The following is a 72,089-nucleotide window of genomic DNA, read 5'->3' on the forward strand; positions in this document are numbered from 1 at the left end:
ACTCTATCTCAGTTTTGATGAATCAGTATTCAACTTCTTGTAAAAAGAATCCAGAAATGCATAGAGCCAAGGCGTGTCTTATCTCATAAGACTGAAGCCAACACTCGCATCTCTTTTTGGGTTTGTTATTACTTCTGTAGCAAAGTGCTCAGAACATCATAGCTGCATAACAGTTGCTAGTTCAGTGCAGCTCCTGGGACTTTTTGTATGTGCTCAGTAAACCAGTTTTTAAGTGTATCACTCATTACCCATTTCTTAAATTGAATTCCATCAAAAACAGTACATATATAATTTTAAATCACCTTGTCCTGATTTGGAGCCTACTATTAAAAGACCTAAAACATTGTGCAGGAAAAAAAAGTTTTTTCTAGAATTCAAAAGAGACTTGGCTCTGAGAGCAAAGCTAAATCAGATGCCCACAAAGGTCAATCCAGTTTTGTGATTTCCAGCTCCTAGGCCACTTTCCTCCCATCCTCTGTTCCCTCAAAAATCTGTTTCACCTGTCAAGTTAACTTTCAGGAGTCACTTGTGGGATTGGAGTCTTCTAAGTCAAAAAGATATCCCTGGAAAAGGCATGAGAAATACAGGAGCAATTATCTCCTGGAAGAACGAAACATTTATTATGCCAAGCCCAAACTGTCATTTTTCACAGGTGCTTTATAGCAACCATGTGAATAATACTTTAAAAATGCTATTCAGTAAGTTATCTTAGTTTCCTGTGGGTTTGTTTGTGGCTAATATCTTTCTCAAAATGGAGTCCATTACAGGAACTACATGAAGGGTTTACCATGGAAGAGATTAGAATTCTGTAATTGCTCTTGTAAATATGTATTTATTTGTGTTACTAAGTAATTAATGTTGGTTTTCCCACTAAACTCTAAGCTTAAGAAGTAGGGACACTGACCTTCTCACTACTGAATCCCTAATGCCATGCAAAATGCTCAGCATTTAGACTTTCAGTGTATTTTTGATGAATGGATAAATCTGGAAGACAGACTTCGGTGCAGTCTTGAAGTGCTCTTTGCCTGGTAAACATACTTAAATTAGAGAACAGGATGAACTCACTAATCAAGTTTCCTAAAGGGGGAAAAACTGAGGAAAAGTGTAGGTTGAACCATATGAAATCACCATTTTTGAAGGTCCATAAGAGAAGATAGCTATTTCATACTGTTCAACCTAATGTGTTGAAATTTTGTTTCCATTTCTCAACCATCTGAATTTATGAGACTAATTTAAATGCATTATACATTTTTAAAAAGATCTAGGTCCAATACCATAATCCATGAGAGAAACCGAAGTGTTTATGAGGCACCATAATAGGTGTTTTCAGACGTTTGAGGGACTGCTGGGGGGGGAAGAATCAGTTACTTCGATATGTCCCTGGTCCTGGTGGAACCGGGATCAATAGGGAGAGCTACGAGGAGATTGCTCTTGGCTCAATAATAAGAAAGTACTTCCTAACTTTGAGAGTTGTTTGAGGGATAACTCCTTTATGACTCTTTGCTGGTCCTGTTGTAAATGGGAATCTAAATCGTATCAGAGAGGAACTGCATGATCCCAGGGATTCTTCCCATCTTCAGAGTTGATGATTTGGCTTCAAGGAACTCAATGAGGCCCATTACCTTAGGTCCAGGTGTATTTATCTCTAAGAGAATGTTCCCTGTTTAACTGTGAAGTACTCTGTGATCTAGAAATAAAGGAATTATAGATCATGGTGTATTTTTCTAGAAAAGTAAAGTTGGTTCTAAATTAAAATAAGTATGTGAGTACACAGGTTAAACAAGTATTATTATAAGAATAATACCACAACTAACAGAAAAAATGTTCTTAAAGTTATGGCATTGGTGTTTTAAAAGACATTAAATACAAACTAAAATGGTTTAATTTTTATGTTAATTTCAAGGAAGACTGGCCAGAATTGTAGTTTGTATGTTTGATTTACCCCATCCAATTAGCTTAATTTGGAGATGGAAATAGCAATGGTAACAACCCTGAACTTAGTTCTCTGTCTCTGGAAGGCCACATTCAGTTCAACAAATATTAGTTTGGCCTCTACTGTGTGTTACAAAGGAGAATGAGACAATGCTCCTTTCAAGGACCTAACCTCTCATCTGCTCCACATTTTGACCAAATATAATACTTCCTGAACATTACTTTGTACCATTAACATTTATAACATCCTATACAGTAGGAACTATTTTTCTTTCCATTTACAGATGGGAACTCTAAGTTATACAGAGTATAGATAGAGACTGAGTAAATCTGTCCATGGTCACACAGACAGTATTTAACAAAGAGGATCTGAACCCAGGCAGTCTGGTTTCAGAATTCATAAGCTTAACCATTACACTATATTGCCTTCTAAGTGGAACACAATTCTTCCTTTTGTACTGTTCAAAGGAGATTGACTAGAGGCTGACAGCCTACAACGATCATACATGATATACACTCATCAAAGCCTACACGGCTCATTTGTATTCATCCATTTTCAATTCAACTGGCATCTATGGAAAACCTACTGTATTTTAGGCACTGCACTAAGTGATTTCTCCGTGACTATCTCATTCTATCCTAACAGCTTTGTCAAACAGGTATTAATTCTATTTTAAGGAGGAGAAATTGAGAGGCAGAAATTAAATGACCTATGTGGGTTCACACACTTAGTGAGTTAGCACTGAGATTTAAAACCAGACCTGATTCTAAGTCCTGTGCTCGCACAGTAGCCTTGCAAATGTCATTTTTTAAGTGTATGCATCTGTGGCTCTTAGTATATTTACAAGGTTGTGCAACCATTATCACTCTTCCAGAAAATTTTCATCACTCCAAAAAAGAAACTCTGTACCCATTATCAACCATTCCCCACTCTCCTCTCCCTCCAGTTCCTGGCAATCACATATCTACTTTCAACCACTATGAAATTTGCCCATTTTGGACATTTCATATACTTGAAATCATATCAGTGGTTTTGGTGACTGCCTTCTTTCACTTAGCATGGTGTTTTCAAGGTTCATCTAGGTAGTAGCATGTATCAGTACTTCATCACTTTTCATGACTGAGTAATTTTCCATTGTGTGGAGATACTATATTTTGCTTATCCATTCATCAGTTAATGGACATCAGGATTATTTCCAGCGTTTGGCTATTAGAAATAACACTGCTATAAACATTCATGTACTAGTTTTTGTGGCAGTATGTGTTCAGTTCCTTAGGGTGCATACCAAGAGTGGAATTGCTATATCGTATGGTAACCCTCCTTAACGTTTGGTTATGACAAACTGTTGTTTGTAGAGGCTACATTATCTTAGGTTCCCACCAGCAATGAAAAGGGGCTCCAATTTCTCCACTTCCTTTCCAACACTTGCTATTTTTTAAGTCATCCTAGTGCATGTAAAATGGTATCTTATAATGATTTTGACTTGCATTTTCCTAATTACTAACTGTAGAGCATCCTTTCATTTGCATATTGGCTATCGATGTATGTTTTTGGAGACACATCTATTTAAAAATCCTTTGCCCATTTTAAAATTATATTTAAAAAGTGTTTGTTTTTGAATAGTAAGAAGAGCTCCTTACATATTCTAGATATTAGACTCTTATCAGATATATGATTTGGAAATAGTTTCTCCCATTCTGTGGCTGTTCTCTTTCTTGAAATTTTTGTGAAACTGTCCACTTTTTTACTTGCTTACTTGTACTTCTGGTGTCATACCTAATAAACCATTGCTTAATTCAACGTCATGACATTTATATATAAATATCATTTTAAACTGGAATTTCAAAGACACTCTTCTCTCATGAAGGAGAAATACATAATCACAAAGTTCCCTTAGCAGTTTTAAATAAGTCTGAACTCTATTTGGCATTGGAAAATTGGGTTCATTTTTACTAGGAGATGGAAACATTAAAATAATACAGAATTCACAAGTTTTCTCCCAAATCAATTTATGTAAGATATTTGTCACAGGGCATTGAATAAATTGTTTATTATTAATAAATTAAATAGTTCATATTATTTATATATTAATATATATTCACATATAATTTATATTAATAATTATTAATAAATTAAAACTATCTTTTTTCTGTTAAAAAATTTTTTTATCATTTATTTTTGAAGAAAGAGACAGAGCACTAGTGGGGGAGGGGCAGAGAGAGAGAGGGAGTCACGGAATCTGAAGCAGGCTCCAGGCTCTGAGATGTCAGCACAGAGCCTGATGCAGGGCTCGAATCCATGAACCATGAGATCATGACCTAAATGGAAGTCGGATGCTTAACCAAGTGAGCCACCCAGGCGAACCACTACTTATTATCTTAATCATTAAAGTTATTCTGAGAGATTTAAAGTCAATGTTCTGAATAAAATAATAGAAAACAGTATACAAGTTTGGAATTCATGATTAAGTGCAAAGCATTCAGAAGACATGTTTGTTAGCATATGTGACAGCTAAAAGTTGAGATGAGTTCCCTATGCCTGCTAGGATTGGCAAAGGGGACAGCACTTGTACCTCGGGCTAAGAATGAAGTCCCCTAAAATTTGGGGACAGGAAAAAAACAGTCTTTGTTTCATAACCTTGTTTCAAATTCCTGAATTATGTAAATGTACATTCAAGATTTTATGGGAGATTTCACCTATTGTTAGACCAATGGATTTTGACTTTCAGATTACCTTTTCTTAGAATTTAAAAATTGGAATTTCAGGAACATTGCACTCTAATACTACAATCCATGGGGCCATCTCCAGGGAGAATATCAGAACTAAAACGTATGATTATACAAGCAGTACACTGCTTAACCACAGGGAATGTCAATGACTCAAAAGTCATTGTAGATTTGTAGGGTTAGGATTTTCCGTCAGATTAGCAGATAGGTGTTTTGGAGAAGGTGGCTACTTTTTAACATGTATAAATTCACTGCTGAGGTAAGCAATGTGGCAGTCATGGGTAGGACCAAAACTTCCATCTGTTTGCAGGCGGTGTATCCAGACTCACAGCAGGATAACCATCAGATCAAATTTTGGGGAACCAAACTAGGGCTCTTACGTGATTTTGGTAGTTATCTGCTCTACAGTATTCCTTCACTTTGCTAATGTGGTAACGATAATACCCATAAACTTTAATACACACGTACCAATGACCTACAGAATCCCTGATATTTGTGTTTGCATAAAAGTAATAGCATCAATGATCATTGTAAATAATCATTTTTTTGTGTGAATGACTAAAACACAGTGATCCCCAACAGAAAAGTAGAAAAACATCATCATTAACAGAAGAAACTCAAATGACCATTAAATATATGAAAAACTCTATTTTACTAGTAATAAAAATTTGGGGCACCTGGGTGTCTCAGTCAGTTAAGTCTCCAACTCTTGATCTCAGCTCAGGTCATCGTTCGTGAGATTGAGCTCTGTGTTGGGTTCCATGCTAACAGCACAGAGTCTCTGGGATTCTCTCTGTCTGTTCCTCCCCCCTCCTCTCAAAATAAATAAACTTAAAAAAAAAACCCACTAAAATTAGAACAGTGAGGCATTAGTTTTCATTACTAGACTGGCCAAAATAAGAGTGCTGGCAAAGGTAAGGAAAGATGTCATTTATATGCTGTTGATGGAAGTGGATGAGTACAACTCTTTTGGCCATAGTCAAAATGTCAAATGTACATTCCCTTTGACTCAGACATTCCACTTCTAGAAAATTAGTTAAGTAAAAAAATCTACGTAGGCAAAAGCTTTGTGAACAAGAAGGTTTACTGCAGTATCACTGGCAGCACTGCAGTATTAGAAATAATCTTTACCTATAACTATAATTTATTGGCTGAATAAGTTCAAAATAGAATGTATACAACATTCTCCTTTAACAATTATATGTGCATCTACATGTGTGTGAATGTACATGCACAGATACACACATACATACACAGTCATAGAGAAAATGGTGTGCAGTGTTACCTCTAGGACATAGGAGTGCGGGAAAGGAGGATGTTGGCTTTTTTCTCCTTCTGTACTACTGTTATGTTTATTTAAAAAAAATCACCTGTGGCACTTTTGTTATTGTTTAAAAAGTAGACCTGTGGAGTTCACACTGCATTTGTGAATTGGAAGCAGGCCAGGAACATAGGTCAACTGTGTACTGACTGCACATTGAAAATATTTTCGTATTCACTGGATACCAGCTATTTTTCTTTGGGTAAAAGTGGTGTTCAGCATGTCCAACACAAATTAAGGTACATTTTATAATCAGAAGCAAAAAAAAAAAAAAAAAGCTATGAATAAGATTCTTCTGGATATAATATGGATAGTAAATGCAGTTGATTAAGGACAGATTGGGGACACTGACACAAGTTCTGAGCCCCCACAGTATATGCTAAGGCCCTGAGGAATTACAGCCTCCTTACAAGAGCCTCTGAGCAATTCAGGTGCTACTTTCCATCTTAAAAGATTCAAGTCCTCATCTAAGAGGAATCCCCAGAATTCAGCTTTCTTGGGTGCTCATGCAGTCTCCAAACTTCTCAGGAATGCAAAGAAAAACCAAATAATTGTATTTATAAAGTAGTTCTCTGTGGGGGGGGGGGCGGGGTGCCTGAGTGGCTCAGTAGGTTGAGTGTCTGACTTTGGCTCAGATCATGATCTCAAGGTTCGTGGGTTCAAGCCCTGCGTCTGCCTTTGAGCTCACAGCAGTGAGTCTGCTTCAGATTCTCTGTCTGCCTCTGTCTCTTCCCTGCTCGCCTCTCTCTCAAAAAATAAACATTAAAAAAAGAAAGAAAGAAAGAAAGAAGAAAGAAAAAAAAGTAGTTCCTATGTTCCCGGCACACCTATGTCATTCCAGAAAGAGGAGCCTGTTATGGTCTGAATGCTTGTGATCCCCCTATTTTCCTATGTTGAAATCCCACCCACCAATGATGGTATTAGGAAGTGGGGCCTTTTGGAGGTGCTTAAATCACAACGGTGGAGCCCACATGAATGGGATTACTACTCTTGTGAACAGGTTCCAGAGAGCTTCCACAATGTAAGCACACAGAATTCTACAACCTAGAAGAGGGCCCTCACCAAACCTTGCTGATACCCTGATATTAGACTTCCAGTGTCCAAAACAGTGAGAAATAAGTTTCTCTTGTTTATGAGACACCCAAACTATCGGATTTTGTTACAGCAGCCTGAACAGACCGAGACAGGCTATGTTTAAAATTCGAAAGACCAGGTTCAAATCCTGGTTTTTCTCTTTCCTGAAGTAAGGCATAAACATCCAAGTCCCCATTTCTTAGCCTAGAAAGGACCTCTAATATTACTTATGCTACCTCCATTCTTAGCTTGATGCAAGGCTAAAATGTGGTCATGCCGGGTAGAGAGCTTTCAAGGCTGTGAAGTCCTCAACAAATGGGAAAGTATTTTAGTAAAATGTGATTTAGTATATTTTGAAAGGGAGAGGTTTTCAAGGATCAGCACTAGTTTATGGTTTTTCTCTGGTTTAACAGAACTCTACGCTGTGTATAAAGAACTTTAAAAAAGTAATGTTTTATTGAAAGCTTATTATATGGTGATCATTGCTGACCACTTCTGATATAAAGTGTTTTAGACGTAATTCTTCCACACTAGCACTCATCGATGGTTTCATTAAAATAATAACATTTTTGCAGGCCCAAGAATTAAGAAATAATCCTACTTGACTTATTAGGAATGCTGTTATGGCACGCACTGGAAATATTCTTCACCTCTTCTGCAACAACAAAATGAAACACTGCCCAAATTTATAGTAAAGACACTACTAAGAGGCAGGTATTTTGCAGGCAAGAAAACCTTTTATTTTAAACCACAAATAGTCAGCAGGTGGCCACAACTATCCATGTTTCATTAAAACCACATAAAACCTAGGTACAAAAGCACCACTGATTATTGCTCTAGAAAAACTGCGTGAAAAATTTAAATACGCACAGTAGAAACACCACAGTATCCACAGGACCCAATTTTTAAAGCAAGTGCATGGAATGCTCAATCAATCTTACACATAGCTTTCAATAATAAACTCGTATTTATTTTACTTGAAGATGATGGAAATTTCCAAAAAAGCATGACTATGAGAAGATAAAATGTCCATCCTTATATATTTTTGTATGCCAACTAGTAGAATCCTAAAAAATTAGCATTTACAAAATACTTGGTAAAAATAGCTTTTAAAAGTTGCCCCGAGAGGTACATAAAATCAACCCCAATTTTTCATGACAATTCATTCTCCCTTGTTATCTACAGATTCAGTTTTCTGTGCCTGTGAAAAAGAAAGGGGGGGGGGGAGATACAGTTACTATTAAAGCTACTATCAGCCAAAAGAAAGTCCACCCGACCAACACACACACTCTGAACATCTGGTTTTTAGCAGCTCGATTGCAAAACCTATTTCAACTCTGGGTGTGAAACAGACAAGGCAGGAATATAGTAGGCAAACACTTGGCTGCATTTATTGCTTTCTGGTTTTCAAACGACCACAGAAGCTTTACCTGTAAGCTCCCACTGTTCATAATAAAAAAAAACACCACACTACTATCTGATTCTAGTCACTGCAAACATGCAGAATTTTCTACTGTACCCTTAACTCTCACTGTTTCAATCTGCCCCTTTACTGACAGTGTGCTGGGTGGGGTACCTCTGGAGGTTGAGACATTAACAGTTGAGCGAGAGATGTGGATCTGTAATAACATTACGGGCAATAAAAAGAGTCATTATGAACGTGCTATCACCAGCTGAAGGATTGAGCAATTTCTTTTAAGACACTGATTCAATCAGTGGGGGGTATTTATGGAAAGTACCTCTTCAGCTTTAGTTTCACCTTTTTCAGATGGTGCAGTACCTTCCTTTCCAGCTTCTTGCTTTTCCTCCTTCTTCCCTTTAGCACCTTTGTTAATCTTTGTTCCAGGTTCTTTCTAATAGAGGGAAACAAGGCATGTTAGACAGGGTGTGATGTCAGTAAAAATCAGCCAACCTCGCCCAAACACAAGGTAAAGCAAAACCAGGGCCAACATGGTGGCTTTCCAGGGGGAGGGGAACCCAATTTGGCAGTGCCTCGAGTGAGTTACACTGAGTCTCTGTGAAAATGTAATGGGCTGCTTAGAATATCCACTGACTTTCTCCTCTGGGAAAAAGGTGGTGATTCTCCTCATGTATTTGTTCAGTGGGCCTCCTCTCTCACTACAGAGAAGTGGTTCTGCCGTGGAGGGCACCAGCAGTGGGAAGTGATGGAGGAGGCAGAAACCAGGAAAGAAGCCAGCAAGAGAAACACCTCATGTGGGGACGTGGGGCTTGAGTGACTAGAAGGCTGAGAAAATGCTTGAAAATGAAGTACCAGGTGAAGAAAAGTTCCTGATTGTTAAAAACAAGTATATATATATCTATCTATATCTATATCTATATCTATATATATATATATATATATGTATTTTGAGAGAGAGAGCGAGAGCATGTGCACGAACAGGGGAGGGGAAGAGAGAGAGGGAGAGAGAGAATTCCAAGCAGGCTCCGCACTGTCAGGGAGCGCAGAGTCTGATGTGGGGCTCGAGCCCACGAACTGTGAGATCATGATCCGAGCCGAAATCAAGGGTCAGATGCCCAATTGACTGAGCCACCCAGGCGCCCAGAAAAGTTCCTGATTTGAAGACTAAGCCACAGGGGCGAGTTCTGCTTCAGAATCACCTACCCATGGCACAAATACACATCGTTTCAAACAATTCACAACACTGCTCTGAAGGGCAGAGTACAGAAAAGCAATTTGGGACAAGTTTCTTCATACCTCTCTGCTTGTTTCCTTGTCTGCAAAATGGGGTATGTGTACCTACCTCATAGGGTTGATGTGAGGGTTTCATAAGAAAAGCAAGTAGAACAGGGTCTGGCATAGTATAAGAGCCATATAAATGTTTGCTGATATTAATTATTGGCTAGTGTTAATTATTACATGTCAGTCATCAGACTAAGCCACTAAGACCAGTTATATGAAGTCAGATCCCCTCTCCCAAGCCCTTGAGCTACTGGCAGCTGCAATACCAGGGCCCAGCCTCCCACCTCCCGAGCCGCCCTGGCGCACTGCTAACAAACCCTCCTGGACAGGCGGCTTCTCCAAGCACCATGCTCTGACTTCCTTCGCCTTTACTGACCAAATGGGAAACACTTTCCTGGGAAAGCGTAAAACCGTGCTTTATGCCTTTTGTAACAATGGTGACAGTTTCCTAGTCAGTACATTTAGCCCGAATCATTACATGTGATTTTTCCTTGGGGGATTTTTCGATACAAAATTATAATTTATTCATTGTTTAAAAGGCCAAAGTCAGTCAAAGGAGCACCTCTTACCTTAGCAGACGTTTTTCTTGGTTTAGGTTCAGGTTTGGGTGGAGCAGGTTTCTGCAAAGATAAATTACACAAATACTGAAAAAGACAACCCTCGAGACCAAAAGGAATGCAACGAGACTGCAGAAGACACTAGTTCATTTTGACTACGATTTTGTTCATTTAAAAAAACAAAAAACAAAAAAACAAAACCTCTTTCTATTTTCAGCATCAGGTAGCAGCATAAAGATCCGTGCATTTCGTGACTATTTTCATCCTGGGTTCTCAAGTGAACAGCAGGTGAGATTTAAAAGCCGACTCTTTATTCCCCAGTCCAGAGTAGCTCTCCAGGAACAGGTTTAAGCTTCTAGCTCTGATGTCTCTGTACTTCCTTTGATCACAGCACAGCAGCAAGAGGAATGACTCAGGCCCTCGGCCAAATGACTCAATGAATTCAGTCACACTGGCCTTCCCAACAGTCTAGAAATCACAGCACAATTGCAGGCAAAGCCCATCCGGTAATGAAGACCGCTGCCTGTGAAGTATTTCAAAATCATTTTCACATCCTTCCACCTCTGATGTCAATTTCAAGTTCTGTAGCCAAGCTTCAGCTTCTTCCTATTCGCATCCTCTCCAATGCCAGCTCAAGGTGAGAAGAATCTCTCGCCCACCCAGACACTAGGCTTATTTGCCTCTAGAGCTTTTTATCAAGAACATGATTATAATAAAATGTCCACTGTTAGCTCCCAAAGTTTAAGATTTCTCTTAAACTTAGCCAAAGAATCCACTAAGCAACTATTTTTCTCTTGCTTCATGCGGTTCTCTTCCCTGCTGCCATGAGCACTGCTTGCCCTGTGGCCATGGTTCCCTCCATAACATATAGAGCTTCAGCCCTCACCTGCTTTCCAGGGCACTGAGACAGGGGTGGGTAGGGGCACATGAGGACACGGGGGAAGATAACCCATTAAAGCCTCTGCTTTTCTATAGCTATTTTAGGGCAAATATTTCTCTCATCAAGCTAGAAAAAAATAAGTGTACATCTCTCCCAACACTAGGGAGAATGGCTTTTAAACAGAAAACACTGCCCAGGATATCCCCCTCTGGAGAAAATACATGTTCGTCCCCGGTGCCTGTAGGTGGTTCAGGTTCATATTGAATCTGGCCCTGTTCATCAAACGTATAAAGTAAAATTGTAGACAGTTCAATTCCGGAAGATTGGCTGTTAGGACTTTTCAAATAAAAAAGGACAACTGGGTCTGAAAAGTAAGGGATATTTTTATTAAGCTTCTTACCACCTGAATCTGTAGTCTGTACCCTAAACAGCAGCTTGCACGGCTACTAAGTTTACAGAATTTAAAAAATTTTGTAATGTGAGGCTTTGATATATTGCATTAACATGTATTTGTTGTCACAATTCACAGCAAATGATTTCCTTTTGTATTTTCTGTAAAGATAGACCTCTCCTCCATTCAGCATTTAAGTGTTTTGATGGAACAGGAAAAGATGAGATTTTGCAGGCTGTAATCCCACTGGCCACCGAGGAGGCTCTGTGTCAGCACCACAGGCAATGATCTCAGTGGAAGGTGCTTATACTGCTGGTTCATGGTGCTCAGGAAAAGCCTTGTTTTAAATTTTGATTTTTATTTGACTTACAAGGTCTACTCCCTTAATGGGACAGAGATCCACAGAATACAAGGGCTTGTAGTACAATCTACAGCTAAGCCTAACGGAAGTTAAAACATAAGTACTGAACAATGGTGAGAGTTAATATTGGATAGAGCACACCATCTTGAGGGACTTCGGCAGGCTCTTCTCCCGGCTGCATCTCCCGGCTCTTCATCTTTCCAGTGGCTCTGATGTTGCTTCCTTAGGTTGGGACTTACGTGAAACTGTCTCACCCAACCCCAAATTGGCTATACTTTGGAACTTGTGAGTGCCCTCATAGCCCTTTCTGCATTGATTCCCTATACTGTGCCAGGCACAGGTGTTGGCTGACATGAAATCCATGCTCCCCTGAAGGCTAAAGCAGCTAGCAGCTCCTGCCAGCCAAGAAGCCAGTGCCTTTCCTCCTACATCTCAGGTCTCAGCAAGGGCTGCGGCTATTTTAACCAACATCCTCCACCAGAGAGCCAGGCTGACCTCTCGTGGCAGAGTAATGGCTGGTACCTCTGCAGGGCGGCAAGGAGGACCACAAGAGCTAGCAGGGAGCACAGCCTGGTGAGAAGGCCTGGAGCGCATTCATGGCCAAGGCTTGGTCACAGCTGCCCATCCCAGCTTTAATGATCTTAACCCTGGTCTCTTCCCCAGGCCTGGCCCACAGAGGGAGACTCTGAGTGGCAAAGTGGAATCATTACTTTTCCAAAGATTCTCTAGTTCTGAAATGGGACTAGAGCGCATGGATTCCGATGACTTTTAGCATGTTTCTGAATAAAGTATAGGCCGTGGAGAGAGGATCGTAATTCATCTCCACTTTAGCACATCATACGCAGAATCAGAAGGGTAGGACTTTGCTAATGTGCTTCTTTTGTTTCAGAGATCTAGAAATATCAAACACCTTCCTGGGCTTTGTACGCCTGGTAATGGGGCTGGCAGCTACTTTTCACTGACATATCTGATCAACTGAATTGCTTGGCAACACCAGTCACATTTGCCACAGATTGTGACCCACGTTGATTTCCAAAAAGGAAACAAAAAAACTCAAGGGAAATAACACCTTAATCTTCCTTCTGCTGCTTTGTCCTGAACAGAGGGAATATTTACTCATAAGAACTAACAACAAGGGGGTTCTAAAGTACTCACCGCTGACAATCTGGCAGACCGTCTGGTGGGCTACAAAGGAAATGGAAAAATATACAGTTTTATTAGACACAACCCAGCTGATTTTTAAAAATTTATTCTTGGTATCTTACTTTGTTGAAAGAGTGTAATGTATGACTCCCATTACCTCTTCAGGTGAGCAAGCATACTAAAACATACTTCAAGTGCCCTGGGAACCATAATACTCAACAGGAAGTTTTCTAAAGAGGTGCAGACACACTATTCAAAGAAATGGCCTCTCCTAATTAAGGGTGTTGTGGGTAAGAAAAAGAAAGGAAGATTAATTTAGGTTCTGACCCGTAATCTACTTGTGTGATAAAAATGACAATACAAGAATTGAGGAGCTATTTAAGAACTAGTTCCGGTCTGACTCTTGTTCCTTACAAATAGAACTAAAACTTATAAATTAATACAAAAGAAGAGTTACATAATTGTGTAGAAACCAAAATAGGAGTTCCCTGACTTGTTACTATGTTAGAAAAGAGAATGACTATAAATCTTAGGCAGTTCACAAGAAATGCTTCCTCTTATCTGTAACAAAATAAGCACATTTATTTATCTGCTAAATGCATATGTTTAATGAAAGATTGAGATAGAGTAAAAGGTTCACTAATCTTTCCTTTTAATTTGGAAGTTGAGAAAATTTAGAAAAACTGGGTTGAGATTAGTATTTTTAAGGAAATCTTTTTCTCTTCAAGGATGCAAATTAAGCAAATGAGGCCGCAAAGAAAATTTAAAATAGCAACAACGGTTCTAGGAGTTTCAGAAATAAGCATACAGAACTGATATTCTACTTACCATCAGCAAAAGATGGCTCCCCAGGGGATTTCACATTCTGAAAGTATAACTGCCTTTCTTGAAAAGTGTTCCAGAAATAAATACTCCATACTCTGTCTGTTTTACTCACTGCTCTGTCTCTGGTAGAATAGTATGCGTACCACCTAGCATGTAGATTCTCAAAAATACTTGCTGAAAAAATGAACTCCAATCTTTTCCCTAATTCAGGCTGCCTTATACAGACTTTGCCCCCTTACAATAGCTTAAATGTTTCAAATAATTTCTTTAAAGGGGTCAGCAAAGATGGTCAGGAGGAACCCGTGCCACAATTGCAAGGAATTATGGAATTCTCGAAGCTGTGCTGAGGTCAGCATAGGTCAGCTGGTCAGGCCAAACTGGAAGAAATATTTCATGCCGTCTTCACACCTCAGAACTTTCTGGCTGAAAATAGCCAGAGGAAGCTAAACTCATCTCTCTTTAAACTACAGAAGGAAATGAAGGGCCAGAGCCTCCATGAATAATTTTAACCCTGGGGTCCTGAAGAAAAATCAGAGCTGGACTTAAGGCCAGCTAACAGAATGTGCAGAGACTAGGAGACTGTGTCGGTGAAGTGGTGGCCATGATATATTCACGGCACCAGGTAAGGGGATGTACAGTGCAACATGTAGTATGGGAGGCATGCCTGTATCACACGCCCCACAGGAAATACCACGGTGTCTGCTAGGATTATCGTAAGTGCACTGATGGGTGCATTCATGAAAACACACCCATGAGTCGCAGGGAACCAGAACCCAAATCCTGTGCTGCCTTTCTCAGTACGGTTAATTGCAATGAACTGGGTATCATCAAAGAAAAGACAACAGTAACAATCAAACCAGGCAGCAAGCGCGTAACTTGTGCTTCTTCAGACGCTCTTTTGAACCCAGAAGAGCAAAGGAGCATCCGCTAATTACCAAACAGAGTTCATCTTTGATGCTTCTGCATGGCCTGAAGAACTACACCACCATCTCCCAAGCGAAGCATAGCTGGCAGAAGAGTGCTCAGAAAATATACCCTCTAAGGGAAAAAATGGCAGCCTCTATGCTCAGAAGGGGTGAAAGGACCTTATTTGAACCCCTCTCCACTTGGTGTTGACTTATGTGTACCGCCTTGGCCTTACCTCACTGTTCACCTCATCTATCTCACATCTGTACCCCTACTGCACTTCTCATGGGTAAGCACCAGAAATGTGTACTAGTGTGACCTTGAGGTGAGGTGTGCTAAGGCCACTACTCGGATACTGTCTAGTTTAGTGCCTGAAAAGAAGCCAATATATTAACTATTACTCATCACTGCCTTCCTATCCACCAAGCAGTTGTCCTGAGGAAAATCTCATTGAAGTAAAGCCAAATCATGTGACAGATTTTCCAGCTCTGGTGCTGTTGCTCCTTTCTTCTCCATGGGAACACCTGGGCAAACTGAAGAGGCGGATGTCAGAGAGCCCTCTGGGATTTCCAGAAACGTTCCAACCTAAGCAAGCACTGCTCTGCAGGGCCTGAAAGCTGTTCTGATCCAAAGGACTCCCTATCTTTTTATAATTCAGGCCCAGTACAAGAGTTTCAAAATAAAAAGCCTAGGAAATTAATGCAAAAACAAGGCCTGCCTCTCCAGGCTGTCTAAACCAACCATCTCTAAAAAGCACATCTTTTACTGTAAAATCATTTTACGACTTCCTGTCTAAAATTTACCAGCTCTTCTTTCTATGCTATAAAAAAAGGATTTTTCTCAAATTTTCCTTTCCAGCAACCATCATAAGAGATTTTCTTTTTCACTGCAAACAGTGGAGGCTGAGACGAACCTTTCACTCACAGTCAGCAGCATGGTTATGCATGCAAGCATGTACACCTTCCTGGAAAGTTCCATCAGCTTTCACAGCCTTAAAATCTATAAATGATTGGGCTATATTTATTGGATATAAAATAGACTAGACTGCTATTTTTTTCCTCCTTAGAGCACTAGAATTTTAAGTATTCCCTTGAGACTCAGACTGTTGGGCAGGGCTACTATGAAAAAAGAGCTAATAAGAATTTCTCCCAATTTGTTGATGGTGAATCTTCAGGAGAAGTGGCCAAAAGTGGTTATCAGAGGAGGAAAGAAGACTTTCAGAATGGTGTGTCACCAAGAGTTACAGAGACAAAGAATGGGAGGGTTTGTCAATGTGGTGTATAGGTGCTGGGTAAATGAAATTCTTCAAAAAGCATTTGATTAATTCATCATTTGCTCCTGGGTTGGAGCAAATTCTGGTGAAGTCTACTCCAAAAGACACAGAGCCTTTTACTTTAACGTCCTGGTTGCAAAAGAACATGGAAGTCTTATTTCGCTATGGCAAAGTTCACTGGTGTAGCTGGATTCAAGTAGAATCACTGGACTTTGCTGAATATTGCTTGAAACATATGTGCCATTCCCATGGAGTCTGGACGTATGTTTATTTTTATAAGATTTCTTAATGCTTCTAAGTTTGACCATGTACAGATTTTCCTCAACTTCCAATGGAGTTACATCTTGATAAAGCCAGTAAGTTGAAAATGTCTTAAGTTGAAAATGCGTTTAATATAGCTAACCTACTGAACATCAGAGCTGAGCCTCCCTTAAATGTGCCCAGAACATGTATATTAGCCTACAGTTGGGCACAGTCATCTAACATAAAGCCTATTTTATAATAAAGTGTTGAATCTCTCATGTAATTTATTGGATACGGGACTGAAAGTGGAAAACAGAACGGCTGTGTGGGTACAGAAGGGTTGTTAGTGTATCGGTTGTTCACCCTCGTGATCACAGGGCTGACTAGGAGCTGCGGCTCACTGCCAGTGCCCAGCATCACAAGGGCACACCATGCCACATACAGCTAGTCTGGGAAAAGAGCAAACCAGGAAGCATGGTTTCTACTGAATGAGTATTGCTTTTGCACCACAGTAAAGCCAAAAATTTTAAGTCAAACCATCACAAGTCAGGGACCATGTGTACTTGCAAACAAACACCAAAAGTCAAGTTGCTTTTAATTTCCAAAGATAAATGAGGAGCGAAACGGAAATTAACTTCTTTGCTGGGACACCTGGGTGGCTCAGTTGGTTGAGCTCTGACTTCGGCTCAGGTCATGATCTCACGGTTTGTGAGTTTCAGCCCCGTGTCGGGCTCTGGGCTGACAGCTCAGAGCCTGGAGCCTGCTTCAGATTCTGTGTCCCCCTCTCTCTCCGCCCACCCCTGCTTGTGCCCTGCCTCTCTCTTTCAAAAATGAATAAAAATTAAAAAAAGAAAAAAGAAAAGAAATTAACTTCTTTGCAAAAATGGGAAGTGGGGAAACATGGATATCAGAGCATTGGCTAAGGAATGGAGAGGACAGAGAAAAGGCACTGGATAACCATGTTTTTATGATTACCACAAAAGTGGCATGAGGATAGAGGATTTTGTTTTTTGTGTTTATTTAGTTTTTGAGAGAGAGAGACAGAGACAGAGACAGAGCACAAGTGGCAGAGGGGCCGAGAGAGAGGGAGACACAGAATCAGAAGCAGGCTCCAGGTTCTGAGTTGTCAGCACAGAGTGTGATGCAGGGCTTGAACTCACGGACCATGAGATCATGACCTGAGCCGAAGTCGGACGCTCAACCTACGGAGCCAGCCAGGTGCCCTAGAGGACAGAGGATTTTGAATCAGGGCTCAGATTATTTTCCTGGTTCTGCAATATACAAGTTGTGACACCTGTGGAAAATAATGTATTTCTCTCAGGACCTTGTTCCCTCTAGTAAAGCTGGACATAATAACATCTGCCTATCTGTTACCAAAAATAGCAATTCTCTGATATTCATTATTCCCTTTCCTGGTTTTATTTTTCTTCATAGCAAATATCCAATGATTTTATTTTACTCTCTTTCTCCCCCCACTAAAATGGAAGCTGCATGAAGGAAGAGATTTTCCTTCTTTGGTTCACTGTGGATTCTGCAGAGCCCAGAACAGTGCTTGGAACATTAAAGGTCCACAATACATTGCTGTTGAGGAATGAATGTGCTCTGCCCTCATTTCAGGGTTATTAAATGGATCAGATAAAATAACAAATGTGAAAGGGCTTTGCAAACTGTCAAGGGAAAGGCTTTTAATGTACTGTTTTGGCCATTTATTATCCAAAAACTATACTCTGCACCATGCCCTTCACACATCGTGGCAGTGGAAGAGGATTTTCAATACAGGATCCCGCTTTGTGACTGATATCTATTCACTCTAGTCAAGGCTGTGCATACACAATGACATAACTAGAAAATTCAGTCAATTTTGGTGGTGGTGGGGGAATCAATCAATATACTGTTTGAGAGTTCTTACCCTAAACCACCAGCTGGCTGACCTTTTCACTTTTCAAACAAGCGCGTTGATGTCCTGAAGACAAATCATGAGTTTTAATCTGGTCATAGCTTACATGACCGGGAAAGAGTGTTTTCTAGGAACGATTTTTGTTGGCCACGATGTAGTACGTGCAATAATATAAAATATTAAAAATAATAAAATATATACGTAACATAAAAAACTAAAATTCTGGGGCTAATAGAATATGTATAAGACAGCTGTATAAGCAAGAATCTTTTACATATATTCTAACCAGCCTGGCTGCTCCGTGTAGAAGGCTGGAAAAGACAGTGAGCACTATCCAAGATCTATCATGTGTAGTGGTTTCTAGGTTTTCTGACTGACAGATCCATTTAAATAGCAGTTCCTAAAGGAAAAATCCAAACGCATTTTGTGTCCAAATCTAAAAACATTAAGATCTGTTATACTTAGCCAACTGCCCTACAATTTATAGTTTTGCCATTTTTAAGAAAATCCAAGCACATACCATTTTTTGGTTCGTCCGAGCATGTGTTCAGTAACTTGACCTGAGATTAGAAACTTCACCTCCCAAACTCTGTGACACTAAATGCTGGGTCAATGAATGGTGGGGCCTTGGTGACAGGCAGTTTTGTTCGTTTGGCTTTTACATTGATTTAGTTATAGATTCTGTTAAAGGTTTTCCATTTGGCAGAACAAATTTCCGTGTACACATTTGTTGAGTGGTTCTGCTATGCATGACAAACTCCTCTGAATTATTAAACCACAATATGAATCCCTCAATCAAAGAATCTGTAACTAAATACTGTTTCTGTCTTTCACGTGACCTCTTTTAGTTTATAAGTTCAAGGGTAAGAACTGCAGTTGTTCCACACACTGTAAAGCTCTGTGCAAAAGTGAATGGCTGTCATCAGAGTTAGCCTCTAATTTGCTACTTTTTCATCCATCTCCTTTTAGAAGTTCATGATATTACCACAGTGGGTAAATGCAACCATCTCTCTCAATTTCTTAGTTTTTTGGAGGTTTCTGTATTTTAATACAGAGTTTCTTTGAATTGTTGCCCAATTCATTATCCAAAGCCCTAAGAATATTCCTGATTAAAAAAAAAGAAAAAGTTCAGTATTTCGACATTTCGTGTGTCCTTCCACAGTTTTTGACTCTAGACATGACTCCTTTTAGGCAAATATTCAGAACTAAAAAAGAAATGTGTAATTCACTCACTGGAGCAGAGAATTTATTAAATCAACCATCTTTCATTTCCTTGCTGTGAAAGGCAGACTTTGTTCTCCTTGATGAATTTACCTATTATCTTGCTCTTTGCCCAGAAGGAATTCTCAGTATCTACTTTAACAGACAGCAGGACCGACAGGTAGAAACATAAACAACATAGTAAGTGGAAAATGTCTCATCAGTGATCTCAACTGAAATTTACCTGCGCCAAGCAATGCTGCACAGTGACACTTTTATCTCTGGTTTATGTAGTCTCAACAGCCTTATTCAGAATTGCATTCATTCAGATGCATACAATCCTCACAATGTTAAAAAAAAATTCCAGTTAAAATAATTAAATACAGGAAGTCAAAGATACACTTACCTCCTGTTTAGTTACTTTGGATCCATCCTTGCCCTCTGTATTCTCTGGAGACTGGAAAGAAAATATTTCAGTGAACTGTATTTAAACTGGAAAGCACACATTAGAGGCAGATTTGAAAAAATAGCTCTTTCAATTCTCCAGACCACGTAAGTCAACAGATATTCTGTGGGAAAAAAGTAAGTCTGTAAGAGGATACATTTTATATATATACATACATACACACACATACACACACACACACACACACACACCCCACAGAGCATTTAATCTGCGTAACTGCTCTAATTTTAAAACAGGAGTGGTGCAAGAACTGATAGGCACATAAAAACTGATGTGTTTTTAATATGTGTTCACCCTCAGCAATTTTCATTGGATTGTTGAGGATTTCACCACTAGTTAAAGGACAGGGACCCAAGAGCCAGTGGCAGCGGTGCCACGAAGCCACCACATGCTCCAGTGACTTTGTTTCTCTAAGATGAGAGCAGGATGCTAAGAAAGTCCAGCCTGAGCACAAAAGCATATTTCTGTCCCATACTTGCCTAGTTTTGATGTCTAGCCCACTTCTTGATACGACTTGACAAATGTGTCACGGATTATTATTCTTTCAGCATCTCGACCAAATTCACAGGCTTGGCAGGACAGCCAAACGCCCTGCCACTCCAGCTAATTTGTTTCCTAATTTTGATCCACGCCCCCCTGGGGCAGCACCTGCCCGCTCTGGTGACAGCTCAAACCTGACTACTTTCTAGGGGGCATACAACTCTGGGAAAAATATGTTTACATTCATGTGACACACCCTGCAGATCTCAATGTATTTTTACTGGCTAAAGACAGTAAACAAGGTGAAAATGACTAAACTAGTTACAATGTTAAACTATTTCATATATTTTAAAACCATACAAAGGTAGTAGGTAAATACCCAATCTCTAGGACACAAACGGACAGAAGATATGAATAAGAGTTTCCAAGAGAAAACAGCAAACCCACATTTGCCATGATGTTTGGCTTTAGCAAAATGAAACAGCTATGTAGTAGTGCCTCAGCTGATAAAATGAGAAAAACGTTTTAAAGATCATAAAACCCACTGTTTGGTGGGGCTGGTGACACAGTTAATTAATATGATATTTTCAAAAAACACCATGCCAATATGAGAAAGACACACCGACTATTCATATAAAGATCCAGTAATTCCTATTTTGGAACCAGGACACAAAGAAAGCCTGTAAAAACATCATTTTATTTGTACTCTTTCTAATATGGACTAACTCGAAACAACTCACATGATCAGCAAATGACAGAGAAATATTTAAGTAAACTATGTAACTATTAATGCAATGGGATTAAAAAAAGCTAGGCTATGTGAATACACAGAAAGTCCACATAAAATAATGCTAACTTAAAAAAATTTAGATTATAAAAGAACATGTAAAACATAGGCTAGAAGTATACAAAGACTTTTAGAAAGTCAAAAGCTTTTCTTCAAGGCAGAGGACACAGTAAACCTTCAACCCAGAGTCTGTCAGTTCACTTCTCTCCAGAACCTCCCACATTCATGGAGTTCTTTCTTGTTTCCCAAACAGCCAACTGTTTTCCCCTCTTCCCTGGAAACTTCTCTGTCATGAAGGGAAACACTGCTTCTCATCTTGCCCTATTAGCCAGTCAAATTGGAGATAGCAAAATCTTAGAAAGTGTCAGCATATGAAGATAGTCCCTACATGGGCTATTTCCCTTTGCTCAACTCCATGCTGCAAACTCGACTTTCTGGACACAAACCAGCCACTCCGTTGTCAAGAAGCACTGGGCTCTCATTCATACCCGTTAGGCCACTTGGTAGATTTCAATTCACCTGTAGCTGGTGGGCATTTAAAGAAGCAGCACACAATTATTCTGATGTTAACTGACATTAAAAAAAGTTAAAAATGGATGTTAGTGACAAAATTTTCAAGATTCTTCTATGCAGTAGATTAGTGACAGCAATATGATTGAGAGATCACTTTCTAAACACTGACCAAATGTCTGTGTCAGGTACAAATTACTGAAAAAAAGAAACCCGGAAAGATTCCCCATAAAAAAGCAGGTATAACTGAAGATGTTAATGGCTTCAGGTGAATGAACATAAGACTAGAAATGTGAAGAGCTACAGGTCAAGGCTAAGCTGGTTTCTCTGGCAATCTCTCCATAAGGGCTTTCTATTAACAAGCCGTAACCAATTTAGTCAAAACAAGCCAACTGATCTTTATCCTGGGTCAGGACCCGGGCCTGAGTGTTGGCTCTCTACCTAGGAGCTGTAGTGATCTCGGCTAGTGACCTGATCAGTGGCTCAGTCTGTTCATCCATGAATGACAGAGGATGATGATGCTGAACTCCAAGCGTCGGGCTTATGATCAAGCAAGATGTTAGAGCATTCCGGAGTCGGTGAGTTGTTATACAGATGTTATGCAAGAAATACATATCTTAATGAGTCTTCCAAATGATTAAATATCAAATTATATTCAACAGACCCTTAACGGTGAGCACATAAAACTCCCTGTAACCTTGTTATCTGTTTTTGTTGCACAGAGTAACAGATACACTATTTCAGAAGGACTTATCATTTCAGGCTGTCTTATCACACGCCCGGTCTACCATTAACACTTAGCCATGAGGCCAGAGACAGGAAGCAGGACATGGTATGAAGGGATTGAAGCAGAAGGCCAAAGTTTTTGTCCCAAGGGGCTGTGAGGAATAAAGACAAAGAAAAGGGGGAAATGGGGACTGGGGGTATATGGCGATGATCTCAGATGTACTTCAACCTTCTGGGAGGCTGATGGGAAGGATGAGGCGAGTTAGATCTGAAGAATTCCAAGACAGAAGGGTTCTCAAATCATTTCCCAGGACAGAGCAAACTTATGCTAATCCAGTTTGAACCCAGAACCCATGGTCAAGAGAGTAAAGAACCATGGTCAAACAAAAAGGTCTCATTCACATATCTGAAGCTCCTTCAGCACCGAAGAGGCAAAGGTACTGAACTGAGAGCCAGCAAGGTGGGGGGGGGGGGGGACATACACAGTGGCCAGATGCAAGGCCCAGCAGAGATTCTAGGAAGTTTGGAGTACCAGTGAGTGCTGATTTGAGGGCAAGGTGGCAGGACGGTGGATCACTGAACACCTGGTGACCAGATGGGGACAGAGAATCGGCATTAGAAGGCCTGAACTTTGGCAAACACCAACAGGTAGCTGAACATCTTTGAATTCAAAATTCTGAAAATAAAAATAGACTCATTGAAATAAAAAAAAAATAAAGAAAAAAAAAAAACACCTCTCAAAACAAACTCTAGACCAGGGACAGAAGAAATAGTAAACTGTCAGAGAGTGCTGAGGAATTAGCCCAGAATGCAACAAAGAGCAATAAAGGAATAAACAATACGCAAGAGAGGATAGCAGATATGGTGGTTAATTGAGAAGCTCCAAATATACTTAACAGACATTTCAGAGGCCAGGAACAGAGGTACTAGTCATAAGTCTCCAGGTTGAAAGCTTATGTCAAGGAACAAAGTGGAAACAAAACAAATGGATACCATGAAACATGTTGTAGTAAAACTGTAGTAAAGTGAGAAAAATCTTAGAGTTATTGGAGTAAGGGGTGCCTGGGTGGCTGTTGGTTAAGCATCTGACTCTTGGTTTTGGCTCAGGTCATGATCTGGTGTTCCGTGAGATTGAGCCCTGTGTTGAGCTCTGTGCTGACAGCATGGAGCCTGCTTGGGATTCTCTCTCTCCCCTGCTCTCTCTACCTCTTCCCTGCATGCATGCTCTCTTTCTCTCAAAATAAATAAATAAACATTTAAAAAACATAAGTTACCAGAGTTAAAAGATGGATTATCTACAAAGAATTACTTTTACCAGCAAATACAAGTTTAAGAAAATATGAAGTAAGGTTCAAGCAGTTGAGGCTAACTGTCAACCTAGAACTTTATATCCAGCTATCACTTAAGAATGAAGGAAAACAGGGGTGCCTGGGTGTCTCAGTCAGTTAAACATCTGACTCTTGATTCTGGCCCAGGTCATGATCTCACGATTCTTGAGTCTGAGCCCTACATCAGGCTCTGCACTGCTTGTGAGCCTCTCTTTCTGCCCTTCCCCCACTCATGTTTCTCTCTCTCTCTCTCTCTCTCTCTCTCTCTGAAAATAAATAAACTTAAAAAGAATGAAGGAAAAATAAAGACAACTCATAACATGAATACTTAAGAGACTTTGCCGTCAGCAGAGCATTTCAATAAGGAACTGTTAGTAAAAAATCAAATTCAGTAATAAGAAAAATGAATTCAGATGAAAAAGTATATAAGAAGTAATGTATAAAATACTGGCAAATCCAATTAATTATTACTTGTAAATAATACCCGTTTTTTTGTGTTTAAAAACATTTCCCTAGAAATCCTAAACCAGTGCTGTCCTATAGAAATATAACATTTAATTCCAGATTTTCTGATAGCCACATTAAAAAAGCAAAAAGAAATAGATGAAATTAATTTTAATATTTTATTTAACTGAATCTAAAATTTTATCACCTCAACATGTAATCAATTTACAAATTATTAATGAGATATTTCACAAAGTTTTAACACTAAATCTTCAAAATGCAGCACATACTTGACACTTAACAGCATACCCCATACATGTGTTAGGTTCTCACCTATCTATATTTGGAGTTCAAGTTTATAGTAGTTTCACACATCTGGGTTGTTCCAAACATATTTAAATTGTTCCAATAACTGTATCTAATACAAATTTTGAATTTAAGTTAAAATTGAAATTTAAAAGATTCACCTTCTTCTTTTTATTTATTTTTTATTTTTTTTATTTTTTCCAACGTTTATTTATTTTTGGGACAGAGAGAGACAGAGCATGAACGGGGGAGGGGCAGAGAGAGAGGGAGACACAGAATCGGAAACAGGCTCCAGGCTCCGAGCCATCAGCCCAGAGCCTGACGCGGGGCTCGAACTCACGGACCGAGAGACTCACGGACCGGGAGATCGTGACCTGGCTGAAGTCTGACGCTTAACCGACTGCGCCACCCAGGCGCCCCACCTTCTTCTTTTTAAAGAGTGCTTAATTGGGGCGCCTGGGTGGCGCAGTCGGTTAAGCCACCGACTTCGGCTCACGTCATGATCTCACAGTCCGTGAGTTCGAGCCCCGCGTCGGGCTCTGTGCTGACAGCTCAGAGCCTGGAGCCTGCTTCGGATTCTGTCTCCCTCTCTCTCTGACCCTCCCTCGTTCATGCTCTGTCTCTGTCTCAAAAATAAATAAACATTAAAAAAAAAAAAGAGTGCTTAATTTCCTTACAAAGCCAGTGACTACCATACTGGATGGCACAGTTCTAGACCATAATAACCACAAAAAATGAGAGGAGGATGAACAGATGAGAAGGTAAAGCATGCTAGGGTCCTGGTTTTATTCTGGAGGATGATACAGTCACAGAATCATTTAGACTTTGCTAAAATAAAATTTAAAGATAGCCATTAAAATTTTTAACACAAGAAACAGGATCTATAAACTTCCAAATCAAGAGGAGTGAAATTAAGCAATTATTATATTAATAAGGAAGGAAAAAAACAAATGACAAAAAAAAAAACACCCCACAAAATAAGTCATTAGAAAAAGTCCAAATACATTAGTAATCACAATATACCTAAACAAATTATACTTATCCATTATAATGTCAAGTGACAGGAAAAAACAGAATAATATATGCATATGACTACACTTTTACAAATTTTAAAACATGCACCAGTCAATATGAAGGATTTATATATGACATATATACCATAAAAGTATAAAATCATGGACTGGAAGGATACACAACAAATTCATGATAATGGTTACCTCTAGGGAGGCTGACAATGGAAGGAGACCAAGGGGGGGGGGCGGTTCTAAGGAAAACTGAACTTCACCTGCAACATTTTATTTTATTAAAAAGAAACCTGAAGCAAAATGATAACATTAAAATGTGTGAATTTGAGAGGTGGGTAAATGAGTATGTTACATTATTTTCTGGATTTTTCTGTATTTAAATTTTTTTCTCAAATAAAAATATTACCAATAATGAGAGAAAAAAAAGACTAGAGGCAAACTGTTCCATTAAGTCTAGTTTAACAGGGCCCTAGGTTTACTCATAGCATTTTCTGCATTTCTTAAATGGCTTATAAACCTGGCTTATATACTGCCTCTTCCTTTTCTGTTCAAGACATATTCCGGGGCTCCTGGGCTCAGTCCGTGAAGTGTCCAACTTCAGCTCAGGTTATGATCTTGTGGTCCGTGAGTTTGAGCCCCATGTCAGGCTCTGTGCTGACAGCTCAGAGTCTGGAGCCTGCTTTGGATTCTGTGTCTCCCTCTCCCTCTGCCCCTCCCCCGCTCATGCTCTGTCTCTCTCAAAAATAAACAAACATCAAAAAAAAATTTTTTTTAAGAAGACATATCATTCATAATTGTTTCATCTGATATGAAGGCTCTGGAGTGGGGCAAGATGGGAAGCCAAGGGCACTACCACAAGGATGCAGAGCTCTCCTTGGGCTAGCGTAGGAGAGCTGATGGGGAGCACAGATTCCTTCAGCAGTGGACCAACTGTTCCATCCCCATTCTTTCTTTACGAGGACATACCTCAGCCCCGCCCCTGAGGACACAAAAATGCATTGAGGGGACACAACTGCATTTTCCAGAAGACTAAACAGGACCAGCAGTCCTTTTAGGAAACCAAGAAAAGAAACTTGGAATTTTTATCCCACAGACAACCCATAAGGAATCAACAGGCAAAAACTCCCCAACTGCCGAGTTTCTCTTCCAATAAATAGCAGTTATCACTGGACTGAAGGGCACCGGTGGTGGCAGTGGTCAGAAGCCAAATTTTCTCTCTCCAAACTCAGGGAGATATCAGAGAAGATGGGAAATTCCTTATACCCTTCAACAGTCGCTTGGGAACAGTTCAAACAGCATGAGCCTGTGGACTTCTCACAGCAGAGAGATATGGAGGGTGTGGCAGACGGCTGGACGTGGTGAGGCTAGTACCCGGCTTGTGCCATGTTTCTTCTAAGCTACACAAGAGAAGAAAGGGGGAGGGCTCGGGAGTCTCAGCAACAAATGCTGGGCCTTATGTCAAAGTTCCAAAAAGTCTTAATGATTGGTAAGTGTTGGCTCTCAGAGATTTTCTTCTAAGATTGAAAGACAAGGGCTATTGCTTTATAAGTGCACTACCTGAGAGCCTACAGTATCTATGCAATTCAAGCAATCATTTTCCAGCAGCCACAGAACAAATCCAGTCTCAACTTCTGGGTTGTCTGTGCCAATTCAGGAAATTAGGGAGCAGATGTAACAGTGCAAATAAACCAGTAATTACTTCTTTTAACCCAGGAAAGGTATTACTTTGAGGTGATTCTTCTCTAACTTGCTGGCCAGTATTTCTTTTTTAAAGTTTATTTTTTGAGAGAGAGAGAGAGAGAGAGAGAGAGACAGAGTGCGAGCAGGGGATGGGCAGAGAAAGGGGGACAAAGGATCAAAAGCAGGCTCTGTGCGGACAGCAGAGAGACAGATGTGGGGCTCAAACTCATGAATCGTAGATCATGATCTGAGCTTAACCTACTGACGCTTCACCTACTGAGCCACCCAGGCGCCCTGGCCAGTATTTTTTTTTTTAATCTCTTTATCAAAATTTCTTTAAAAATTAATTTTATGTTTTCTGTTATAAACCCAAGGCTACAGGAAAGAAGCAGTCTAATAGTGAGCTGGTTAGCAGAGGAAATTCTGGGACAAAAAATCCAAGTAATCCACCCAGAGAAATGTGCCCATAACTAACTCTTATCACTCTTCGGCTAAAATGAACACAGAACTCAACTTTTTAACACAGTGTGAATTCCCCCCCCTCCTCAAATGGGGGCAATGCCCATGAAATTCTGGAGGTTTTTTAAAATAACAGGTAGTTCTCTTAAATTCAAATATTCCTAAGACACATGAAACAGATACTAAAATATTGATTCAAAGCCACAGGATCATTATTTAACATTAGCATGATTGTTTTTCATTCATCCCGTAGGCCTATGTTTGGGACCCTCCAATACTTCACTGCTTTGTAAAATAATCTTTAAAAACCCAATACTTACAACTGAGAGATCATTTTAAGAGGATTAATAATCAAACTAATATTACATTTCTCTGCTACCTCCTTCCTTGTTTATGTCTGTTAATTTCATCAACTTATATAAATCCAAATTGCAGTTATTAATGTCATGTCAGGCCAGTATGTCTTCCCCAAATTTTATTTTGTTGTTAGAGATAAAAATAATTGAGTTAAAAACTCTGTTTTAGAAGACTTTGGATGAACTGAAATAAATAGCAACTATCTCTTTTCTGAGGGATACTTTTAGGGAAAATATCTCACATTGTATTCAGGTACAAAAGATAACCAAAAATAAAGAATAAGCCATGTTCTAGGATGTTCAGTGAAATTTTATTAGGATATATATATATATATATATATATATATATATATATAATGCAATAACGGAAGTATATCTTTAATGAAATAGTCTTAAATATTTCACACATCTCCTTGGTCTGAATTGCCTCTTCTACCCGAGTTACGTTTTTCATGTGAGTTGTACTGCATCAATGGGAAAGCACCTGGTTGAAGTCAGAAGCCTGAATTCCAGTGTGGCTCACATCTCACTTCCCTGTGCCCAAGTTTCTTCATGAGTACAAGTGAAAGAGACAAGGGACCAAGAGGAATAATAATAATAACAAACAATGTATACTGCACTTATGTGCAAGGCAATGATCTAAATGTTTTAAACCTCACCACAATCCTGTGAAGTTGGTAAACTAGCATGATGTCCATTTTATAAATGAGGAATTGAGACCAGAGAGGTTAAGTAACTTGCTCCAGATTACCCAGCTGGTAAACTTGCCTGTAAGTGAAGACCTGGGATTTAAACCGAAGTAGGCTGGTTCGGAGTTCATTCTCTCTCTCTCTCTCTCTCTTTCTCTCTCTCTCTCTCTCTTTAAGTAGGCTCTATGCCCAGCATGGAGCCCAATGTGGGCCTTGAATTCATGATCCTGAGATGGAGACCTGAGCTGAGATCAAGAATAGGACGCTTAACTGATGAACAACCTAGGTGTCCTCAGAGTTCATTCCCTTAACTACTACAACACTCAGACTGATTTGTTAGTTTTCCGAATTTAAAAATTAGGTGCAGATCTAGGATGCTAGAAGAGCAAAGGGTTTCCAGATTGGGAAATATTTTAATCTATAGATGTAGCCAACAAACACATAATATGTAGTGGAGTGTTTCCTATTTCCCCCTCAGTGGTGAGCCTCTTGGAATAACAATAAACAATGTCCCATTAAAAATACTGTATGTTGAGATGCACATAAATGTACTATTCTGGGTTTCTAAATGGTTACATACACAGATAAAAGTATTTTTATCTATTAAAACAATCAATTTTTGTAGAACTTTACATTTTTCTTTTTTCTTTTAATGTCTCTATTTTTGAGACAGAGAGAGACAGAGCATGAGCAGGGGAGGGGTAGAAAGAGAGGGAGACACAGAATCTGAAGCAGGCTCTAGGCTCTGAGCTGTCTGCACAGAGCCTGATGTGGGGCTCAAACTCACGGACTATGAGATCATGACCTGAGCTGAAGTCGGTGGCTCAATCGAATGAGCCACCCAGGTGCCCCACACTTTACATTTTCAATGTACTTTTACATTGTTGCTGTATTTGGTCCTCTCAATAGCATGGGAATACAGAGGCGTGACCTTAATAGTCCCATTTTACAGATGAAAAGTAGAAGTTCAAAGAGTCAAGTGACTTTCCCCTTCTAAAGAGTGGTGGAGTCCACACTACACCCAAGTCTTCCAACTTTTATACCAGGGATCTTTCCAGATGGTTACTTTATTTTCCTATTTGCCCTGGTATGAATTAATTTCTAGCAAATGGTAAGCACAGTTACGATGTCCTTGTATTTTTGCAAAACTAATCAGCTAGCTCTGATGTGACTGACCTGTGGCCACAAAAAAGGGGGATAATAAAATTAAAAATTATAACTAAGAGGTAAAGGAAAGCCATGAGAAGTAGAAAGAATAGAGTTTTAAAAAATTTATTATATGGAATGTAGAACTTCAGAAGGAGCCTTCAAAGCTTCACATTTTGACCACCTCAAATCTTTGGTATGTTTATCGCCCACATACACCACGCTTAATACTCATGATTTCCTACAAAATAGAATTCTGCCCAGTATTGTAAAAAAAAAAAACACAGCTTATATCCACAAAGAAAAAAAAAGAGAGAGAAAGAGAAAAAAAGAAAAATAAATAAGGAACCCAGGGTAGACTTTGTATTTATCTTTGCATGGGGTCACATAATCAAATTATAATTTTAAACTAATATCACTTTATAGTATACCTTTTAAAAACAAATTTTGTGGGGAGCCTGGGTGGCTTGGTTGGTTGAGCCTCTAACTTCAGCTCAGGTCATGATCTCATAGTTCGTGAGCATGGAGCCTGCTTGGGATTCTCTCTCTCTCTCTCTCTCTCTCTCTCTGTCTCTCTCTCTCTCTTTCTCTCTCTGTATCTTCCTTTCCCTCTTCCCCTTCCCTGCTTGGACTCTGTCTCTCTGTCTCTCTCTCAAAAATAAACAAACATTAAATTAAAAAAATAAATGTTGTAATTAAACATTAAATAATTGGTAAACCAGAACTCTGAAATAAAAATCCACTCAGTCCTAGGTTCAATAGATTTTCCAAATTATAAATCTATTCTATTCAAAGAGTTCCCAAAACAAAAGCACTGGCTCATTTTTTAAACCCAATGCTTAAGTAATGGTAATGTAATATTTACGTTGCAACCTCTCAATATATTGTATAATATGCAAGTGTACTTATGTGTTTCTGATCACAGGGGAGTATCTCTATTAGCCTATATAGAACAAATTAATGAAGACAATATATCTTGGAAATAGTAAATCCAGCAGTTTATTGTAATTTGAAGAAACACTGAGTCTTAGACTTTCAACACTCAAAGATATTAATACTTGGGTGAGGAAATTGTGCATGTATACATATATATCTTGTATATGGCTCTACAGTCTATTAGTTACTGGCATACCAGAAGCCTTCATGATAATGTATGTGCCTCTCTCAGAAGCAGAGGCCTGACCCTGAGGCCAACCTTAGGGCATGATCATAAATAATAAATACTTCTTGGGTAACTTGTACTGGCACCTAGAAAAAATGGCCATCAGCCTATGTCTATTAATAAAGACAACATTTTAATCAAAGGAACATTTACGTATTTATATAACTCTTGATTTTTCCTTGTTTCATTCATTGGGCATCTTAGTTTTAAGTAAAACCATATGAGGTTCCTAGATACAAACATTTATGGGACGTACTGTGGTATAATGGTTAAGAGCAAAATTCTTGGGTAAAGAGGGTTGGGTTAGAATTCCTGGATCTATTACCTCCTAGCTGTGTGACCTGGGGGGAATTCCTTAATCTTACTAAATCCCAATATTCTCTTCTGTGTATGAGAAAGGCCGTAGGGCTCGGCGGTTAAAAGCACAGGCTTTGGAGCCAGACTGCCAGCACTGCATCCCAGCTGGGCCATTTCTTATCATGGGGGCCTTCTGTGAGACCACAGTCTGAAGAGTACATACCTTACTGGGTGGTTGGGAGGGTTCGGTTCATTAATGCAGAGTGCTCAGAACAGTGCCTGAGTTCCAGAAAGCCATCTAAATGCTAGATATCGTGGCTGTCGTTACCGTATCTGTGAGATGAGAATAGCCTCACATAACTGTTGTGAGAATAACATGAAATAATATGAAATTACACCATAATACTTCCCATATATGTTTGTTTCTAGTAGCTTCACATACTTGGGTTTAAACTAATGAATGTAAAGCATATAATAGCTAAGGTCTGGTACATCCAGGCGTTTAATAAATGGTAGCTACTTAAATTTTAATAGTAATAAATGTATTTATATGTTGTTACTGCTGTGTTTCCCTTGAAATATTAAATTTGCAACTCATTTTGAAATTTAAAACTGTTTTTTCTATTTCCCGACTTCTGAATAGTGTATCATTTACTTTAAGTGTGATCAAATATGCATTTGCCTTAGGCATCTCTAAATGGCCATTTCTGAATGTGTCCACAGGATATAATAACACTGGACTCAATAAATACCATGACCAGGAACCAATACTTGATTTGACTGAACTCTTCTAAGAAGACAGTGAAATGTACAAAAAATAAGCAGCCAGTGAAAAAGGAATTCAACATTTTGATTTGGTTTGTTATCTTCAACACTGATTTTTAAATTACTCAGGAGACTAACATCATATTTCAACATACTAGGTACTGTGAAAGCAGACAGCTTAAATGGTGTTTATTTCAGTCACCATTTCCAAATTGTACCCTGAAGGAAAGTGGAATATATTTAACTTGGGTATAAACAAAAGCAGTGTTTTAGGTGGAAAGTATAGGAAAAGAGGATCACTTGATAACTGATTTGCCAAGGGAATTTTAATGTTACATGGAGATATTTTTAAACATATTTTTTTCTTTGAGAAAACACAACCCTGTAAAAATGCACCAGATTAAAGCTTATATTCCTTCAAAAACACTACATTTGTTATTCAGTTGTTGAACATCTATTTCTGTAACTGCAGTTAATTAAACTGTGCGGTCTACCTGTTCCCTATCCACACTGTGTGCCATTTTATCCTCCTACCAAATGGAAGCATGGTGCTTATTTATTATTATTTCACCGTAGTGAATAATTGAAAATATCATTATCACAATAACGAACACCCCATGTGTTTTACACATGGCAAGTGCTAGTGAAGTACTCTGCATTCACAATCTCATTTAATTTCTCCAACAACCCAATGAGGTAAATAATATTTGTATCCCAGTTTGATAGACAAGAAAACTGAGTCTTAGAGAATTAGGAACTTAGAAGTTTAGGGGGAAGTGAAGTAATGTGCCCTAAATCATACAGCCAGTAAACGGTACATGTCAGAACCCTACTGGACTACCTCCTCAACAAACATATGAAATAATTAAACTTACTACTTTCTTCCCTTGGAAATGATTCACTCATGCACTTGTTCAACAAAAAGTTATACTACTTGTGCTAGGTGCATGGGATATGAGAAACATCAGAGCCATCAAATATTTCACAGTCAAGTCAAATTAGGAAGATTACAAAGTTAAATCTAAATTAGGTAATCAAACAATGTGTCCCAATTTAGAAACATGGTGCTTGTCAGACAACTACCTTTAAAATAGAAGAGAGTAAAAAAATAAAAATAAAAATACAAGACAGTAGTTAAAAGAAAGGCACTAATGAGGGAGGGTAGTTACTGCATACAATCTAATCTCAACTGTTAACAGGCCTTGAATTTAACTTCCTCATATTTCAAAGAAAGCAAGACTTCACAGAAAAACCAATGACAGATCACCTTTAATAACAAACTAGCACTGATCCTCTTGAGATTTAAAAAAAACAAAAAACAAAACCTATCACCTTCAACCCTTTTAACCAAACAATTTCTTGTCAGTATTTTTTCTCTGGACATGTGGTCTGGCCAAACCTTTCAATGTTTTTATCTTTTCTTGTGGCTCATTATCATTTCTTGCCATAAATTAAAAATATTTACATGTGTATACTACCTACCCTATCAGACTAAAGGATCCTTAAAAATAGGGGCATTTACTCATTCACTTCAAAAACGGTTGGAAAAAAATCCAATTCACTTATTCTCCCAACATGATAATACTCTGCATAAAGGTGATACTCAATAAATGTTTATTTAACATGGAATGAGTGAATGAATGAATAAAATGTACAACCCTGCCATTTTGGAGCCTTTACTCAAACATAGGTACCATCTCAATATTAACTCAATTAAACTCAGTAAGCATCTGGATGGCACACTACCCGTAGTTAGACCCTTTCATATTCATACTGGAAACATCAGTATGTTAAAAAGGCTATTCACCCCAGATTGATTTACAGATTCAATTCAATCCCTATTAAAGTCAAGGGAGGTATTTTTGTAGAAGTTTATAAGCTGATTCTAAAATTTATAAGGAAATGCAAAGAATACAATAGACACAACAATTCTGAAAAAGAAGAAGAAAGCTGGAGGACTGACACTACCAGATTTCAAATCTTACTCTAAAACCATAGTAAGCAAGATAATGCAGTACTGATCTAAGGACAGGCATATACACAATGGAATATCACTGACAGCCCAGAAAGAAACCTTTACATTTAAGATGAACCGATTTTCCACCAGAGTACCTAAGCAATTTAGTGGCAAACGAATAGTCTTTTCAACAACTGGTGCTGGGAAAACTGGCTATCAACATGCCAAAAAATAAAAAAAGAGAGAGAGAAAGAGAGTTTAAACCCTTATCTCACGCTAGGTACAATATTAACACAAAATGGATCATAGAACCAAATATAAGAGCTAAAACTATAAAGCTTTATGAGAAAATAATTGTGACTCTGGATTAGGCAAAGCTTTATTAAACATGACACTAAATGGATTTATCAAAATTAAAAAAACATTTGTTTTTCCAAATTTTAAAAAGCCACAGATTGGAAGAAAATATCTACAAATCACATAGCTGATAAAGGCCCTGTGTTAGAATATTTAAAGAACTCTAACAACTCAATAAGAAACAACCCAATTAAAAACCGGGCAAAAATATCTGAATAGACATTTCACCTAAGACATACATTATGCTGGTAAGCACACAAAAAGATGCTCATCGTCATTAGTTATTATGGAGATACAAATTAAATTTATTAGAATGGCTATAAGCATAAAAAGTGACAATATCAGGAGCACCTGGGTGGCTCAGTCGGTGGAGTGTCTGGCTTTGGCTCAGGTCATGATCTCACGGTTCAGGAGTTTGCCCGCATCAGGCTCACTGCTGTCAGCATGAAGCCTGCTTTGGATCCTCTGTCCCCCCTCTCTCTGACCCTCCCCCACTTTTACTCTCTCAAAAATAAATGCAAACCTTACAAAGAAAAAAACTAAACTAAAACTGACAATATCAGTGATGTTGAAACACTGGAACCCTCACCCATTGATGGTATGTACAATCACTTTGGAAGACAGTTTGGAAGTTACCTAAACGTTAAAAATAGACTTTCAAACCACCCACCAGTTCTACAGTTAGGAAAGTTCCCAGGACAGATGAAAATGTGCCCATGAAAGACTTACATATAAATATTCACAGCAGCGTTATTCATAATAACTAAAACCTGGAACAATCCAAATGTCCATCCATTTGTGAAAGGATGAACAATGGATGATCACTGGGCAACAGAAAAGAACGAAATACTGATTCACGCTAGAACACATATGGACCTCGGAAACATTATGCTGAAAGAAACCAGACACAAAAGACTACATATTGTTTGATTCCTCTTATGTAAAATTTCCAGAAAAGGCAAATCTCAGTAGATTCGTGGTTGCCTAGGACTGGGGTGGGAGCAGGGACTGGCTGTAAAAAACTTGAGAAACCTTTCTCCAGTGATGGAAATGGCTCAAAACTGGATTATGGTAATGTCATACAACTCTATAAATGTATGTAAAATTACTGATTTGCATAGATGAATGGACATTATGGGAAGTAGATCATACCTCCAATAAAGCTTTTTTTTTTTAATATTTATTTATTTTTGAGAGAGACAGAGACAGAATGCGAGTGGGTTAGGGGCAGAGAGAGAGACACACACAGAATCTGAAGCTGGCTCCAGGCTCTGAGCAGTCAGCACAGACCCCGATGCGGGGCTTGAACTCACGAGCTGTGAGATCATGACCTGAGCTGAAGTCAGACGCTCAACCATCTGAGCCACCTAGGCGCCCCAAGCTTTTTTTTTTTTTTTAAAGTAAATTATATTCCCATCCATATAGCCTGACTGCTGCTAGAGTGTCAGTACAATTCAGCACTTAGCAGTGATACTTCCAATCTTTTTTACCAGACTGGTTTTTTAAAAAATCACATCTCCTTATTCTTAATAATATACGTTTCTTTGATTTCTAGCAAATCTAACTAAACATTTCATCTATTTGGGTCTGCTAGTTTCTAAATATACATCTTTTCCATAAGAACATGTGAGACTCTTTTATATTTTTAAACTAGCAAACTTTTTTCGGTATCTGTGGTACAAATATTTTTTCCCAGTTTTTCGTAAGTTTTTAGATTTTATTAACAATAGGTTTTTCTTTTTGTCATACAGAAATATTCATTTTCATGTAGTCACATTCATCTGTATTTTCACTTCCAGAGTCTGTCTCTGGTGTTTTGACATGTGATATTCTTTTGAAACATTAATCAGAAACCTTGAATATTGTTAGTTAATCATCCTCCGTGCCAAGCCCAGCACTATCGGACCTTTCTACTTTAAGAGAAAAAAACCCTAATTTCAAATTTCAAAGCTAGAGGCAGACAGCCTTTTCTTCCTTAAGCCTTTAAGTGTATAAAGAAACACGAATGTTTATACCCCAAATTCATGGACAACTGCCTCATTAGAGAACTTCTGATGTGATACACTAGATATTTCCAATAGTTCTAGTGATGAGATACTGGAAAAATAAAAAGAAGGATGTGAAAATGTGTTTGCTGTTGCTAATCATGCCAGGCTATGACTCTAGGCCTCACTGGGTGATGCCTCTTTGTAGGACATCATATCATCATATAACAACGTGACCAGTGTAGGCATTCATGGATGTCTGACCAGAACACTCTAGAACTCAGTCACTCATTATCTCACAACCACTGCATTCATGCATATTATCATTTTCCTTGCTATGTCACTCACTATTAATAGGTGGTGAATGACCCATCACCCATTAGGTGAACTGAATTTCATTCTTATTTTACAAACTCAGAAGGAGATTTAATGCTAACGAAAGAATTCCTTATTGTTGAGTGCTTCAAAAAATTCTACAGCAGTTATAAAAAAAAAAACACCTATTTGGTTTAACATAGCTATAACTATCACACAAAGAGATAAAACAAAGATATGATTAAGAAATAAAAGAACATTTTATATTAATGTGGATATTATGGCTTTTAAGTTGTATATCTGGTTAAGAAATAATCAGAAGAGGCACTGAAATGCCTGATAACAGAAAATGACTGTTTTTCTCTGTATATATTTGAGTCCCACCCACCCTTGCAAGACCAGCCCAAATTCAACCTTTTTTCCCTATCAATTCTACAGCATTTAGAATCTATACCTATACTATATATTCTGGCACATATATACAGTCTTAACATTATTCAAGTGTTTAGTGCCTGTCACTCTTATCATCTTCAATGAATTAAATATAAGTTCCATGAGAGCAAACTATGTATCCCTATGACATTAAAGCAGTGGTAGGATTCCAGATCCTACACTACAGAACAGCCTAAAAAGGTGTTCATTAAATAACTTTTCTTGATTTCTGGGAAAAGTTGAAAAAAAAGGGCCAAGATGGAGAAAAAAAAAAAAAAGGTATTGTGGGGCACTTTCCTCAAATGTATTATAATGTAGAACAGGCAGTCCCTTTAGTCAAGAAAAATAATGTGGAGTAGTACGTAAATGCTTTAGCAGTTGCCCCAGCTTTACATATCTCAAAAAGCTAGGCACAGATTGTTTTCAGTTCTTCTCTTTGCATCCAGGCAGGCTTTACCTAAAGATAGTGCTTTCCAATGTAAGCTCCAACAAACTCCAGGATTCTATGAGGCAGCTCTAAGGTCTGACTGATAGAAGGGATGGCCACGTTAGCTATGTTTAATTTGTGGCTGCTTCTTTTCAGGTATCAACTTTGGGCTCCAGGTATAAATGAAGAGCCTTCTTACTAATCAAGGACAGTTTTTCCATCTCTGAAGAATACTCTGATGTCCTGAGGGATGACATTCAGGTACTTGTACACAGGTTTGCCTCTAGTCCCAGGATGGCTGGCTAGCTTCTTCATAGGGGTGCTCCCTGCCTTCCAGGGAAATAAAACAATAACCAAAAGACAGTTCCTCTACTGTAATTCTTTTCTTCCCTACTGTTTCCTTTAGAAAGGTGGAAAGCAAGGGAAGGTAAGAATGATTTCACCAATTCTGGCCCTTTAACAACAAGGACTCCAGCACATCAGGGTCCATTATAATAATGGGTTTTGTGCAAATCTGAGTTACTGTTCATTTAAATTTGTTAATAATTCTCAGGAAAGGGGAAGGCACCATTCACTCTGTAAGGATGTGACTCTACTAGAATTCCCAACCCTGTCACTGAACCTCAGATAAAATGCTGAAAATAGTGGCATCATTTTAAATATCTTAGTTCTAGTAAAACAGGGCTAGAAAAACAATACTTTCATAAACATTAACTTTATTTTTTTTTTCAACGTTTATTTATTTTTGGGACAGAGAGAGACAGAGCATGAACGGGGGAGGGGCAGAGAGAGAGAGGGAGACACAGAATCGGAAACAGGCTCCAGGCTCCGAGCCATCAGCCCAGAGCCTGACGCGGGGCTCGAACTCACAGACCGCGAGATCCTGACCTGGCTGAAGTCGGACGCTTAACCGACTGCGCCACCCAGGCGCCCCAAACATTAACTTTAAATAATGAATCTCAAATATTAGTAAATGCCATCCATTTTCTAGGGCTGGGAATCTCTGCATTTCCTAAATTCCTCTTCACCTACCACCACTAAATGAAAAGAATGAGTGAATAATGTTTGAAAGTAAGGACTCTGAACCTACAGTATCTAATTAAATCTTGGTTACTAGCAATTGGTTGGTGAAATGTTGGGTAACTCATGTCTCTAAGCCCTAGTTCAATGGGGTGTACTGAGGAGTAAATGAAATCATGCAAGCCAAATTCTTCCCACAATATGAAGCACATAGTATGTGCACGATAAACTCTAAGGAAAAAAAAAAAACACTTTCGTTATATTTGTTAAAAAGTGGAGACAAGTTTCCACCAAATTCTTAGTAATGGTAGGTAAGAAAGCAAAACCTTCTGTATTTTTAAAACTTCAATATTTTAAAGTAACGCATTCATTTACACCAATCAGTCCACAGTTTTTAATTGATAATGCAGGATATTATTTGTAATTTTGCCTCAAATTTAATACACTCACTGGCTCACACTGCTGGCAGGCGGTGGGAGGGTGCAAAGCATTTTCTCAGAACAGCCGCCACACACCGGTTTTCTCAGGGTGGAGGCAAGCCTTCCCTTCCCTCCCCGGGACAATGACGGGGTCCGAGCCCGGCACCTATGGAAACGTGCGTCGCGGTGTGCGATACTTGGTGTCCGCGACCCGCGCGGAAGGGGACGTAATAGTCCAAAAGGAACCGAAGCCGAGACGAAAATGATCCCAGTTCCCGGTGAGCACCGAGGGACTTGGGAGCTCGCGCACCCCGCCTTGCCCGACTGAGTGTGGGCTTGGGTCGCCAGAGTGGACCCGGTGGCCCCTGCCCTTGGCAGCCAGAGTGGGCGCCACTGGCGCCGTCCCGTCCGGTGCGTGGCTAACTCCGCCGCTCCCGCCGCGAACTGCGGGCAGGTCCCGGCAGCCCGGCCCCGCCTGCGCCGTCCCCAGCCCTGATTGACACTGGAGTTGGTACATACGGGTCTGCAGCGGAGGCGAGCAGGGGGGGTGAGTGCTATTTTAAACATGGCTTTCCCTCGCTCTTGGCCTCAGAGCCAACGCGGCGCGCCCAGCCGTGGGCTAGGCCCACCTGGGAATAACCCCAACATCTGCCCGACTTATTTATTTTTTTCGATCTCTCTATGCATGGACTTGTTTTCCCCCAATCACTGCTTTTCCACAACCCGGCAGTTTCAAAGCGGAAACTCCCCTCCTGGAAAGGGGAATGGAAAGCGCTTTTGCTTCTTCTTGTTAGAAGGTGGAAACCATTCCAGTTACCAGGAGTTCAAAAAAGAAGGGAAGCGGCGTCCCTGGAGAGAAAGTAACATTCAGAAATCCTTGGGGACCGAGGGAGGAAGGGAGGGAAGGAGGAATGTCTGCAACAGGCATCTGAAAACAAGCGTGGAGAAGCAAAAAGATTCGCAAACCCGGAGTTACTACCAAGTGCATTCCGCGCAATCCATTGCAATGACAAGATCTGCTGTAAGCACAATTTGAAGGCCTTTGAAATCTTTTTGGTGAGACTTACCTTTCTCTTCGGCATAATGACTACGTTCGTGCAGCTAAAAAGTAAAGCAACGGGGTGGAACTGCAGACACCGCCGCTGGATGCTGCCGCTGCCCCTGCAGCTGCTCACGCGCAGGGCACGGCGTACCCGGCCTCTCCGACCTGCACCTCCGCGGCTCCCTCCAGGGGCCCTCTACTCGCTCGTCTCCTCGCTCACCCAATGAGGAGCCCCGGCAGCCGGCCGCGAGGCCCCATTGGCTGCGGCAACATTCTAAATTCCACGAGGGCACGCCCACCTCCGCGCACACGGTAAGCGCTGTTGTAGTTTCCACTTCATCGAAAAAATCTGCCTGGTGACTGGGCATGCCCAGTTCAACTAGTAACCTCCAAGCTACAGGGTCCTGGAGTTTCATTGTTTTCCTGCTCCCTTTTTGGATTGTGTCACTAGGAACAGCGTGGGCCTTTAGAGACAGGAAAAAGAGTAAGGATGGACACATTAACTTTATAGTGTAAGTATATGCACAGCAGGCACTTTATAGGTTTCCTACCCATAAAGGCTCGTAATGAATGTTACGTGATGGAGACCTGTAAGAGAGGGAAGATACCCTGTTCTGGAAGAGTGTGGCAATTTCTAAGGGTCTCAGCTTCCCGTTCTAGATATCTAGTGACAGTAATCTCTAAAATTACTTAGTTTTAATATCTTAAAATCTGTGATTACAAATCACTAATTCAGTCAACTTCAAAAAAAATTTGTTTAATGTTTACTTATATTTGAGAGAGAGAGAGAGACAGAAAGACAAAGCGTGAGCTGGGGAGGGGCAGAGACAGAATCTGAAGTAGGCTTCAGGCTCTGAGCTATCAACACAGAGCCCTACTGGGGACTTGAACTCATGAACTGAACTCATGAATGGTGAGATCATGACCTGAGCAGAAGTCTGAGTCTTCACCAACTGAGCCACCCAGGCACACCTTAAAAAAATTTTTTTTTAAAATGTTCATTTGCATTCAGTCAACTTCAAACTAGGCTGAAAGATGAATAGGATATATTTGTTATGGAAATCAGAAAAAGAATGAACAAGGTCAGAACAGATTATTTTACATTTGAAACATTTAAATAAGCATATTTAAAATATACATATTTTAATGTTTCTCAAAGTTCTGCAAGGCATTAAACAGGCTTTGCAGAAACACTTCCGAATTTATTTTACGTGATCAGTTTTACCCTGATGCCAAAACTGGTATAAGACCTCAGAAGAAAAGAGAGCTAGAGACTGATATCCTTTATAAACATAGACACAAAAATCTTGAACAAAATTTTAGTAAATCAAACCCAACAGCATTTAAAATGATAAGACATCATGACCAGTGAGGTTTATCCTAGGAATTCAAAGTTGGTTCAACATCTGAAAACCAATCAGTGTAATTCACCATAATAATAGAATAAAGGAAAAAAACCAATATGATCATTTCAGCAGATACAGGAAAAGCACTAGTGAATGGGTGAGCAAATTATGGTAACCATACACAATAGAATATTACTCAGCAATTAAAAGGAATAAAATATTCCTTCATGAATGAATGCCAGAAACAAAATGCCACATGAAAGAAGTCAAATACAAAAGACCATATTGAATAATTTCATTCTTTTGAAGTTACAGAAAAGGTAAAATTAGGCAAGCTTAGTTTCATAGTCATATTGAAAGGCAAAAGTTCACATCATAGGAAAATGTATTGAAGTCTTACACCACAAACATGGCCAAATTCACTTTGGTCATGCAGATGCTGAAAATATGCATTAAACAATGTCATTAAATAATTTTAATGCTTGGATTTTTTCCTTATTAATTTTCAGAATAACAAATTAGCATCCTAGCAAACTCTAGAAGTGGTCAATGACTTTCTTTTTGTAATATCTTTAGGAACTCATGGATTTTTATGTATTTGGTACACTTCAATCTATTGCTATTATTACTATTTTTTATACTCATATTGCCCAAATTGGTCATTTTGACATGATCCCAGTTGTCTTTGATAGATTTTTCACTTTCAGGCATTCAGTGGATCACAATATACTAAAAATAATCTGAATAAAACCAGTTCATTGCTTGAGAATTGGATAAACTTTGAGGTTAATAATTTTACCATAAAAATAATATTTATAATGGAGCTGTCTTGGAAGAGAGTTAATTTGCAAAATGCTTGGTGGTTAAGAAAAAAGCCAGTGAAGACACTTTTAATGAGATATGTGTGGAAGGATGCTCAGTAGCACTTGGAATCTGGGTTGAAATTTTTTTTCTTTACGGAGATGGAAAGGCTTCACAACAAAGGTAGTCTAGGGTGAATTTTTCCCTCTGTGATGGTAAGTGCAAAGTTGGCTTCTTTAGTTTATATTTTTCAAGGCTAAACTATCAACAACAACAAACAAAACTGTGAATGTTTTTACTGCACATAATAAAATAACTGCAATGAAAACGAAACTAGCTAGTTGGATAAAGAAAGTTGATTGTGGGAACCTTGGGTCATTTGAGCCTCTTAGTGCATTTATAAGTGACAAAAATAACAGGTTAGTTTTGAAATGAATAACAGCATGAATTCTCTTTCCTTTGAAGTGGATTACACCTGCTTGAGCAGAACACTGGGGAATAGAGGGTTCTCCCTGTATCTTCAGTATCTTCCAACGTCTGAGAAAATAAGCACAGACCTCTGGAGGAAAGAAGAGTAGGCAAAGAGAATGATTTAGTGGGTAGCTAGAATTCCAGATTAGGAGATAAGACACTTGAGCAGAAAGGAGCATGCCACGTGAGGAGGCAAGGTCAACGTGGTAAGAAGTAAAGACTCATTTGTTTGGCAGTATATTCTGCTGAGTGTTTCTCTTGCTTTGAAACATCAACCTCTAAGCCAGTAAAGTCTTCTCTATAAGATGAGACTATTTTAGTGAAGACAGATGATGGATAAATGCAGGGAGTTACTGCCTGAGGAAGAAAGAAGGAAAAATTAGTGAACAAACTTCTTTTCCAATTCCAATTCCTCTCTACTTCTTTCCTACTTGAAACAGTTGGAATCCTAAACCTGCCTCAGCATTTTTCAAACAGCAGGACAAAGTCGTTGATGGTATCATGAGTATCATTAAGAAAGAGAAAGAAGGAGAAGGGAAAAGAAAAGAAAGGGCAGAGCATGGAAAATATAAGAGTGTTTCACATGGTAAAGTTAAGTAGTGTTTTATAAAATGTTTCCATTTTTCACACATTCCCACATAAACATACACATCACACATGTACACGTATAGTTGTGCGCATGTGCGTGTTTGTGTGTGTGTGTGTGTGTGTAAGTGTGTGTGTTCTAGGTTGTAACTTGAAATGTATTTTAAGATGGGTGTTGGTGAAAAAACTTTAAAGCTACTTCACAGCCCTAATGAATCTTGTGGATCTTTGGGGTTCCAGTAATTTCTTCCTCTGGAAGAAGGGTGTTTAATCTTCAAATCTTGAAAGGAAATTTTGAAGGGAAAGGATCACCTCCCTCTTGATCTGTCACTTCTTCCCTCTTTCAGGCAGGCACAGGCAGGGTTTTGCTGTAATTAATGGCAAATTTCTGGAGAATTAATATCTAGAATCTGTAGACTGTTGCTTCTGATAACTCTAATTCTGGAATAAATTATTTGGTAATCGGCCAAAGAATTCCTGAAGTGAATGAATTCAGGAGTATAACAAAACAACGTCAAGAACAATTGACAAGAGGTAGTAAAGGAATACTCTATTTTGTTTGTATTTTTATCAGTCATATCTCTAGTTTGATTGGATGCTAACTTTTAAAGACACCATGTTTAATTTTACAAAGTAACCAGGATACTCTAAGAGCCATGAATCCCAAATCATAGGAACTGCCTGATGATAATGCAGGTACCCAGGCCCTAACCCGAACTTACTGAATCAGAATTTTTCATGCCTGGACCTGGGAATATGCACTTCAAACAAGTTTGTCCTATGATTTTTATACTAGAATTTGAGAATTTTAAACTCTACCCTTAGGTCTCAACAAATTTTTGTTGACTGCTGGTACTTAGATTCAAATGATATGAAAGGCTGCTGCCTCCTTAACACACTTGCAGAGAAGGAGCATAATTCTGTGGGTGAAATTTCCCTACCATGGGCCTCCCCTGTGCTTTCTCCTCAGTTCCAGCTTAGCCTGGCACTACATGCTTAGTCCACATTCTTCTCCCTCCTCTTCTTGACTTGCAAGGAGCCTGAAGGATCATTGAAAACTGTAGACCCTGAGGTCCCTAGAATAGCGCCTCTTCCTATCTTCCCAGGCAGCACTCTAGGCAGCTCCCTGAGCCTCTGATAAGATTAAATTCCCTGACCCCACATCCTCAAAGGGAACCTAACCTGCCCAAAGCTCCACAAACCACACCCTTTCAATGTTGTATTATTTCAGTGGTTGTAAAGCATACCTTGTAATTGCATTAACAGCAAGGGGGCCAGGGCATTCTGTAATCTTCCAACAGGAACCAACTTGTTGTTTTTCCCAGCCTTCAATCAAATTTAATCTATGTGCACATTCTTTACCCTATGTGTGTTCTTCTACACAGTTCTTCTATACAGTTTTCCCACCCCCAGTCCTTTTCAGGTTCAATCTCTGTGTTATCTACCTCTTCTTCTTCTTGTTGCTGCCGCTTAAACTCATCAGAGTGTAATTAATTTGCTCTTTGTAGCTCCCAAATGACTATTTGGGGATGAATTAGCCATGCTCAGTAACTAGAACCGGGGATTGGGCTACATTTGTTCAGCCATCCCTTTCTGCCAGATTGAGAACATGTCCAGTGCCAAGATCCAACCATGTTCAAGGAGGTTAAAGTTAAGGGAAGGGACTCCTGAAGCTTCATGGTGAGGACACAGCAAGGAAAAGACACATCTCTTCCCCTTTGGGGAAAAGCCACAAGCTGCAAAGTGCCAGAGACTAGTTTAGGGGTTATTGCAGATTTCTGAGACGGAGTTACACATTCTTGTAGACTACTGCCATTGCCAGTACACTCTCAGTCAGGACCACACCCTGCCTTCTAAGCTGGGGAGCTTGGCTACCCATGTCCAATGTCTTCTGCGTTTCCTTCAAACCTCAGAATCCTTGGAATCTTGTAAGAAACATCCAACAGCCCCATTCCTGTCACTGTTCACAGTGGTCCTGCCTTTCAGGGCAGATCAGACCATTTCCTTTTCTCAGTGAAAACAAATAAAAAAAATCGAGGCTTAGAGAAATGAGAATCATTCTGAAAAACACCATAAGGCAATTGGAGATGATTTTTCAGGTTAGCATGGTTAATAACTATCATAATTCTCAAGGCAATACATTTTTATACAGCAATGGAAAACTAGCCTGAAACGTGCCATAGTCTTTAAGGCTGCTTTTAAGCACAGAGTTGTTGCTGTTTTTGTTGTTGTTTTTAAAACATGGAATTGTGTTATTCCCACATAAAATCTCACCCTTCCCCTCTTTTTCATTCCTAGTCCCACTTCTGCTCTTTGGAAACTTTAACAAAAATTTTTTTTTCTGATTAATCCAATTTATCTCTTTATATATATTATATGTCAAAAATTTTCTGAAGTTTTAACTATTTTTTTGCATAAATGCTTATCCAAAAACCTGAATTTGGAGTCATAAGGCTTGAACTCAAAATCCCAAGTCATCGAGCTGCAATCAAATTATTTAACCTCTTTGAACTCTGTTTCGTTGTTGTTGTCGTAAAATAATAATAATAATGTTTATCCAAGGCAGACACTGCTAGTTACTGGCCGAGTATTCACACTAGTCTTCTGTCTTACTGACGGAATTCTGATTTTGGCAATGGGCCTGGCCAAAGCAAAGCAAAAACTTTACCTCTCTGGTTCCCCAGCAGAGAGGTTGCTACATGACACTGTTTTGGTGAATGAGATGTGTGCCAAAGTCACAAGGTAGTGCTGTAAACACCACCTATAACAGGGACAGGGGCAGACCCAGCCCCACAGCTGCCTTCTGCCTTTGTTCTTCCCCCTCCTCCATCCTGGAAGTTGATAATAATGTCTAGAAGTAGAACATCTATCTTGTGTCCAAGAGAATGAGAGCCCTGACAAGTCAAGGATGAAAGAGACATCCCGGGCCCTGTACTAGCTACCACTCTACTACTTTTTAATGCATGGAAAATAAACAGCATGCTTGATCCAGCCACTGTAGGTGGGTGCCTGTGACATGCAGCTGAATATAATCCCTAACTGGTAGACTACCTTACAGAATTGGTGTGAAAACCGGAGACAGTAACTATGCGAACGCTTGTATGCCTGCAGCATAGTACTTACCATATTTTGTTTCAAGAAAGTGTATTATAACCCCCCATAGATTATAAAAGAGAACACAGACAAATTTTAACTTTCCCTGAATCCCTGAGGGCCTGATTATGAATGTTTAGTGTAAACCTCTTAAAATTACTTTAAAATAGGCAGAGATAAACATTATAAACTGATGCTGTAGAATGTGCTGCCCTAGACTATGGCCTAAGGCCAGGATATTTTGGCTTGTTGTTCAACTCCATCTTTGTGGTAGTAGGCCTCCTTGTACTGTAGATGCTAGAATCTAAAAAGCATATCCCAGAGCTCGCTGCAGCTCGGGTTTTGGGTGTGATTTGGATTTGGCCAATTAGATGCACTAGCGTGAAATTTGGCAAGTAGAGATTAGGAGGAGGCCACACTAGGCTACGTCTGCTGTGTCTGCTGCTTTCTGTTTTCCTGCAACAATATCAGCAGAGATCCCAGGCACTGGCTTTGTGGGTTTTGATAGACAGGACTCTCTGCATCCACTCTGTACACGTAGACTGTAGCAGGTGTGGTGTGGTCTGGAACGGGGAACAATAGTGGCTTCCTGACTGAGAAAGCATTGTTATTACCATGGAGTCTTGACACTGGTGGAGTCCTGAGGGCAGAAAGAGCACACAGCTCCTTTGATGACCTGGTTCTGGGGTGTGACTTTGGGGGAGTTTCCTGAAAGTTCAATGTCAAGTCTATTTCTTTAGCCCTCCCTACCGTCCATGAGCCATTGATTCCTTGAATGTATTTCTTCCTCCTTAAGTTAGGTAAAATGGGTTCTGTTCCCTGCATCTGAAATCAGAGCTATAGAACTTCTCTTAGTGTTGTTTATGAAATATTTCCAGCTTTAAGGGGCACCCTCTCTTCCATTTGAATCTGTGGTTATAGAAGCAGATGTTGAGATGCAGACTGTCTATGTGTGTCCCTGAGTGACCACTGTGAGCAGAGCCCTCTGAAGTCTCCTCAAGTGGATATGGGACACAGGTGAAAATAAACCTTTTATTTAAGCTGTTGATATTTGGGGGGGATTTGTTACCACAGGTTTATCTATCTTATTACAAAGTGACATAGAACTTAGAACCTAAGAGCTTGGGGTGCTGTTTTAATAATAAAATAAAGCCTAAAATATGTGGCATTGACTTCATAGCTGGTCAGAGAGTATGAAAGAAACCATTGCTGAAGACTGGAAGAATGGATTTTCTAGTGGTGAAACATTTGGTAAAAGTGTTGCCTTCAGTAAATTCGAAGGTATTACTTAATTTACCTAATTTTAGGGAAGAGATTGAAAACATTATTATTCCCATTTAACTGGCTGCCAGCAACTGCATTTGGCAAAATACAAGAGAGAGATAAGTTTGGAGAAAAATTGGTCCGTTTGTAGGGATAAAAAAGAAAGTCTACAAATTCAGGGATTCAAATGCAACTGCTTCTCAACCCAAACATTAAAGGATAAAATTGATACTTTGAGCCACAAGGGACTATTAAAACTCAGCTTTGTAGCAAGGATCAATTCACTGAACATGGATTAGGGTGTGCTGGTTTGAAATTCCTTTCAATTGGACCAAATGGCTCAAAATAACATGAAATGGTTCAGGGGGAAAGGTATTGTCACTACTAGGCTCAAAAAGCCTACAATTAGGAAGAGAAGGCAGGAGGGAGGGAGGGAAAGAGAGAAAGAGGGATATAGACAGACAGAGAGGAAGACAGAGAGGGAGAGGAGGAGGGAGAGGGAGACAGGCATTGGGGCAAGAGAACACAGAAATATGGCAAAGGCATATGTCTAGAAAGGAAACATGAGAGCAGGTAAGAAGTCAAACAAGTTTAAGTTTGGAAGATGGTTTTACTGATAAAGAGGCACCAACCTGGATTAAATGCCACTGTAGCTGTATGAGACTTAAAATGACCCTTAGGTTCCATACCTTTGATGGATGAGAAGTATGCTGAGAAAACTGCTCAGTCTCTAAGGCAGATATATTCTTCAATGCCTACTTCAGACAAGGCACCCAGAAGGGTAATGGAAAAGGAGGAGCTTCCCAAAGGGCAGATCCAAGTACCATGGAGTTGAATAGACAGGGGAGCCCCTCCTAGGAAACCTATATGAAGCCTATTCAGGGAAAAAATTCCTCACCTTTGGGGTAGGAGGCCAACTTCTGCTGAGTCTAATATCAGAATTGTAATAGGCCAGTGACTGCCATGTGCTTCCCATTCTTCCTATTTTCATATGAGTATTTATTGACATCATCCCAGGGATTGACATCATCCCTGTTCCACCACCACAGGGAGGGGCAGGTCCCTGGATTGAGAGGACATGCACATGGACCTGTTGCAGAGGCCATTATTCTCTGATATAAAGACTACCACACATCACCCAGAGACCCTGGGCTTTGAGCTTAATGTCATCACTGGGACTTTCAAGTTCTCTTCACTGCAAAGGGATTTAATAAGTGCATTTTGTTTGTAGGAAGGAGAGTGAAAGAAAGATTTCACTTCCAGAAGAGGAGACTGTGATAATAGTCAGTACTGTTCATCACCTGTGTCAGCTTTACTTCTAATGGGATTATCATTCTCCCCCTCCCACCTTATTTTATTTTATTTTATTTTATTTTATTTTATTTTATTTCATTTCATTTCATTTCATTTCATTTATTTAAAAAAATGTTTATTTATTTTTGAGACAGAGAGAGACAGAGCATGAACAGGGGAGGGGCAGAGAGAGGGAGACACAGAATCCGAAGCAGGCTCCAGGCTCTGAGCTGTCAGCACAGGGCCTGACACAGGGCTTGAACTCATGAACTGTGAGATCATGACCTGAGCCGAAGTGGGATGCTTGACTGACTGAGCCACCCAGGTGCCCCTCACCCCCTGCCACTTTTAAAGTTAGGCATAGCTAGGGGCGCCTGGGTGGCGCAGTCGGTTAAGTGTCCGACTTCAGCCAGGTCATGATCTCGCGGTCCGTGAGTTCGAGCCCCGCGTCAGGCTCCGGGCTGATGGCTCGGAGCCTGGAGCCTGTTTCCGATTCTGTGTCTCCCTCTCTCTCTGCCCCTCCCCCGTTCATGCTCTGTCTCTCTCTGTCCCAAAAATAAATACACTTTGAAAAAAAAAATAAAGTTAAGCATAGCTATATAACTTACTTTGGCTAATTAAATGTGAACATAAGTGTCATTTGTCTTTTCTGAGCACCATTTTTTTGTGTGTGTGGTAAAGACCACATAACAAAATTTGCTATCATAACCACTTTTAAGTATACTATTCTGTAGTGTTAAGCATGTTCACATGAACATGCTTATGAAACAGATCTCCATAGTTTTTTCATCTTGCAGAACTGAAACCCTGTACTCATTAAACAACAACTTCTCTTTCTCCCCCACCTGCCCCAGCCCCTGGTTGTACTTTCTGTCTCTAGAAATTTGACTACTCTAGGTACCTCATATAAATGAAATCAACTGTGCAGTATTTGTCTGGACTGCCTATTTTACTTAGTATAATGTCTTCAAGGTTCATCCATGTTATAGTATGTGACAGGATTTTCTGCCTTTTTTTAATTAAAATTTTTTTTCTTTAAATATAATTCATTGTCAATTTGATAACATACAGTGTGTAAAGTATGCTCTTGGTTTTTGGGGTAGATTCCTGTCGTTCATTGCTTACATGTGACACCCAGTGCTCATCCCAGCAAGTGCCCTCCTCAGTGCCCAACACCCATTTTCCCTCTCCCCCACCCCCCCATCAACCCTCAGTTTGTTCTCTGTATTTAAGAGTCTCATGGTTTGCCTCCCTCCCTCTCTGTTTGTAACTATTTTTTTCCCCTTCCCTTCCCCCATGGTCTTCTGTTAAGTTTTTCAAGATCCACATATGAGTGAAAACATATGATATCTGTCTTTCTCTGACTGACTTATTTCACTCAAGATAATACCTTCCAGTTCCATCCATGTTGCTGCAAATGGCATGATTTCATTCTTTCTCATTGCCAAGTAGTATTCCATTGGAGAGAGAGAGAGAGCGAAAGCGAGAGAGTGAGCCTGAGTGGGGGAGGGGCAGAGAGAGAGGCGACACAGAATCTGAAGCAGGCTCCAGGCTCCCAGCTGTCAGCACAAAGCCCCATGTGGGGCTCAAACTCACAAGCTGTGAGATCATGACCTGAGCCAAAGTCAGACACTCAACCTATTGAGCCACCCTGGATTTTCTTCCTTTTTAAGGTTGAATAATATTGCATTGTGTGACTATACTACATTTTATTTATGAATCCATCTGCCAATGGACATTTGGGTTGCTTCCACCTTCTAGCTATTGTAAATAGTGTGCTATGCTGAGCACCATTTTTAAGAGTCAGTGTATGATTCCCCATACTCTCTTTTTCCTGCTGCCATGAACAAAGAGGCACACATGAAGATGAGCTTCCCTCAGCCCGGATCCTTGAATTATTGAAATGAGCAATGCTCCCTGCTGACCTGCATGGAACATGCACAGTGAATAGAAATAAGCCTTTGTTATTTTAAGCCACTGAGATTTGGGGTCCTTTTTCCCCCTACGGAAAACTGATAAGGTTTTAACTTTTAAAATTAAAATTTGACTCTTTCAAAGTTTGCAGAGAAAAATAATGAACAGGCTCTTGCGTGGCAAAGGCTGCTGTATTTGAACCTTGTACCTCCATTGTGTCTCTTTGGTTACTTACACCTTCTTCTTGAAGGCTTTGTTTTGTTTTGTTTTGCTGTGTTTTGTTTGTTCTTGTTTTGTATTCTATGGTCATACACATGACTTTTTTTTTTTCTGTAGCTGGCCAAAGCCTGGAGAAATCCCAAGACCCCCTGTCTCCTTCCTTACCTGTTGATCTTGTTTTGTATACTTTGAACGGTCAATGTCATTGCACACTGCATTTGATATAAGTATGTTTGGGCATCAAAATCCCCTAAGAACAGAGGCTAGGAAGATAGAAGCTAACTTTTTTCACATTAAAATCACAGGGTTGATGTGGTAACTCCATGACAAATTAGGATTCAGTCTCTTAACTCATTACTTTGTCATCCTCATTATGCAGCTTCTATGTCCTCTTCCAAGATGGCTGATCCAGCTTTATTCCTTATGTGTACATTTTAGCGAGCAGGAAGGATAAAAGAGAAAGAGAGAATTGCTCTTTTTCTTTAAGGCAGCTTCCAAAAGCTGCATATAGCACTTCCACTTATATCCTACGGTAGAATTTAGTCACGTTAAACATATTAAAGGAAGCTAGAAAACATGGTCCTCTTTCTGAGCAGTGATGTTCCCTACTTTCAGTAAATAACATGGAGGTTCTACTTTTGAAGGACAGGAAAATAGATATTGAGGTTTAACTAGCTATGACAAGCAGAATAATTGCCCCCCAGAGATATCCACACCCTTATTCCCAGAATATTCCTGTGAATATGTTACTTTTCATGGAAAAAATGACTTTGCAGTATGGACCTTAAGATGGGGAGATTATTATTGATTATCTAGGTGGGCCCAATATAAAAACTTAAAAGCAGAGAACTTTTCTTGGCTACGGTCAGAAGGTAGATGCGACAAGAAGGAGGGTCAGAGAAGTTCTATGTGAAGAAGACCCAACCCACCACTTCTGGGTTTGAAGAAAGGGGACCATGAGCCAAGGAATGCAGGTGGCCTTTAGAAGCTGGAAAGGCAGGAGAACAGATTATTCCCTAGAGCCTCCAAAAAGGAGGCCAGCCAACACCTTAATCTTAACCCAGGGAGACATGCTGACCTATAAAACTGTAAGATAATAATTGTTTGTTGTCTTAAGCCACTGTTCGTGATAATTTGTTACAGCAGCAATAGAAAACGAGTACACCAGCATCTCTGGTAACCCAAATATCTGTGCACACCTTTTTTCTTCACATAGAATAGACTCCCTTTCTGTCCAAGGGAGAAATCCCTTAAATCCCACACATCTCTTCTACTTAGTAGAACCCCTCTGTAGATCTTTGGTCTAGTCTGGCATTTTATACTATTTTGACTCACATCTCTTGCCAGGCCAAAGAGGAAAAACTCTAATGAGGCTTCATTTTTGCTTTTGACCCAAAATGGAAACCATGAGAGATCTTAGTTACAAGGTGAGGAGCAACTGACTTTACACAGGAAGAATGTGAACAGCTCTTGTCCCACAGTCTGAGAATTAGCACTGCTCACAGAATTGTAGCCCATTTCTAAAACTTTCATTTTGGCTACCTCCCTGTACTGAGACCCCCTTCAGAGTAAATGACCTGTGTGTCAGTGTCTTTAGACTGGAGAAGTAATCTTCATTTCAGATGTTGACATGCTCCTTCTTTCTTAAGGCTTAAATCAAACATATAAAATCCCTGTATGCTATTGATTTTTCCCTTTATCAAAATGGCAAAATTAAAACAAATGACATTCTGTTCCAGTTATGATGTAGACAGTGTGACAATCTCTTCCATCCTTAAATAGAAAACAAATTACATGAACTGAGAAAATTATATTAAAAAAAAAAGAGAGCTATTAAATGAAGAAAAAAAAAAGCCAAAAGAAACTAAATTCCATCCTAGCAATATATATAAATATATAATAATGATAGCAATGTAGCTTAATTTTTAAAGAAATCCCTCAAAAGTGTTATTTTTAAGCAAAACTAAAGCTATTGAAAAAAATAAAATAATTTCTTAACTTTTTAAGTAACTTTTTAAGTAAACTTTAGTCTTTTGCTTGATATGAAAATATAACCTTTCATTTAGCTGCTAATTTATCATGCAGATATTGTTGAATTTTTTCTTTTTAGCACTTGACATAAGTAATAAAATATCAAATAGTTTTTATCAAGTTAAGCGGTAAAATATGAACTATTTTTATCTAATTTTCAAACTTCAACTGGTACCCAAAAGCATGAGGAACAAACATAAATAGCCACCAGGCCAACAGCATCCCAGAGCCATGTGCAGGCCACCTCTTGCAATGCAACTTTGAGATCAAGATCAATTAAGCAAGAGAAAGTCGTCAATTCACAGCCTTCTATTAGCCATAGTTTTGTAGAACTGACCTGGAATACATTTGGTACCCTCTGTGAATTCAATGTCAATGCTGCTCGTGTGATACCCCTAAGGACTCAAAACCCAACGAAAGGAATGAAATACGAAGAAATAATATTTTATAAGGTACAGTTGCACTTTGGAGAGCCACATACCACTGTAATATTTAGTTGTTGTTGTTGTTGTTTTTTAATTTTTTTTAATGTTTATTTATTTTTTGAGACAGAGAGAGACAGAGCATGAACGGGGGAGGGGCAGAGAGAGAGGGAGACACACAGAATCGGAAGCAGGCTCCAGGCTCTGAGCCGTCAGCCGTCAGCCCAGAGCCTGATGCGGGGCTCGAACTCGCGGACCGCGAGATCGTGACCTGAGCTGAAGTCGGTCGCTTAACCGACTGAGCCACCCAGGCGCCCCAGTTGTTGTTTTTTTTTAACACTCCCCAAGGAATAATTTTTGTCCTGTTTGGTGCAACAGTGCCCCACTGAGAATGCATAATGTAAATGAATTTAAAACAGTAGAAGGGGCACCTGGGTGGCTTAGTGGGTTAAGCTTCCGACTTCAGCTCAGGTCATCATCTCGGGGTCTATGAATTTTGAGCCCCGCATCAGGTTCTGTGCTGACAGCTCAGAGCCTGGAGCCTGCTTCGGATTCTGCGTCTCCCTCTCTCTCTCTGTCCTTCCCCTGCTCTCTCTCTCTCTCTCTCTCTCTCTCTCTGTGTCTCTCTATCTCTCCCCCCCTCCTCTCTCTCTCAAAAATAAATAAACATTAAAAAAATTTAAAACAGTGATAGAAAATATTTATAAAGTGAATATTTGCAAGAAAAATATATTTTCCCTTCAATTACATAATTTACTTTTTTTGACCTCTTACATATAATTTTACATGGATAAGGGATGACTGCCCTCCTCCTAAAAAATTTCCCTAACTTGATTACAGAAGTCATTTAATTCATTTAATGAATTCATGAAATTCATTAAATAGAAATTCATTTTGGAGTGCACTTTTTCTAGGGACTTGGGGAATCATCTTGTGCAGTGTGTCCAGTCTGAGATCTTTGAATAATTACAAAGGTAATGGGATGTCGTGAGCTATTTTCAATATTTCAAAATGCCTTGACAAAATCATACTCTTGCTGGGCTTTTTTCCCCCTAATGTGCTCAGTTTTATGGGTCTTTGTTCTATAAAAACAGGACATCAAATTGTTGCTTAATTACTTGATGAAAGTGACATCTCCTTCTAGCCTAGTCACCTACACTGCCCTCTGCCTCCCACAGCTTCCCCTGTCTGTGTGGCCGCCATTCCTAATCCCCCTTAGAGATTTGTCAGAATTTTTAGCAAAACAGAAAATGAAACAATTATTGCTCACTAAGTGACTTTTTCTAGACGTAATATTTTGAAATACAAGGTCCATGGTTAAAAATTGTTAGCAGGAGAATTTAGTAGTGAAAATGTTTCAACTACTTATCAGGTTTAACGTTCTACAGAGGTAAAATGGGGTCAAGTGCATTTTCTAAGCTCTTGCAACTGATTAATGATGGGGATAGGACTAAGTCCAAATTTCTGACTAAAACCTGTCATTCTTTTCACTACATTAATGCTGTCCTCAGCATTGACAGTATTAAATGCTGTGCCATAAGTGGCATGAAGGCCGTTTTTTGTGGATAGAGGTTAGTGGCTGCCTTCACACCCTAAGGCTTGTAAGAGCTACTTCTGCATGCCTGCTTGTATGCCAGGGCATTGTCATCAGCTCAGACACAGCAGAAGGCTGGGAGGCAGAATACTGGTGCAGCATTTTTGACAGATCGCTGAAAGCAAGCTCGTGTTGTCTGTGACTGCTGAGTTGTGCTGTGATAATTGTGGTTTGCAACAATGTCCCTAAGGCACTGCAGGTTCTCAGGATGTGATCTGAAGTTTCAAAGACTTATTATATTTGGAACAGTTTTAGCATTTACTACATTTGATAGCATTCTAAGGTGACAATATGGCAAGTCTCAGTCAAACACGTTTTGCTTAATTGGACTCTAAAATAAGATTTCTGGAATACAATATAATAGAAGACTCAAGGTCTAGACTCATATTGCTTGTTTTTATAGTTTATACTTGTTATTATAGTTTTACTTTTGCTTCATGAAGCCTTTGCTTATGATTGTGGTATGGATTTCAATGTTTTTTTTTTTTTTTTGTTTTTTTTTTACTTGTTCAAACTAGTTAATCTGTTGAGTTCTTTAAAACACAATTCATCAATTATGGATTCACTCAGTAAATTATTGAGCACTTACTTTGTGCCAGATTTATTCTAGATACTGGGGAGATACTGGTGGAAAAAAGACACATACAACTTAGGGACTATAGAACTTACAGAACAAATAATATAAAATTACAATTGTGATGAGTGTCATTGAAGGGAGGGTATGGTGATGTTACATTTTATTAAAGGCAGATTTGATAACATTGGGGATAACAGAAAAAGATCCCTTGAGGAAGGAATGATTAAGAAAAATCTGAAGAAATAGCGTTTAAATAAGCAAAGAAGGCAGAGAAGGGTCTTCCAGGCAGAACAGCATGTGTAAAGTCCCTGTGGTGAGAGGATGGCTCAATGAAATAAAGGGCAGTGTTGCTGGAGAGCAGAGAGAGTTGGAGGTTTTTATAGGAGATTATGTGAACTAGGACCAGGTCATGCATAATTTGTAGGCAATGTTATGCCTTTTTGCTCTATTTGGAGAGCTGCTGAAAGCATTGAAGGAGGTGAGGTGATCAAATTTTGTTTTGGAAAATCAGTCTGACAGCTTTGCAAAGAACAGATCAGAGAGGCAAGAAGGAGGTATTGGAACTATCAGGAGATTATTTTAGGAATGCAAGTGATAAATGCTAATTGTTTAGACCATGAACTCTTCATAGGGGCGATACCACTCCCAACAGAGCAAAAATTGGTTCATTGGGGAAAAAAATCTTCAGTATTATTATTATAGTTTGTGACCCTCCAAAACTCAACTCTAATTGATAAAATCTTATTCCTCAGTATTTAATGTCTTTCATTGCATTTTAGTGTTGTTTTGAGGTATCACATGAGCAACATTGGCATTGGATTTATGGATGATACACAAAATGTATGCCAGATCAGTGCTGTATAACTACAGGAATATGTGGCTGTAACTGGGGACTTTCTCTTGTAGAATTATTTGATCTTGAGTTAATTATTGCAAGAGATTGTCTGAGCTTGGGTAGAGGCTGCTTTTGGCTACCTTGTAGATGTTGTTTGTGTTTGATCTTAATGATCTTGTGTGTGAATTGGGCTTTGAGAATTAAGTAAAAACAGTTTATATTTTGTTATTTAACTTGACAGAAGTTAATCAACTCATCATTCATCTTGTCAAATGCTGAAAAGAAAAATTTTAACAATATCTGAATAGATATCTAGCAGCCAATGAAGCTAAATTTTATTTTCCAATATCAAGCAAGAGTCAAAAGTTAACTAAAATAATTTTTAAGAAATTAACTCAGTTCTTAAAGTTATACTTTTGCTGGAAAATACAATTTAATTATTAAAAAAGAACTTGATTCTGTGTCTATTAATAGTATGTATTTATATAAATCACTCATTTGCATATATGCACATATTTGATACTTTATGATTTACATAAGCATATAAATTACATTAAAATTTACCTCGTGTAAATTGGGAAAGGGAAAGGACAAAAGTAGAGGATTGCTATTTTCCATAGTAAGCTTCATTTAACATTTAAAACAATGTACATATACAATGTTGATAAAAATTAAATATTGTAAAAAAGATTAAATGACGTGTTTCAAAAGCATGTATCAGACTACCTGGTTTGTAATGAATAGCTAATAAAATTTTCTTATTTGTTAAAAAAGAGTTACTCAGCAAATATAGTTTTAATGTTAAGTTAAATGTTGATAGCTTTCCAAATTATCTTTTAACTTAAAAATTTTACTCAGTAATTCTTAATCCTGTAGTAAACAAAAAACTCCTGTATCCAATATACTTACTGTTTTTATATATAAATTACAGCTATGCAATATATTTGTGGTGCTTACATTTTGTGGATGGGGCAATTAGAAAAAAATGCCTAAAAAGGCTTCTTAGGGCATAATAATAAGGAAAAGATTAGTAAAGATGATTTAGATTAGGGTGATGGAAGTAGAAATGCAGAAATGCAGAAAATTTGGGGGAGGTAAGGCACTATGATTTGATGATGAGTGACATTTGGAGAATGGGAGAAAGGAAAGTGTGAAAGGTAATTCCTAGGTCTAGTTTGCACAATAACAAATGATTCAGCCAGACACTGAGATACAGGAAGCACTGGAAGAGTACCAGGAGTTTGTCATTTGCTTGTTTATTTTGTAGAATCTATTAGTGTGTGTGTGTGTGTGTGTGTGTGTGTGTGAGATTGTGTATTTGTGGGCAACATTTAATAAAAAGGTTTGGACATAGTGACTTTTAGGTGCCTGTAGTAGGCAGAATAATGGTCCTCTCAAACTTTCCACATCCTAATCTCTAGAACCTGTGAATAAATTATGTTATATGGCAAAAAGGAATTAAAGTTACAGATGGAATTAAGGTTGTTAATGAGCTGAACTTAAGATATTAATGGTAATCCCCAAGGAAACCACTAAGAAAATAACTAAGATATATAGTAAAAGATAAAGTCTATGAGGGAATTAAAATAGTACACTACAAAGTATTTAACACAAAAGAAGGCAGTAATTGAGGAACTGAAGAACACAAAAGACATAAAACATATATAAAAGAACTGCAAAATAAAATAGAATAAAATTTATTATCTATAGACCTAATACACACCCATAGATAGCAAATCCTGTTTTATCAATAATTACATTAAATGTAAATGGGTTAATTCTTTACGTAAAAGACAGAGATTGGGGGGGAAAAGGCAGAGATTGGCATATGGATTTAAAAACAAAACAACAAAAATGATCCAACAGTATGCTCCTAAGAGACTTGCTTTAATAGACAAAAATATGTTAAAAGTGAAAGGATAGAGGGGCACCTGGGTGGCTCAGTCAGTTAAGTGTCTGACTCTTGCTTTCAGCTCAGGTCATGATCTCATGGTTCATGAGTTTGAGCCCCGTGTTGTTAGAGCCCATGTTGGGCTCTGTGCTATTAGCATGGAGCCTGCTTGGTATTCTCTGTCTCTCTCTCTGCCCCTCTCTCTGCCCCTTCCCTGCTCATGCTCTGTCTCTCAAAAATAAATAAATAAACGTTAAAAAACAGTGAAAAGATAGAAATGAGATACTTGTAAATAGTAACCAAAAGAGAGTTGTAGTGGTTATAGTAATATCAGACAAAATAAGCAAAAATAAAAATTATTTTTATAATTTATAATACTAGAGACAAAGGTGGACATACTATAGTGATGAAAAGTCAATATACTAGAAAGATACAACAAATATGGACACATATATACCTAATAGAGACCCAATATATATGAAGCAAAAGCTGACAAAATTGAACAAAGAAATGGTCAATGCAATAGTAATACTTGAAAACTTTGATATCTCATTTGCCATAATGAATAAGGAACTAGACAGAAGATCAACAAGGAAATAAATTTGAATAACACTGTAAACCAACTAGACTTAACACATCTATAGAACACTCCATCCAACAACAGCAGAATACATATTCTTCTCAAGTGCTCATGGAATGTTTACCAGGATATACCATTATGTTAGGCAATTACATTAAACACATTTCAATAAATTTAAAAGGATTGAAATTATACAAAATATGTTCTTTCAACTACAATTGAAGGAAATTAGAAATAAAAAACAAAAGGAAATTTTGAAAGTACATGCATATGTGGGAATTAAACAAAACATCTGCAGAACCACTGATTCCAAGAAGAAACCACAATGAAATTTAGAAAGTATTTGGAGATGAATGAAAGTGAAAGCACAACATACCAAAACTTATGGGAAATAGGAAAAAAAAAAACAGTTAACAAAGGTAAATTTATAGCTGTAAGCTCTGAGGAAAAGAAGGAATGTTTCAGATCAATAATCTAAACTTCTACCTTAAGATATTAGAAAAAGAAGAGCAAATAAAACCCAAAGAAAGCAGAAGGGTGGAATAAAGATTAGAGCTGAAATAAACAAAATAGAGAATAGAAAAATAACACAGGAAATGAAAGAAACTAAAAGCTAATTTTTGAAGAGATCAGCAAAACTGACATTTAACTAGACTGACCATGATAAAAAAAAAAGAGAAGATTTAATTACTAAAATTAGGAATGAAAGAGGGAACATCTTAACCAACCATATAGAAATTTAAAAAGCTTAAAATGAAATACTGTGAATAATGATATGCAAACAAATTAGATTACCTAGATAAAATGGAAAAATTCTTATGAAGATACAAATTACCAACACTGCCTCAAGAAGAAATAGAAAACATGTATTGCTCTATAAGAAGCAAGGAGATTGAATCAGTAATCAAAGAACCTTACATCAGAGAAAAACCCAGGACCATTTGGCTCCACTGGTGAATTCTACAAAATATTAAAAAAAATTTTTTTTCATGTTTATTTATCTTTGAGTTGGGGGGAGGGGAAGAGAGAGAGGGAGACACAGAATCTGAAGCAGGCTCCAAGCTCTGAGATGTCAACACAGAGCCTCATGTGGGGCTCGAACTCACAAACCGTGAGATCATGACCTGAGCTGAAGTCGGATGCTTAACTGACTGAGCCACCCAGGTGCCCCTAATTCTACCAAATATTTATAGAAAAATTAGCACCAATCCTTCAGAAACTCTTTCAAAAACTGGAGAGAAAGGAACCCTTCCTAACCCATTCTATAAGGCCACCATTACCCTGATACAAAAGCCAGATAAGGACATTGTCACGTGAAAAGAAAACTACAGACCAATATCCTTGTGAATCTTCAACAAAATACTCTAAACCAAATCCAGCAACATATAAAAAGAATTATACAACATGACCAAGTGGGATTTGTTCCAGGAATCCAAGGTTGTTTCAACATAAAAAATGAATCAATGAAATACACCATATTGTAGAATAAAAGAAAAAAACCTTCACATGACCATTTCAATAGAAGCAGAAAAAGCATTTGACCGAGTCTAGTACTCTTTCATGATAAAAATATTCAATAACTAGAGGCAGAATGGAATATCTTCAAACTAATAAACATCTATGAATAACCCACAGCTGATATCATACTTAATGGCAAAAGGCCCAAAGCTTTCCCCCTAAGATCAGGAACAAGTAAAGAATGTCTGCTTTTATAACTTCTATTCAATGGGGGGAAGGGAAGAATCCAGATTGGAGTGGAAGGAGTAAAACCATCTCTGTTTGCAGAAAAGCTATTACGGTTAATAATAACAAGGTTCAGCAAGTTTGCAGGATACGAGATCAATGTACAAAAGTGAGTTGTGTTTTATACAATAGAATGAGTAATCCAAAAATGAAATTAAGAAAATTCTTTCACTTGTAATAGCATAAACAAGAATAAAATACTTTGGAATAAACTAAGCCAAATAGGCACATAATTCGTACACTTAAAATTATGATATTTCTGAAAGAAACTAAAGAATGCCTAAGTAAATAGAAAGACATCCAGTGCTCATGGATTGGAAGACTTAATATTGTTAAGATGGCAATTAATCTACACCCAAATTAATCTACAGATACAAAATTTGCACTGTCAGCACAGATACCCATGCAGGACTCAATCTCACAAACTGTAAGATCATGACCTAAGCTGAAACCAAGAGTCAGATGCTTAACTGACTGAGGAAACCAGGTGCCCCCTTTTTTATTTCTATAGCCATCCTAATGGCTGTGAAGTACTATCTCATTTGATCCTACAGATCAAAATTTCAACTGCTATTTATTTATTGATTGATTTATTGATTTATTAACAGAAATGGACAAGCTGATCCTAAAATTCATATTGAATTATAAGAAACTCCAAATAGTCAAAATAATCTTTAAAAAGAAGAACAAAGTTAAAGGACTCACACTTCTTTATTTCACACCCAACTTCAAAAAAACGATAATCAAAACAGTATGGTACCAGCATAAATATAAATATATATTTATATAAATAAATATATAAATATAAATATAAATATAAATATATAGATCAGTGGCATAGAATATAAATATATAGATCAGTAGCATAGAATCAGAGCCCAAAAATTGACTCATACATCTATGGTCAATTGATTTTGGACAAGGGTGCCAAAACCATTCAAATGGGGGAAAAGTAGTCTTTTCAACAAATAGTGCTGGGACAACTGGAGATCCACATACAAAAGAATGAATTTGGACCCTTTTTTCACATCATATGCAAAAATTAATTCAAAATGAATCAAAGACCTAAATGTAAAATCTGAAACTACAAAACTCTTAAAAGAAAACAGAGCTTTAAATATTTAAGACTTTTGACTAGGCAATGTCTTCTTAGATGACACCAAAACACAAGCAACCAAAGATAAAATAGCTATATAGGACTTCATCAGAATTAGAAACTTTTTGGGGTGCCTGGCTGGCTCAAATCAGTAGAGCATGCAGCTCTTGATCTCAGGGTTGTATGTTTGAGCCCAAAGCTGAGTGAAAAGATTACTTAAATTTTTTTTTAAATGCTTGCTTTATTTTTGAGTGAATGCAAGCAGGGGAGGAGCAAAGAGAGGAGGAGAGAGGATCCAAAGCAGGCTCTCCTCAATGTGGGGCTCGAACCCACGAACTGTGAGATCATGACCTGAGCCACAGTCGGACGCTCAATTGACTAAGCCACCCAGGTGTCCCCAAAATAAAATCTTTTAAAAAAATTAGAGACTTTTTTTGTACCAAAGCACACCATCAAAAAAATAAAAAGATAACCCACAGTATAGGAGAAAAAAAATTTTTTTAATCATAAATCTGACATGGATCTAGTATCCGGAATATAAAAAAAATTTTACAACTCAACGATAAAAAGAATGAAAAAGGGGCAAAAGATTTGAGTGGACATTTCTCCAAAGTAGTTATATAAATGGCCAAAAAACATGTGAAAAGATACTCAACATTGTTAGTCATTGGGAAAATGCAAATCAAAACCACAATGAGATACTACTTCATAGCCACTAGGACGGCTATAGAAATTTTTAAAAAGGGCATCTGGGTGGCTTGGTCAGTTAAGCGTCTGACTCTTGGTTTCGGCTCAGGTCATGATCTCACAGTTCGTGAGATTGAGCCCCACGAGGGGCTCTGTGCCAACAGTGCAGAGCCTACATGGGACTCTCTCCCCTCTCTCTGCCCCCCATGTGCTCTCTGTCTCAAAATAAATAAATTAATTAATTTTAAAAAAAAGAGAATAACAAGTGTTAGTGAGGATTTGGAGGAATTGGGATCCTCTTCCACTGCTGGGGGGAATGTAAAATGGCTCAGCCACTTTGGAAAACTGTTTGCAGATCCTGAAAAGATTAAATATAGTGTTGCAGTATGATTTTACCCCTGGATCTATACCCAAGAGAACTGAAAACACATGTTGATACAAAAACTTGTACATGAATGTTCATAACAGCATTACTCATAGTAGCCAAAAGGTGAAAATGTCCCAAATATTCATCAGCTGTTATCAGTGGATAAACAACATGTGGTATATCCATACAATGGAATATTTTTCAGCCATAAAGAGGATGAGCTACTGATCCATGCTACCACGTGGATAAACTAAGTGAAAGAAAACCAGACATGGAAGGCTATAATTTGCATGCTTCCATTTATATTTCCGTTAATAGGCAAACCTGTCTAGAGACACAAAGTAAATTAGTGGTTGCCAGGAGCTGAGAGAAGGAGGAATGAAGAATGACTGGTAAGGGGTAAAAGATGTCTTTTTGGAGAGATGGAAAATTTCTAGAATTAGCAGTGACACACAACTTTGTAAATATACAAACAACCACTGAATTTTATGCTTTAAAATAGTGAATTTTATGGTATGTGAATTACATCTAAATGTAAAGAAAAGTGAAGAGGGAGGCAGAAGAGAGTCAAAGAAAGAGATGCAGTGTTGCCGGTCTTGGAAAGGGAGGAAGGGACCATGAGCCAAGGAATGCAGGTGGAAGCTGGAAAAGGCAAAGAAACAAGGTTCCCCTCTTGAGCCTCCAGAAAGGAAACCAGACCCACCGATACCTGGATTTTTGCCCATTGAGACCCATGTCAAATTTCTAACCTTCAGAACTGCGAACTAATAAATTTAGGTTGTTTTAAAACCACAAAGTTTGTGATTCTTTGTGACAGCAACCACAGAGAATGAATACAGTGCCTTTGAGACATTCAAGTGGAAATATGTCTAGTATGCAGTTCAATATGTGAGTTTGGGGTTCAGAAGAAAAATTTGAGCAGGGAATATAATAAAGATTTCTAGGCTCTATTGTAATTAATTTATATGTGTGTGAGAGAATTAACGAATTTGTTATCTACAGGTCTTTGGGGTTATTTATTTTTATTTATATTTTTCATATGAGGAAATCATAGTTTAGAGAGGTTCAATAAATTCTCTGAGGCACAGAAGTATTAAGTGGTAGAGAGATGACTCAGATGCGGAGAGTCTGGTCACAGAGTATGTGAGCAAAAGATCTGTGAATTATTATCATCAATGACAATTAAAGCCATCTGAAGACACCTATTAATTTGGCTACATGGAACACATCACTCACATTGGCTAGCGCTCTTTTTTTTTAATTTTTAAAATTCTTTTATTAAAAAAGATTTTTCTTAATATCTAGTTTTGAGAGAGAGTGCATATGGCAGAGAGATAGAGAACTTGAAGCAAGCCCCAAGCTCTGAGCTGTCAGCACAGAGCCCAACACAGGTCTTGAACTCATGAACAGCAAGATCATGACCTGAGCTGAAGTTGGACACTTAACCAACTGAGCCACGCAGGCTCCCATAGCTAGAGCTCTTTTGATGGACTGATGGGGCAGAAGCCAGATTGGGTTGATGAGTGGGTGAGAGTTGAGGAAGTGATGATTGCAGGTGTAGATAACTCTTCTACAAAATATGGAGGGGGAGAGAAAGATAGCACAGTCACTGTGGGGGAATGATAGGTGGGAGAATTCATTTTTGCAAAGAAGTCTTGAAGATGTTTACTAACTGTTGGGAAATTCTCATGGAGGCAGTGAGGAAAAGGTGAAACTAAAAACAAAAATGTAAGAAAGAATATCGCTATTTAAGAATTCTGGAAAGGGAGGGGCAGGATTCATCACACCCTGGAGGGATTGGAGGGGAAAAGTTATCTCCTTTATTATATCAGAATAGAGTGAAAGGGATGGGTGTGGGTTGATATATTTGGCATCAGGAGGATGAGGAAGTTTCTGAGGGTTTCTGTGTTTTCTTCTCTCCTATGAAGTCTGAGTTAAGATTACACTCTGAGACAGGGTAGGTGGAAGGGGTGAAGGTGAGGGCGTGTAGGTGAAGTTAGGGATTGAGGCAGTGGCAGCCACAGCAGTGAATCACAGTTTTGAAAAGAGTGAAGAAATCTTGAATACCCATTTTGGAGAGTGGGAGAATAAATTGATTAGTGGGATATAGTAGTATTTTTGCCTATTTCAAGAGCCCATTTAAGGATTTATCTGGTTTGTGACTATTAAGTTATTCACAAATTATTACATGTGTCTTGGACTTTTCACACCCAACTGTATTTTAACATTTTTCTGTTTTCCCTTGATGTCTAGGACAGGATTGATAAATGTTTTTGGATTAAGTAGGGTATTCAATTAATCAGAATATCTCAGTTCCCAGTATTTCCAGATAAAGGAAGTTTCCTGTAACATGTTTGTAGAAGGCAGATGTCTGTCCCAAATTCTGATTTCGGTAGAAAGCTTCTGTTAAAAACAAGCAAAAGGTCAGTTTTAGAATATCTGTTTTAAAGTTCAAAACACAAACAACAGAAAGACCTCATCTCACAAAAGCTAGTAAAACCTTCAACTGTCTTATTTTTATTTTGAAGTTAACAGATCTCTCCATTTTTTTAAGTTTATAGATTCATTACCATTGGACTATACATTCAGACTGGAGTGTTGAACAGTGAGAAAGTGAAATCCTTTTTGAGGAAGCAGACGGTGAAATACGACACAAACGATGCCTCTGAGCAGAGATAAGGAGACCCCTTCCAAACCTATTCTCTGCCTGTTACAGCCCATGAATATGTGTGATGTTGCAATTGAGCTTCTCTGAGACCCTGATCCATTCCAGAGGCTGATAAAAAATGTTACCATTTAGCTACAAATGGAAATCTCAGAGTGTGTGAAGCATAGCAACCAGGAGAGAGTCCCAAGGAAATTACCCAGCAACAATCAGAAAGTTGAAAACAAAGCAACCCAGTAACCAAAACATAACCCAGACCTACTAAGGAGTCAAGGAAAGAAGAAAACACTACAGGCAGAGTGGAGATGTTCTGTGTCAGGTTAAAGGCAGCAAAGTAACAAGACTTGTACTTGCTTATTCGTATTGAGTATATGCCTACTCTGTGCCAGTGCTTCGATGTAGGAATTCTAATTTGAATAGTAAATAGTCCTTGTCTTCAATAAGATAATAATATATTCTTTAAACCCCAGCATAGTGTGATAAATGCAAAGGTAAGTCATCAGCAAAGTGCCATGGGGACAGAGGACTGGGGAGTTTAGGAGCCATGTATAATTTGAGGTGTCTTTGGGACCCTCAAGTGGATCTACTCATTTGGCAGTTGGATTTACAAGCCAGAGGCTGGAGCAGACAACCTAAGTGGTGGAACAGGTGACAGGAATATGTATAGGTAACGTGGAAGTCGTGGGTTCAGAGAAAGCTATGGAGAAACTCATGAAAATGAGCTGAGTGCTCTGGGGAGCATTGACATTTAGGGGTGAACCAGAGAAAAGGAAGATGGAAGGAGGTAGAAATCAACCAGGAAAGAGAAGCAACAGAAGAAGAAGGGAAGAGAGAGCACCAAGAAGAAGCCAATGCTGCAGAGCATTTCAAAGTTTACATTGACTTTGGAACCGAGGAGGTTATTGGTGACATTCATCAATCCAGTTTAGATCAGTGTTGGGTGGAAGCCAAGTTACTGCTGTTGAGAATTTATGCTGGTTGAGAAAGAAGGGAGAGCAAACATAAATATTTTCATGGTATTGTAAGAAAAGTGTCACAGTCTTTACATTTGAATGGCACTCTTTGACACAGACCTGCTAGTGGCTATTTGAGTAATCATTCTAGGCTATGTTTTAAGACGTTTCCCTCACTTCACAAGATCTGAGAAGCCAGGAGAGAGTGTGAAGTGAACTGATACTTCTCAGCAGTGATCAATGCAAGGTTCTTTACGTGATTTCATTTAATTCTAATAAAAACCTTTTTAATAAAGTTATGTTAGCTTAAAATCAAAATAATGATAAAAGTGACATGTAAGTTAAATAGCATTCCTGCTAACTTCAATGGTCATCACTTTGCTTTGATTTTATAGCCTCAGGAAGACCTTTTATATCTCTTGCTTACGGTTCTGACAGATTAAAAAAAAAATTTTTTTAATGTTTATTCATTTTTGAGATAAAGAGACAGAGCACAAGTAGGGGCGGGACAGAGAGAGAGAGGGAGACACAGAATCCGAAGCAGGATCCAGGCTCTGAGCTGTCAGCACAGAGCCCAACGCGGGGCTTGAATCCACGAACCACGACATCATGACCTGAGCCTAAGTTGGACACCCAACCGACTGAGCCGCCCAGGTGCTCCTGGTTCTTCCAGATTTTGAAAAGCCTTTGGCCTTCAGCTGTCTGAATACTACATTTAGGGTCTGTCCCACCTTCTCTTGCAAGCTGCATCACAAGATCATTGCCTACATCAGAGTGACCTGCTGTCGGGGCTTGGCTCTCCTCACTTACCTGATTCTTCTTCTTCCCCAGGTGATCCTCTAACTACCATTTCTTTCAATCTCTATTTTTCCCCCTTTCAGTCATAATCTGAAAAGATCATGTTGCATCTAGAAACTATGTCCAATCCTATGATAATTTTCTTCCAACTGGAAAAATGTACTCTGAGCAACTAGTTTAAATTATTCACCTGCTGCTTGTATTCCCACTTCATATCAGGTTAGACTGTGAAACTGCTGTTTTTGGAGGTCAGAAAAATTAAATGTTGGAAATTCCCTATAGGCTTTTGGTGATTACTTGAGCTTCATGGAGGAAGTGATGGGAGTGTTGACTCTTGATGTTTTAATGTTTATGCACTTTTTGTGCATTTAGGTTCTATTTTAAGATTTATTTTGTTTACCTAATTAGTAAGATCAGTCTATTATCTTAATGTCTAGGAGATTTACTTTCATGGAACAGGACATCAAAATGGAGTAGGTTACCTGAGGAACCTCTTTAAGGCTCTATATTATTTAGAGAATGTATATCTAAGAAGCTGAGTTTTTATAGCACAGTTTTTGAAATAAGAAGCTATCAAGAACTGGTCTTTCCAGCCCAGCTGTGAACACCTCTAGGCTCTTTAATCAGGTCTCTGAGTTGCTGAATAATGTACCTTAGGCAAATTCAGATCTGAAGCTAAACCTTAACCCATTTTCAATTTCTCAAGCAACATGTGAACAAAGCCATATTTTCTTTAAATATCAAGCTGTGTGTTTATGTTGACAAAAATATTAAGATTAAATCACATAGACTACCTATTTGTTATTTGGTTTAAGAATTCATTTAAATACATTCTTATTTCCTTGAGGCTTGGACTCTTAGATCAGAAAGCCTATTTATGTTACACTCTAAAATCAAGCTATTAAACAATTCACCAAACACTAACAGATTTCATTACCAGCTTCAAATCATTCTGGAGCAGAATAAAAGAACCTCAAAGTGGAAAGTCATCAAATTCAAATCCTGACACCTTATGCTTGAAGGGCCTATAAAATAGTTTCCATATAACAGTTAATGGAAATATTACTTATACTTTAAAAAACATGACTTTAACTTCAATCCATTTGTCAGAACTGTAATCTCTGGTGCCAACATAAACATATCTATCCATTTCCCACTGATCATTCTGATCTTTTAGGAAAACTATGATACCCCCTGTAAACTCAGACTAATTGTGTGATTTTCATGTGTAGTGGTTTTTTTGCAGGGGGTGGGGCAAGCAATATCCTTCCATCTTTATGTTTCCAATCATAAGTTCTGCCTTGCCATGTTGATAGTGATATTTGTGTGTAAAAAAGAGTCCCCAGGTCAGTTTGTGATGTTTGAAAACAGATGTATATTTAATATCAAGTAATAATATATAAGATAATTTGTATAATAATTGATTCCTATATATCCCTACAGTAGTATCTTTATTTGGGAAAAATAGCATTGAATCTAGAAGAAAAGAAAGGAAAGGACTAAACAAGGGGATTCCCAAATCCAAAGAAGTGTTTAAGAAATGTTTTCTTATTAAGAAATTCAGAGATGGGCACCTGGCTGCCTCAGTCAGTTGTGTCTGACTCTTGATTTCAGCTCAGGTTATGATCTCACGGTTGGGGAGATTGAGCCCAGGGTCAGGCTCTGCAATGGCAGTGAGGAGCCTGCTTGGGGTTCTCTCTCTCCTTCTCTCTCTGCCCCTCATCCACTCGCATGCTCTCTCTCTCTGTGTCTCTTTCTCAAAATAAATAAACTTTAAAAAAAAGGAAATTCAGAGGAAAAAAATAAATGAAGTTGGAAATAGAAAAGGTATAACTGGCTGTGAAAGCACTCATTTATTAAAAGTAAGACAAACCTTCTTCATCAGAAGAAGGGAATGATTATACATGGGCTAATATTTTTGTAGGCAAACACAACTATTGCAAGGACAGGACTATGAAAGTGTGTGTAGTCAATTTCAGCCAGTTTTAAGTAAGTGTGCTAAGTCTGAGGGGTTCCAAGCTATCAGAAAATATAATCTCTCTAATGGTTTGAGAATAGCATTTTGCTCCACAATCTAAAATCCTTAGTAAAATTACCAATATCGAGGGAGAGAGAAGCCTTGGTGTTGGGCACTGTTAGTTGAAGCATAGAGGAAACACAACAAGGTGAAGTAGAAGAGATTGCAAAGGGATAAATGGAGAAGCAGGGATGACAATGCTGGCTTTTCATACCTGTGACCTTATCCTAGTGTGGTCTAGTCAGAGAATGTTAGAGCTGGAAGCGACCTGGAGAACCTCTGCTTCTATTGCTTCATTTTCAGATGACAAAATTAAGCCTCAGAGAAATCATAGGATGGTAGAACTGGGATTTTCTTTAGAATCAAAGCAGAAGTAAAAGCTCCCTGAGAACTTTCCCTATAATCCCTATTTGAGCATGAACAGAGCACCCATATAGTAGGGTACCAAACTGGATTCAAAGATGTAGCTAGCAGCTAGTATAGCAAGCATCCCTGTAGAGTAACTTGTGGCCAGTGAAATTTTGGAAGCCTGGGGAGCAAGTGGGACCTGGTGATTCTTTAGCATGAAATTCTAACATCTGTATTTGTTAAGTATTGCATTTGCTTAATGATTTCTTTAAAGTGAGGGTATCTAGACTATAATGACAAAAAAAAAAAAAAAAGAAGGAAAGAGTTTCAACAGGCAAAAATCTAGTCAAGTATCACATATTCTTGCAATTGGCCAAGACCATTTCTTGAGTTAGTTTCTAACTCAATGACTACTAGGAGCCGATAAAAATTTGTTAGGAGGGTGAATAAATGAATGAAATATCCAGTCAGTTAAAATAATTTCAGCTTATTTTGTTTATTTCAATTATTTTGTGTAAGGGTTGGTCATTTAATGTAACTCAAGGTCTTAATTGAAAAGTGTCTCTGTGCTCATTTGAGTCAAGGGTGTAATCAGTGGTGGGGTCCCTTCCCAAGGTATAGCAGAATGCTGCTAAAAGAGCAGGGATAAGTGTGATGCTCCATTGACTTACAAAGTTTATTATTATTATTATTATTATTATTATTATTATACTTTTAAAAAGCTTCAAGCAAGACTCTTAAGTGATGTGTCTTTTAATGTGCTTCCTAGCTATGGTAGATTCTGAGTCCAGCTTTAAAGATCACCACACCTGAGAGCCAAGAATAATTTGCATAAATCCTGCCTTTTCTGGTTATGAATTTGTGTTTTGGGATGAAGTTGACCATCTTCCAATATTTGTAATCTTTTTTGAATTATATGAGGAATAAGGTTAGACATGAATTTAGCCTCTGCTGGTAAACTTGGTACATAATTGATGAACCTATATTCATGTGACATAGGACTTTTTCTTTAAAATACTTTGAAATTTTCTCTTATTGTAAAATATATGCTCTTTGTTAAAAAAAAGAAAAGAGAGAGAAACATTACAAAGAAAATTAGAATCACCCACAATTTTATCACCTAGAGATAATTTGTAATGTGTTCTTCCACTCCTTGTGCAAGAAGAAATTTTTAAAAAATTAAATGTGAAATAATATTAAATAGACTATTACATAACTTTTTTTCACTTCAGATATTTCTAGTGTTTTCTTCATAATTTAATATGGGGGATGCTTAGGATGGTGGATAAGAATATGCATTGTTCTGCACTTAGACTGCTTGAGTCTTAAGTCCACAATGTAAAATTCTTTTTTCTTTCCTTTTTAGGTTCCTGGACCCCATTCTAATGTAGTGGTGGGGCTGGCCCCTCAACACCAAGCAATTCTGAGACACCAGCAGGTATCTAAGAATTCAACTCAATTCTGATACTATCTCCCTGTAGATAGCATCAGATTCCACAGGTTAAGAATTCAGTCCTATGAGATGCTCCCCTCATGCTTCAGATGCCAGCTGCAAATCCCAGGCTGTTGCCTCAGTGACCTCCTCCTTAGGCTTGAATAATTTGCTAGAGAGGTTCACTCAGATCGAGGAAACACTTAACTTACATTTACTAGTTTATTAAAGGACAGACTGAAAGATATGAATCAACAACCAGATAAAGAGATAGCCAAGGTGAGGTCCCTAGCAAAAGAGCTTCTGTCCTCGTGGAGTTTGGGGTCCAGCTTGGTGGCACATTGAAGCATTCTGGTTCTCAATGCATGAAAGGTGCCTCAAAAAAAATTGAAAAAAAAACTGTCCTCTTGGGTTTTTATGGAGGCCTCATTACATAGCCATGATTGACTAAATCATCATCCATAGGCTAATTCACCCTCCAACACCTCTTTCCTCCCCAGAAATCAGGGAGTGGGACTAAAAGTCCCGACCTACTAATCACGTGGTCAGTCCTCCTGGTAAGCAGCCATCTCCTTTAGGGCTGATCAAATATCATCTGAATGACCAAATATATATTTCTTGTAAATCATTTTATCACATTTTTCTAAAAGAGATGGCAATCTTAATTGGTTTTTATAACTGATCTCAAAACTTAATAATAAATGGACAATAAAACATATGCAGGGAAATTTATAGATCACTGCATCCAACAAAAGCAAAATATATATTTTTCAAGTTGCACACAGAACTTTTACTAAAGTATTATATTCTGTGTAATAAAAATGTCTCAATAAATTTAAAAGCATGCAGGCCCCATAAAGTATGTTCTCTGATTACAATGGAATTAAATTAGAAGTCAATAACAGAAAGATGTATGAAAAATCTGCAGATACTTGTCTGGCATCAATAATCCACAAGTGGAAGAAATCAAAAAGAACATGGGAATGTGTTTTGAACTGATTGAAAATGAAAACACAACATATCAAAATTTGTGGAGTACTTTAAAGCAATATGTAAA

The 72,089-nt window shown here is 38.6% G+C and overlaps 1 protein-coding gene across 3 annotated transcripts; it reads right to left on the reverse strand.

The window, feature by feature from the left end:
* Positions 1-7,771: 7,771 nt before the first annotated feature.
* HMGN3 (high mobility group nucleosomal binding domain 3) lies at positions 7,772-40,193 on the reverse strand. Of its 3 annotated transcripts, XM_030315884.1 has the most exons (7): positions 40,037-40,193; positions 19,838-19,888; positions 13,100-13,129; positions 10,325-10,375; positions 8,794-8,907; positions 8,574-8,673; positions 7,772-8,255 (listed from the first exon to the last, which is right to left on the reverse strand). In XM_030315884.1, the coding sequence occupies exons 1-7, from the start codon at positions 40,049-40,051 to the stop codon at positions 8,242-8,244; spliced, it is 375 nt and encodes a 124-aa protein (XP_030171744.1). In that variant the 5' UTR covers positions 40,052-40,193; the 3' UTR covers positions 7,772-8,241. The 3 variants fall into 3 exon arrangements, with proteins under 3 accessions (XP_030171744.1, XP_030171745.1, XP_030171743.1); XM_030315885.1 differs by lacking the exon at positions 8,574-8,673; XM_030315883.1 differs by having other exon boundaries at positions 7,772-8,673.
* Between the last annotated feature and the right edge of the window lie 31,896 nt (positions 40,194-72,089).

Source organism: Lynx canadensis, chromosome B2 (genome assembly GCF_007474595.2).
Source record: "Lynx canadensis isolate LIC74 chromosome B2, mLynCan4.pri.v2, whole genome shotgun sequence".
Taxonomy (NCBI): domain Eukaryota; kingdom Metazoa; phylum Chordata; class Mammalia; order Carnivora; family Felidae; genus Lynx; species Lynx canadensis.

Coding starts and splice junctions, on each gene's coding strand:
- HMGN3 (XM_030315883.1), bottom strand. Junction 13,130..19,837: donor CCAAAGTAACTAAACAGGAG/GTAAGTGTATCT, acceptor TTTCCTTTGTAG/CCCACCAGACGGTCTGCCAG. Junction 10,376..13,099: donor GGTCTGCCAGATTGTCAGCG/GTGAGTACTTTA, acceptor TTATCTTTGCAG/AAACCTGCTCCACCCAAACC.